This window comes from Aedes albopictus, chromosome 2 (assembly GCF_035046485.1).
Source record: "Aedes albopictus strain Foshan chromosome 2, AalbF5, whole genome shotgun sequence".
Lineage (NCBI taxonomy): Eukaryota > Metazoa > Arthropoda > Insecta > Diptera > Culicidae > Aedes > Aedes albopictus.
Window position 1 is genome coordinate 298,605,402 of NC_085137.1, and position 53,671 is coordinate 298,659,072.

The window sequence follows — 53,671 nt, forward strand, 5'->3', positions numbered from 1 at the left end:
CGAAAATGGCCGTTATATTAATGATAAATCCAATGATATTATAAAACGTAAATTTTGGACAAAATTCATCACAATAGGGATACAAGCATGTTTTAGAAGTGAGAATGGTGTGAATTAAGAAGGTAGATGCAGCCACAACAAATCGAATTAAAACAGGTAAACTGGCAATACCGAATCTGATATTTTTTCTCTTCTAGTCATAGGGTATGTGTGCCATCAGTAATCCCCGCTCCCATATTCATCCTATTCGAAAACAAGCGATTACGGCACCGATTGATTCCGTTCTTTTTGTTTTCATGGGTGCTCACTTCTAACAAAAAATACAAAAATAAGAAACAAAACAAACAGCGCTGCAATCCTTTGTTTTTCGTAGGATGAAAATGGGAGCCACATGCTTAATAAGGGAACCAATACCTTAGTTACTACTAGTAATGGTGAGGACAGGACAAATCATGCGACTCAAAAGACCACTATCGCTGTTTAATGCATTTTTGAGTTATTCCACGGAAGAAAGAATTGCAAATTTATTTTTTTAATAGCTTCGTGCATAATCAAGTTTGGGAGCCTCTGGTGCCGTGCACCATTTACATCTCTAATCATCCCCTATTTTTGACGTTTTGCAAAATCGAAGGAAAAAGGTAGCAGTCTCAAAGCTACAGTCGGTGCTTAAACTAGTCTTTTCCAAACAAATTACGTTGATTTTTACTGCAAACGCGTTGTTATTGCTTAGAATTCAGTGCATTTCACAAGCAAATCGAACTGCTTTTCGTGACAATCGTAGTGTTCGCGGTGAAAAACGGCATTATTGTTCGATCGACTTCGAGGAAAAACCCACCCCCACCCACTTTTGCCACCCGCTTTGTGAGTGGTCGGAGAGGGTGGTGGTTGGCAGGCGCGCGTAAGAGAGAGAACAACAACAACAACAGCAGCAGCAGCAGCATGGTCATCACAACATAAACAAACGGCGCCCACCTTCCCCGCGTCAACAAAGGAGAAAAAGGTGGCAAACGGGGTGCTCCTTAGCGACGGTGAAAAGCAGAAAAAATATCACTTTTGTTTATGCATGTAGGTTGGGCAGTGAATCCTATTTTGGGCATTTTTCGTTTATAATCAAGTAAATTTTATACCATTTGACTTAAAATTTTGTACACGACTAGCTTTACATACATACATCTCGCCATCTCATCAAAAATTCATATAAAATTGACTGCGTTATAAGCGGAGAGTGTCCAAATGGTCCCACACCCTACGGTTAGAGAATCCGATCGTAGTTTGTGCTTGTTTTTTGGCATCCGAAGCGGTGCTGATGGTTGCGCTTGACCACCAACAAGAGCTAGAATAATTGTCCGTCGCGAATCTATATTCTCGTGTCGTCGTGCGATTTTAAAAAGCGCGAGCCGCTTAAAATAGTGCTCACCAAGTAACGGGGCGAAACACAATGCATCAGCATCATCCAAGGAGGCAGCGGCAAAGTGGTGGATTCCTAGAGCAACGTGATCAGCAGCTACTACGATTTGGCTCATCAAACGGAAGAAGCAACACCTTGAAAAGCAGCGCCTACTGCTGCGACGGCGGTGAATCGCCGTCATTCATTGTCGTCTCTGTGCTGGTGGCAAACTCTGGGATTCGCGTCATAGTTGAGAGGTGCATCAACGACTTGTAATAGTTTCGGCGAGCAGTTGATGTTGTTTTGTTATACAACAGTAATAGTCAATTATCTTGCTGTGAAAGTGACTACACCATGGATAACAGCCGTTAAATTGTTTCGAGTAAACGATTCCAAAAGTAAGTAAAATATAATTATAAACAAAACACTTGAAACTATTTGCGATGGACTTGAAATGTTAGGCGACCTCTCTTGAGCTTTGAAATGATCAAGGCGATAGTATGTGCATTGGAGACTGTTCTGGTGGAATTTTCAAGGAAATTCTTACATGCATCAATGTCTAAATAAAATTTAAAAAAAAATCTGATAAATTTTCGAAGAAGTTCTTGGTAAAACAAACACCAGCAATCGATAAAGCACTACAAAATTGTTTTTGGCGAGGAAGGTGTTCGTGTCGATGGCAAATGGCCTCAATTTCAAATGGAGCTGAATGAACTTTTCGGACTTTGGGATGTACCTTTCATCGTAGTGTGCAACCAAGTAATGAAGCGTCATCATAAAGTTGGAAGGGCCTGAGAGGTCGCTTGAAAGTAAATAACTGCAAGGTTTTCGACGGGAGCCTTTATAACAATGTAACATGTAACAAGAGTGCTTAGCTACCTCCCAAAGTTCTATCTATATTATAACCGTCGAAATCCAATAAGCACCAGTTTTCCGTCAAAAGCGCCAAAGCTAGAAACTATCTTCAAGAGTTAAAACCGCACCAGGTGAATTTCAGCAGATTGCGGACAACGTTGATCTTGACTAAGAATACTGAAAGTTTTGGTTACGCTGATGTGCTGATGTCTCGTTTGATTGAACAGCATTCTAAGCCCGACGAAGATTATGTGATTGTCAGTTTGCTGGTGGGTGCAGATATTTGCAGTATACAAACCGAAGCCGTATCAGTTCTTCCAATCACCTGTCAATTGATCTTGCAACAATCTGAAAAGAATATGATAATTCTAACAGTCCTTAAACAAGTTCAAGATAATAAGCCTCCCTCGAAACATCACAATAAAGTTGCATCGTTCTACAAAAGACGCATAGGCTGTATTAAGCGCATGGAAATCTGATGTTTAATGATCAACTCTTTATTCCGAAGTCATTGTAATCACCTGTTCTGAAGAGTTTACATGCTGGTTATATTGGAATGCAAAGATTGACATCTCTGGCAAGAAGTATTGAGTGTTAGCTATATATGGTTGCTGATGGTGAAGACTATGTCCGGATACGTTCTAACGGTGCAGCAGTATTCAAAACAATCTTTCATCATGGCCAATTCCGTTTATGCCCTGATCTCGTTTTCATGTGGATTATGCTGGGCCAGCTAGTGCGAAGATGTTCCTCGTCGTCGTGGACACGTATTCATTATGGCCAGATATTTTTGTAACTAGTAGCTCAATCACAACAATGACGATAAAGCAGCGGAAGAAATGTGTTTCCCGATTTGAATATCCCGGTTAGGACAACGGTACCCCCAGGCTTGTATGAAGTATTCAGCAAATTTTACCAAGAACACAGAATTGACCAAGTGAAAACTCCGAACGTCTTCTGGATATACTGAAGAGAGCACTTTTGAAGATAGATTGAAAAGACGTTGAAGATGTATTTCAGATTTTCTTTCAAATCTATTGCTGTACGCCAAATTCATCCTTACCGAATAGCAGATAACAAGATGAGATGATACTTGTCCTGAACCGATCATGCACAAACACATAAAATACACTACTGATGGATCAGCGGAGATCACATCACTGGTCGCAATTATGTTCTCACTGACTGCACATGGCCTCGTTATAGGATTACGAATTGTTCGGAGGAAATTCCCGAGCAGAATCCATAGCTTCCAGGAAGATTAGCCAAGTTGTCGCTTAAATGGGTTGGTGTCAGTCCCTGTGCCTGGCCATAGAAAAACAAGCAGGGAAAAGACAACAAAAAACGCCCTCAACGACGAAAAGTAACCTGCGATTCTCGGTATGTGGAAGTGTAGATCTGCTTACTTCATCGGAAGCATCCGCATAATCACCGTTATACTGAAGGCTGCGAAAGCGCTGCAGAAAGTATCAATGGTCTTATCCAGCTGGAACAGATGACACAATATTCCATAGTCACCTTCAGACACTATCACTAGTCCATTTTCGTCAAAAACAACTGTGTGGCTTAGTTTACACATGGTATATACTCACTGACAACAGATTTGTTATCGGGAACGTCAATCACTAGCGTGCACAGGGGGGGGGGGGCAAGGGGGGGCACTTGCCCCCCCTTCTATAAAAAATTATATGCACCATTTTTGCAATTCTTGCACCTTGGATCTTACCTCGCAATGTTGAGAATCACTGAGCCATGGTGCACCATTGACACATACAATTTCTTAGTATCTCATGCACAACCATGATGTTCTCAGAATCATCTATGTTAAACTCACGCACCATCTTCTAACTAATCAGTGATGTATGCACCATATTCGAATAACATGCACCATTTTGGCATTTCGTATTCCAAAACTGTATTCCATGTACGTGAACCATGGTGACTTCGGCACCACATTGAATTCTAAGCACCATTTTTGCAATTCGTGCATCTAGCCATACAAAATAACGAGTATCACTGAATAACAGTGACGACTAATACACACTAATACACACTAACATCATGCACCTTCTCCAAAGCTTTCAATACACCATCATGATGTCCACAGAATGATCTAGGTATCCACGTATTATGATGATCGCATGAAATGTCTTTTTATCAATTAAGTATCTAAAACTTCATACTGATATGCACCATCAAGAAACTTCATGCACCATCACAGCTCTTCAAGCACCATTTCAGCGTTTATCATATCATCTAGGCATCTAAAGCACCGTAATGCCGTGAGCATCACATAAAATACATTTTTTTGTATGCTATGCACCATTTTTGCAATTCGTGCACCTAACCATGTTGATAAGCTTTGAAAAACGGTGACAACTAATGCATCATCTAGCATCATGCACCTTCTTCAAAGCTTTCCAACCACCATTTTGGCATTCACTATATCATCTAGGCATCTTATGCACCATTATGATGTGGTTCACAAGTGAATTTGATGCACCATTTTGACATTTCGCATACAAAATAGCATTCCTTGTTCCTGGTCTATGTTGATTTCTGTGCCGTATTGAGTTTCCTGCACCATTTTTGCAATTCATGCACCTACATATGGAATTTGTTGAGTATAACTGAATCATGGTAAAACTAATGCACCATACAGACATCATGTAGCTCCTTTGCATTCCATGCACCACCATGATGATCACATAAATATCTAAGCACCATCTCACGCGTCATCTAAGCATTTAATTCACATTTGAATTTCATAAGCTCCATTTTGCCATATCGTACACCAAATTGTATTCCATGTACCTGATCCATGTTGACTTCCGCACCACATTGAATTCTATGCATCATTTTTGCAATTCTTGCATTTTGGACCTAATCACCCAATGTTGAGAATCACTGAATCATGGTGGCAACAAATGCACCCCTGATAAATGCCCACCCATGATGTTCTCAGAATCATTTTTAGGCTAAACTCACGCACCATCTTTTAACTAATCAGTGATGTCAGCACCATATTCGAATAACATGCACCATTTTTGCATTTCGTATTCCAAAACTGTAATCTATGTACGTGAACCATGGTGACTTCGGCACCACATTGAATTCCAAGCACCATTTTTGCAATTCGTACACCTAGCCATACACAATGTCGAGTGTCGCTGAATAACGGTGACAACTAATACAGAACCCTAACATCATGTACCTTCTTCAAAGCGTCCACAGAATGATCTAGGTATCCACGCATTATGCTGTTCTCATGCACTATCTTTTAATCAACTAGAAATCAAATGCATCATACTGATATGCACCATCGTTAAATTTCATGCACCATCAAAGCTTTCCGAGCACCATTTCAGCGTTTATTATATCATCTAGGCATCTGGTGCACCATTATGTTGTGAGCATCACATAAAATACTTTTATGTTGTATTCAATGCACCATTTTTGCAACTCGTGCACCTAACCATGCAACATGTTGATAATCTTTGAATAACGGCGACAACTAATGCAGCACACTAGCATCATACGCCTTCTTCAAAGCTTTTCATGCACCATTTTGGCATTTCGCATACAAAATAGTATTCCACGTACCTGGAACATGTTGATTTCTGTGGCACATTGAATTTCCTGCACCTTTGCACGAATTGCATGTGCACATTAATATGAAACATGACGAGTATAACAGAATCATAGCTAATGCACCATTCATACACCATTCATGATGTTCACAGAAACATCCAGACACCATCTCACGCACCATCTTTGAATCAAATATGTGTCTAATTGCGAAATAATGCACCATCGTTAAATTTTATGCATTACTAAAGCTTTCAATGCGTAATCGTGGCGTGTATCTGTAGTAATCCGTGAAGGCATTCCAGGAGAAATCCCTGGAGAAATTTCAGGAGGAATCTTTGAAGGACTTTCTGGAGGAATCCCTGAAGGCATTACTAAAGAAGTGCTTGAAAGAATTCTTGAACGTAGCTCTCAAAAACTGAAAGAGGAGTCTAGAGAAATTCCTGTAGAATTTGCAGGATAAACTACTAAAGGAATTGCTGGAAAAATTATTGAAGGAATTCCCTGGAGGCATTTCTAAAGGATTCCTCAGAGGAATTCGTGAAAGAATTCATGGAGGAATTTGTGGAGAAATATTTTGAAAAACTCCTGGACAAATTTCTGGAAGTGTTCCAGCAGGGGCTCATTAACGAACCCCTGGAGTAAACTCTGGAGGCATTCCTGGAAGAAACCCTGGAGAAATTCCTGGAAGAATTTCTGGAGGATTCTCTGAAGGCATTCCTGAAGGAATCCTTGGGAGAATGCCTAGAGGTTTCCTTGTAAGAATTCCTGGAGGAACTTCTGGAAGAATGTCCGGAGGAATTTCTGCATGAATTCCTGAGGAAATTTCTGGAGGGACATTTGAAGGAGTTTCTAGAATAATTCCTGGAGGAAGCTATGAGAAATTCCTGGAGAAATCCCTGGAGGAATTCCTGAAGAAATCCGTGATGGAATAACAGGATGAAACACTGGAGGGGTAACCGAAGGAATCCATGAAGGAATCCATGAAATAATTCATGGAGGAATTCCAGGATGAATTGCTGGAGGAACTCCTGAAGGATTTTTTTGAAAAAATTCCTGAATGAATTTGTGGAAGAATTACTCGAAATTCAATGACGAATCCTTGCAGAAATAATTGGAAAAATCTCTGGAGGAATTTGTGGAGCAATTTCTGGAGGAATCAGTGGGATCATTCCTGAAGGAATTTTTGGAAGAATCCGCGAAAAAAATCTTGGAGGAATTTCTGAAGGCATGCTTTCAAGAATCATTGGAAGAATTTCTGGAGGATTTTCAGCAGGAATACTTGGAGGAATCCCTGGAGACATTCATAGAGAAAATCCTAGAGAAAGCTTTGGAAAAATTCCTAGAGAAATCCCTACTGTAATCCTAGGAGAAATTCCTAAAGGAATCCGTAAAACAATCCCTAGAGGTTTTTCTGGAGAAATTCCTAAAAAAATGTAGAAATTCCTGGAAGAATTTCTGGAGGATTTCCTGAAGTAATTCTTTGAAAAATTTCTGGAAAAATATTTGCGGCTTCCTGAAGGAATGATTAAAGGAACTCCTCGAGCAAAAGAATTCCTAGAGGGATTTTTGAGGAATATCTAAAAAAAATCATTGATGAATCCCTGGAGGAATTCCTGGAGAAATTCCTGGCGAAATCTATGGGGGAATACCTGATGAAATTTTTCGAAGAATTCCTGGAACAATTCCAGGAGAAGTTTTTAAGTTTTTTTTCTGGAGAAAACCATGGATAAATTCTTGTAGGAATACCTAGAGGAATTCTTGGAGGAATCCATGAAGAATTTTTAAGATGATTTTCTGGAGCAATTGATAGAGAAATTTTTATAGTTGTCCCAGGAGAAACTTCTGGAGAAATCCCTTGAAAAATTACGGAAAAAAATCCTGAAAAAATGTCTGTAGAAATCCCTGGAGAAATTTCTCGAGGAATTCCTGGAAGAGTTCCGGGAGAAATTTCTTCAGGATTTTCTGGAGAAATCCGAGCAGGAATTCATTTAGGAGTCCTTGCAGAAATTCCTGGAGGAATCTCTGTAGAAATTCCCGAAGGTATTCAAGATGGAGTTAACGAAGGAATTTTTGCAGGAATAATGGAGGAATTCCTGGAGGAATTTCCGAAAGAATTTTTTGAGGATTTTTTTGCGAAACATTCCTGGAGAAATTCCTGGATGATTTTCTTAAGGAATCTCTGGGGAAATTCCTGGAGGAATCTAGGTTTGAATTCCGGGAGGTATTTCTGGATAAATTTCTGATGATTTTTTTGGTGGAATGACTAGAGAAATTCCTGGATAAATTCTTTAAAAAATTTCTGGACAAATATTTAAGGCTTCCCGGAGGAATGTCTAGAGGAACTCCTCGAGGATTTTGTGAAGGTTTTTATTTGAGTAATTTCTGAAGAAACTCATGGATGGACTCCTGGATGAATTCCCGACGAAATTCCTGGAGGAATCCATGGAGAAATCCCTAAAGGAATTCCTACAGAAATTCCCAGAAAAGATCCGGGAAAAACCCCTGCTGTAATCCTATAAGGGATTCCTGAAGGAATCTGTGAAGGAATTCAAAGATGAATCCCTGGAGAATTCCTAGACAAAATTCTGGAAGAATTCTTAAAGATTTTTCTGGAGAAATTCCTGAAAAAATGAAGTAAGTCCTGGAAAAAAAATCTGGAGGATTTCCTGAAGGAACTCGTTGAAAAATTTCTGGAACAGTTTTGGGAGAAGTTTTTTTCTGGAGAAATCCGTGGATGGACTCTTGGAGGAATACCTAGAGGAATTCTTGGGAGTATCCATGAAGATTTTTTTAGAGATTTTTCTGGAGCAAAAACTAGAGAAATTTTTATAGTTGTTCCAGGAGATTCCTGGAAAAATTCCAGAAAAAAAATCCTGAAAAAAATTCTGTAGAAATCCCTGGAAAAATTTCACGAGGAATTCCAGGAAGAGTTCCGGGACAAATTTCTTCAGGATTTTCTGGAGAAATCCGAGCAGGAATTCCTTAAGGTATCCTTGCAGAAATTCCTGGAGGAAGCCCTGTAGAAATTCAAGATGGAATTACTGAAGAAATTTTTGAAGGAATGAATGGATGAATTTCTGGAGGAATTCCCGAAAAAATTCTTTGAGGTATTTTTAGCGAAACATATCTGGAGGAATTCCTGGAGAAATTTTTGGATGATTTTCTTCAGGAATCTATGGAGAAATTTCTGGGAGAATCCATGTTTGCATTCCGGGAGGTATTTCTGGATAAATTCCTCCAGATTTTTTCGGAGGAATTCATTTATAAATTCTTAGAGGAGATAACTAGAGAAATTCCTGGATGACGTCTTTAAGGAATTTCTGGACAAATATTTAAAGCTTCCTGGAGAAATGTCCTCGAGTAATTAATAAAGGATTTTTATGAGAAATTTCTGAAGAAACTCATGGATGAATTCCCGAAGAAATTTCGGAGGGATCCATGAAGAAATCTCTGGAGGAATTCCTAGAGAAATTCCCGGAAAAGATCCGGAAAAAAATATTTTAGGATTTTCTGGAGGAATTAATCGAGGAATTTCCGGAAGAATCCCTGGAGACAATATTGGAGGAATTCTGGCGGAAATTCTTAGAGAACTTTCTGTAGGAATTCCGGCAGCAATCCCTGGAGGTATTTCATGAGGATTCCATGGAAGTATCCCTGGAGGAATTCCTCGAAGAGTTCTCGGAGAAATTGATTTAGGATTATGTGGAGGATTCCGTGAAGGATTTCCTGGAAAAATCCCTGGATGAATGCCTTGAGAAATTTTTGGTGGAATCCATGGAGGGAGGAATTTCTGAAGGAATTCCTGAAAAAAATCCTGGAGAAATTCCTGGAGGAATCCATGGAGGTATCCCTGAAGGAATTCTTGGAAGGGTTCCGGGAAACATTCCTTTAACCCTAAAAGGGATACCTTCATGGCCTCAGTTTCGTCACCTCGCTGAGTGTGTTCCATCAAATACGAGCTCTGAAAGGCGCCTGGGGTCCAATGGACCCCATGTATCCCTTTTAGGGTTAAGATTCTCTGGAGGAATTCTGACAGAAATTCCTAGAGGATTTTCTGGAGTAATTCCTGGAGATATTTCTGGCTGAATTTTTGAAAAAATTCATGAATAAATCGTTGAAGGAATGAATCCCTGAAGAAGTCCTTGAGAATTTCCTGTAGAATGTCCTGCAGGAATCCATGAAAGAATTGCTGGAGAAATTTCAGGAGGAATTTCTGGAAGAGTTCCGGGAGAAATTCCTTTAGGATTTTCTGGAGGAATTTGTAGAGCAATTCCTTGAAGAATCCCGGGAGGAAATATTGAAGAAATTCTGGCAGACATTCCTAAAGGATTTTTTCTAGTAGAAATTTCATGACGAATCTCTGGAGGAATTCCTGGGGGTAAGTCTGGAGAAATTCCTGGAGGTAATTCTGAAGAAATTTCTGGAGTATTTATTGGAGGAATAATTTGGGGAAATTCTGGAGAAATATATGAGGCTCCATGGAGAAATTTCTGAAGGAACTCCTCGAGAAATTTCTGAAGGAATTTCTGGAGGAATTTGTGCAGGATATATTTAAGAATTTCTGAAGAATTTTTTTAACGAATCCCTGCAGGAACTCCTTGAGAAACTCCTAGAAAAAGTTCTTGAGGAATTCTTAGAGAAATGCAAGGAGAAATCCCTGTAGTTCTGGTGAAAATTCCCAGAGGATTTTTTAGAGGAATCCCTGGAGGAGTTCCTGGTAGAATTTCTGGCGCTCTTCCTTAAGAAATTTTTGAAAGAATTTTTGCGGAGGATTTTTTGCGGAATTTCTGAAGAAATTCATGAATGAATCCTCGGAGGAATTCCTGAAGAAATGCCTTGAGAATTTCCTGGAGGAATCCATGGGGGAATTTTTCGAGGAATTCTAGGAGGAATTCCTGGAAGAGTTCCGTTTCATTTAGGATTGTCTGGAGGAATGCGAGGATCAATTCTTGGAGGAATCGCTAGATGAAATATTGTAGGAATTCTGACAGTAATTCTCAAAAGAAAATTTCAGGAGGAATCTCTGGAGGAATTATTGGAGTATTTACCAGAGGAATTATTTGAGGAATTTCTGGTGAAATATATAAGGCTTCCTGGAAAATAAATGGAGGAATGCCTGAAGGAACTTCTCGAGGAATTTCTGAAGAAATATCTGGAGGAATTTCTGAAGAAATATCTGGAGGAATTTCTGAAGATATTAATTATTGCATCCCTGTAGGAATTCCTGCAGAAATTTCAGGAAAAAAATCCTGGAGAAATTCCTAGGGGATTCCGTGGAGGATTCCCTGGTGGAATTTCTCGCGGAATCATTCGAGGAACTCCCGGAATTCCTGGAAGAGTTTCGGGTGAAATTACTTTAGGATTTTCTGGTGGAGTCCATGGATGAATTTCAGGGAGAAATCTCTGGAGGCATCTCGGTGGAATTTCTGGAGGAATGTCTGAAGGAACTCGGGCAAATTCTGAGCGAATACCTGGTGGAATTTTTTGAGGAATTTCTGAAGAAATTTATGAATGAATTCCTGCAGGAATTCTTGGATAAATTGCTGGAAAAAATCCTGAAGAAATTCCTGAAGGAATCCGTGGAGGGTTTCCTGGACATCTTCCTTGCGGAATTCCTCGAGGACTTCTTGGAAGGGTTCCGGGAGACATTCTTGGGGAACTCAGGCAGAAATTCCTAGAGGATTTTCTGGAGGAATGCCTGGAGGAACTGCTGGAGGAACTGCTGGAGGAATTTCAGGAGTTCTTCCTCGACAAATTTTTGAAAGAATTCCTGGTGGAATTTCTGGAGGTTTTTTGTGGAATTTCTGAAGAAATCCATGAAGGAATTTCTGATGAAATTGTTTGAGAATTCCCTGAAGGAATCCATGGAAAAATCCTTGAAGAAATTTCTTGAGGAATACCTGGAAGAATTCCGTGAGAAATTCCTTTAGCATGTTATGGAGGCATCCGTGGAGGAAATATTGGGGAAATATTGGGGAAAATCACGCCGAGATCCTGGGATCAAATCCCACTCCCGACAAACTCGCAAAATGTGAGTTCTTCCTTCGGAAGGGAAGTAAAGCGTGGGTCCCGAGATGAACTAGCCCAGGGCTAAAAATCTCGTAAATACAGATAAAAAAAAAATATTGGGGGAATTCTGACAGACAGACATTCAGGAGTTTTCCTAGAAAAATGTCAGGAGGGATCTCTGGAGGAATTTTAGGAGTATTTACTGGAGGAATTCCTGGGGGTTTTATTTGAAGAATTTCTGGAGAAATATACATATGAGGCTTCCTGGAGAAATGTCTGAAAGAACTCCTCGAGGAATTTCTGAAGGAATTCCTGGAGGAATTTCTGGAAGAAGTTTCTGATGAATTTCTGAAGAAATTCAATAATGAATCCCTGGAGAAATTCCTTAAGAATTTTTTGGAAAAAATCCTAAAGAAATTCCTATAGGATTGCTTTGAGGTGTTCCTGGAAGAGTTTTGGAAGAAATTCCTTTAGGATTTTCTGCAAGAATCTGTGGAGGGATCCCTGAAAGAAATTACTGGTTGCATATTGGAGGAATTTCTAAAGAAATGTCTGAAGGAACCCCTCGAGGAATTTCTAAAGGAATATCTGGAGGAATTTCTGAAGAAATTTATTATTGAATCCCTGAAAGAATTCCTGAAAAAAAAATCCTGGAAAAAATCCTGGAGAAACTACTGGAGGAATCTGTGGAGGATTTCCTGTAGAGATTCCTCGCGAAATTTTTGGAAGAGTTCCGGGAGACATTCTTTCAGGATTCTCTGAAAAAATTCTGGCTGAAATTCCTAGAGGATTTTCTGGAGAAATCCCTGGAGGAATTTCATGAGGATTTCTTGGAGGATTTTTTTTTAAGAATTCCTGTAGGAATTTCTGGCGTTATTTTTCGAGAAATTTCTGGAGGAATTTGTTGAGCAATTTAAAAAGGATTTTTTGAAATGATTCATGAATGAATCCCTGAAGAAATTCGTTGAGAATTTCCTGGATAATTTTCTGAAGGAACTCCTGGAGGAATTTCTCAAGGAATTCCAGGAAGATTTTCTTCGGAAATTCCTTTAGGATTTTCTGGGGGACTCCGTGGGGCAACTCCTAGAGGAATCCCTGGAGGAAATATTGGGGGCAGACATTTCTAGTGGATTTTTCCTAGAAGAAATTTCAGGCGGAATTCCTGGAGGTAATTTTGGAAGAATTCCTGGAGTATTTACTGGAGGAATTCCTGGAGGAATTATTTGAGGAATTTCTGGAGAAATATATGAGACCTCCTGGAGGAATTTCTGAAGGAATTATTGGAATATTTTTTGAGGGAATTCCTGGAGGAACTCATGCACGAATCTTTGGAGAAATCCTGGAGGAATCTCTGTAGATTGCAATAAGGATTCCGATCAAAATGTTCTATCTAGGAGTTCTGACATTCTCCTAGCATCATTAATTGTCTAGGATCAAAATTCTTTCACAACGACAATATTTTTTTATCTATTATTGATAATTTTCTAGATATTCTCCATTGTATTTGATACGTTTATAAAATTTTATAAGAGTCGAGATAATGACTTCATGTTTAAGCTTCGTATTGCCTTGAAATCATTACCATCCGAAGCCTTCTCTAGAATCCCAATATGAAGTACTTGGTGATGTTGGCACCACAACATGTTGAAACCCCTACTTGGGAATTCATATTGCGTGTAACACCATCATTCTATTTTGCACCATGATCATACATATATATATTGCACCATTATTATAGTGCCCCCCCTAAGCAAGAACCCTGCGCACGCTAGTGACGTCAATACGCCATTCACATTGGCCAACGGTGCCTTTCGCTACATCTGTGATGCTGCCGTTGTGTTATGTTCTTTACAGTGTGCTGCAAAGTCGTATCATCGGCGAATCCTTGATTTGTTCAGGCCATGTAGCGCAGTGTTACATGTTAGTCACGTGTTGAAGTACCACGTGTTTATTTCTTCCATCGTGCAGGTGCTGTACAGCCATTTCAGTTTCGACTTGATGCGTTCCGGGCACTAAGAAGTGAAATACACATGCTTCACGCAGTCTTCTTCGCATTTCGGTTCTTGTCTTGCTTCTTAGACCCTGATACGCACTTTGTTTCGTTTCTTGCGAGTGAACCGAGTCCCGACATCGCTTCATGTCTTTGGTCTTCTTTCCATTTCAACATCTTTTCTTCGTCTTGATCGCCATTGGTCCTGCATCGGAAATCCATGATCATCTCGTAAAATCAGTCCGGTTATTTCATCAGAAATAGCACCATTAGATAGGAGTCATATACAGTATGGACCGAATTTGTCAGCCCTATTTTAGATCAACTTTTTACCCTCGTTATCATACGATCAAACTTTTACTAATAATGCATTCAAATTTATAATGAAACTACAGCTGAAATTCTGAACGTAGCGGTGACAAAATCGGATCATTAATGTACCTTGAATCCCAATCGTCGAGAGCTTCTGGTTGATGCACATCTGCTCGTTCACATGATCGTCAACACTTGAACTCACCAACATCACCTTTAGATTCTGCTACAATTTCACCTTCCGCAGTCTCGACTGCACTCCACATACCTTCACCGATTAGTATCATCTGCATCGCGAAGGCCCAGGGCGTTCACGCTGAAGAGGGAAGTGTATCTGTTACGACGGAATCCATTGCCATATCAACCACTGAAAGGTTAAAAGTAACCTTTCAGTGGTCGACATGGCAATAGATTCCGTCATAACAGAAACACTTCCTTCTTCAGCTCGACTTCCATATTTTCGCGCCGTGTTGAACTTCCTCCATTCGATTGAATCTAGTCTTTATTTTGTGAAGGATGAAAATGGGTGCGCATATGTCTATTGAGGGAACCGATAAACGCTTAAGCGTAAACTATTCACAAATATGTGACGCAAACTTTTGGATGGCGTGCTGAACTTTAAGAATATAGGTACTTACCTAATATTTAAAGAATGTTCATTAAAGTGCACAAGCTTTGCTAGGTTGCCGAGGTCCAAGCAATATTTCAAGCTAATTACTGACATTTGCCACTTAAAATTTAATAGTAGTTCAGTTAATAATTTCTTTTTTTTTTGTAGGACTAAATACAGCTTAGCATTAATTCGGCAAACTCTCTCTCAAGATATGGATAAGCAGGATCCCTCAAAGCAGGGAAAAGGAAAAAGGCCATTTCTGGGGTTGCTATCGAAGCGATCCTCGCGAGTGGAACCACAGCGATGCACCGAAAGTGAAGACGAGCTTGGCACATCGGACTCGGCGAATAACTCCACCCTCAATCTGGCAACGGGTAGTCAAAAGTCAAGCAGTTCGAATCTTCAGCAGCAGCAGCCGAGCTCCAAAACCGATGTCGCTGCGATTAGTAGCAATCCCACTGCTGCCGGCAGCACCATCGCCACCCAGCATCAACAGCCGCGTCAAGACTCTTCCAATCAAAGTGATACCAATTCGTATCATCTGCTCTCAACGACGTCCTCCACGACTACGACGAATTCATCCGGTGATCCGTCGTCGAAAGCAACCACCACGTCATCGTCGTCGCGAAAGACACCACACAACAATTTCATCGCGAGGTGAGTCGCGTTAATTTGATTGCTTTGCAATGAATGACGATTTTCAATCGAACATTTTCGGATTTGGTTTGTAAACAATTGGCTAAAATTAGATAGACTATGTTAGAGTATAGATAGGCATAGAGTTCCTTTGTATCTGCCACACGATATACGAATGCAAAAGGTATCACTATGGCAGAAACAATAACGGTGGGGGTGCTCATAGAACATAGAAGCTGATTAGCTGGCTTGATTTCATGTACTGGATTTCTTGAATCTTTTACTTTTGCATTCATATAGGGGAACTTACGTATTTTCGGCAGTTTTGTTCTCTTCATCATGGTTTTTTTTATAACTGTTGGTCTCAGAGTTGGCCTCAAATCCTTTCCAACCAAGCTGAGTTATATGCCCAAATTTCAGGCAATTCGATCCACACAAGAAGAGAATAAACCTGCCGATAATATCCTTCGTCACACTATAACCATTTTTTTTCACAAAAGGACGTATGAAAAAAACATACCTAATCCTCTTTTTTTTAAATTTTAACTCTAAACAGGCTTGTCAGATTGATATGATTTCGAAGATGTGTCTAGATGTTTGAAGGATTTTTATTATAATAAAATAGACTGGGAATTATATTTATCGCGGATTATTGTTAGATAAATGTCGTATACATTTTTTTAAGCCTTACTCTTCAATTGTTTATTATTTTTCTGTAGAAAGCTGACTTCCAGCCTCAAAATATCTCAAGTAACTTAGGTCAGTCAAATGCATCTAACTGTTTCTACTGAAATTTTTATTTTTCATCGATTTTATAAACAAGTAAAAAAACAATTTATAAAGTTTGTGAGCATGAGCATGATTGCTCTATTATTGCCAGGAAATCTGCATTTACACAAAGAACCAACAGATGATTCTTGAGACCAACCTTCTCCTCATTGTGTAAATGCTGGTAAATATTACTATTCAATAAGCAATACCAGTACCGGTAAATATTCGGGGCTTTGTCTTGGTAAACAAATTGCTACATTTTACACTCGCGAAAATTTTAATTCGTACCAACATACGCGTCATTTTCAAGGAATAATGTCTTCTCCTTCTTTATGGCTCTACGTCCCCATTTGGACTTGGCCAGCCTCGCTTCAACTTAGTGTTCTTTGAGCACTTCCACAGTATTAATTGAAGGGCTTTCTTTGCCTGCTATTGCATGAATTTGTATACCGTAAAATGGGGTGTTAAGGGATTCGACTTCACATACTACTTTGAGAAATTGCCAAACCGTATAAAATTGATTTGCAATTTTCAAATTCGCTTAAAATGTGTGTTGGAAATAAAGGTTTACGATAAGGATTACCACTCATGAAAATAGGATTTTAAGTGGACACTAGACATCAAAAATTGAACAGCATTGCTTTGTCTCAATTTCGCTACCATTGAAACATTCTTTTGTAAGGTCAGAAATATTAATAGGAAAAATAATAATGATTTCAAACGAAACTAGGGCAAAATATTTGACCTTACTACCAACAACCAATTCGAAACTGAAAATTCGCCCATGACTTCAGTTTCATCAAATTTCAACGACCCCAATCCCCCAGTGCGTAATTTTTGAATGGCCTTAAGAGGCAACGCTTTTCTAGATTTTCGCTGTCAGTCATGTTTACATTGTTCAACATTTCACATACATCAAGTGAGTTCTATAAAATTACAGTTCATCAGTTCTCTTATTTTTAGGATTATGATGAAATCTTACAGTTCCTGTTAGATTCTAAATCCGCAAACCCTAAAACCCAAGAGATATGACGATACCCAGAATTCAGCCACCAGCAGGACAGCCGCTGGGTTATTCGTGAAATCGTTTGATCCAGTCGAGCAGAATTTGGCGTTAGGACTTGTTTGGAGGTCCACTTGCAAAATGTTTCAAATGTATGCATGAGTAGAATTTGATGGGAAGAACAAGAATGGGTAGCTGCTAAACTGGAAGATGTAATAGAGTTGGAGATGGAATAAGCTGATCTGTGAACTAAAGCAAAAAGTGTTTTTCATTTCGCTTTTACCTTTGTTAGATCCCTCAGCAGTGATGCCTCTTTAAATACACTCACACTTTTCCGCATAAGTTCCTTAAGGATGGTTTGCTAAGACTACATGAAACACAAATAGTTAATAGGGGCAATTCCGATGAACATCTGAAAGCACCTAGATGGGATATCTTTTTTACAACTCCGTTGGAATACTTTTACAACTCCGTTGGAATACTATCACAAGTAATCTTCTACGAATATTCAATACAATATTGAAACGCTGGAAGAACTAACTTGAATCTTGGATTGGATATAAACGGCTACTCCCATAACACCGGAGACGGAGATTTTTTTTCAAACGAATGTGTTCAAACCCGAGCAGAAGAGTATAACAACAGCATAACAAAATGCGTTATTTTGGCAAAATAACTGCATAATTGAATTAATAATTTTCATGTTATTAACATAACATATTGAGTTATAAACTTGTCTGTCATAAGCGGCAAAATAACAAGTCACATAACAAAAATTTGTTCCTGAAAAATCAATTTAATAACATGTTGTGTTAGTGTCAATAACAACTTAATAACAGTGAATTTGGGAAATATTTTTATAACAAATTTTGATATTAAAGAGTTATTGATAACATTCCGAAAGCAAAATTAGGGTAAAAACTAACTTTTTTTACTCATTTTTGGGTAATGATTTTAAGTGTGTTATTCTATTTTTAGAAAATAATAGGTCACATAAAAAAAAATTCGATTTCATTATAAAACTTACAAACATGGACGGGATTTGAACCTCCAAATCCTACTATCGTAAATTTTCAGTCGCCTTTACCAATGAGGCTATCACAGCACTTGCAGTGAGGGACGATAGAAGCTTTACTGGTTCTACGTATTGCCAGTTTCCCCATTCCCCCATTTCATGTTTGCCAGTCGCACGCAGGACAAAAATAGACAGAGATTTGAATGCAAGATCAAACAATGAATCTCTCTCTCTTACCAACAGCGCTATCGCGGTGCGCAGACATGCGCACTGAAACACTAATAACAGTGGTGGCATGGCCCGTCGTCGGCTATTTCCAAGGAGTAAAGAGAACGATGAAAAAGTTCTAGGTAGTCGACTATTTATGATTGAGCTTCGTCATGGGGTGTATTTTGGCGGCGACAAAGATTCTTTCCGGACGGAGATGATTTTTATTTTATTTTTTGTTTTGTTCGCGTTGTGAGAACGGCGATTATACACGTACCTACGTGAGCGAAGGTAAAAGGTAGTTATATCATATGCCGATATGATTACTTCTGCAGATGCTGTTTAGTTTTATTCTGTTTAGGATTATTTTTAGTAATGAAAAAAGATATTTATGACATAATGTCAAACAATATATGATCGAATAATAATAGATCGAAAGGAAAAAGTTATAATAGACAAATGCAATCACCAATTGAGCAAAATTGTCTGTATAGTTGACATTTTTATTGATTAGAATTATTTAGTAGGTACCATATATGCTATCTCCACTCTCACTAACATTCATTACTTCGTAATACATAGTCTGTTCGGTACTTTTTGACGTTATAATTAGAGGTTAGAATAGCAGTACTGTTAAAATGACATATAAATTCAACTAAGTTTACTCAATTTTGAGATAAAAAAAACTCATTTGCAGATGTATCACTTTTTGAAGCTAAAATTATACTCAACCTATAAGAATTGGGAATCGTAGAAAAGTGATAGGAATTTGGCACCGTAACGGGACTGGGATATTTAAAAAGAAGGAAATTAATACAAAGATAAACATATCAATAGCTATGATGCTATATTTACCCAAAACTCAAATTATAGCAATGAATAAAATAAAAAATACGGAAGAGTCTGATGAAATTTCTAGATATTGCAATGCCTTTATTTTTTACTTCATAATATGAAACAGCAGACAATAAAATAAAGCAGGTAAACTATGTAATGGTTATATCTGCGATAAATTTTCTCCGATTTTGACAATATTGATCTCATTTGATCCAGATTTATGTTTTGCATCAAAAACAAATCCGACTGAACCGATCTGGTCATCGTGAGTTAAGAAAAAAACCTGAATTCAGTAACAAATTTTGAAAACGACGTATAATCAATGGTGTAGCATTGATTATACGTCGTTTTCAAAATTTGTTACTGAATTGCCATACACGTGGAATTTTCCATAAACCAGCTGCAATTGGCTTCTTTAGTGGTGTTGAGATAATTCCATATTCACAATCTACATGCCAAACTGATCCGAAATCCAAATTTTCATGAACTTTGGTACCCGGGAACCTATTTAAAAATCGATTTAAAGTTTGTATGGGAGCGATTTGTCGAATCACCCCTCGTCGCATTTCGTACTGGGCGGAGCTGTCAAGCAGTTGCCCAGCTGTCAAAAGGTGATTTCAAAAAATCTTTTTGTAATTGAATTTAGGTATCAAAATAAAGTTTTAAAAATCTGAAAAAAATCATACTGGCTTATAAAAAGGTGCTCTTTCGAATAAAATCAAAAAATCAATATATTATTCTTAATTTAAAAACCCAATTGGTGATTGGTACAAATTAAGTACCTTACCAAGAAAAAAATGTTAAATTTAAATTTATACGTTCAATATGTAGTCCGTCCAAAGTCTTACACCGTACATGAAACCGTTTTTAATTAGATTTTGTTTTAGATTTTATAGAGGCATTTTAAAATCTTCTCCTGTGTGATAGGGATAGGATTTTTCAAAACACCATCGTTCTTCTTCTGCTATGTTCTCGTTTAGATGTATGCAGGGTACTGCGCCACTTGGGCAGTGGCTGGTATTTTGGGTACTTTTCAGCTACAACTCAGTCAATTTCAGAAATTTAGCAAAACCTCGCGCCGCCCAGCAGGGACTTTGTTTTGTACACATTACAGCACCTCCATGTCACGTAATATACCACACCTCTTATCAAATGTGATACCGTAACCGTACCATACTTTGCGCACCTAGGGCCTAACTTTGCGCACTTTTCAAAAAATCGTTAAACAGTTTTTCTGGTGCATTATGCAAACTTTTTCCCACGAAATACTAGTTAGTGATATGGGGTATGCACTTTGTCTCAGTTTGGATGTAATGATAAATGGAAGAGGAAGACAAATTGATGAGTGAATATGCAGTTGCTTTCCCTCAAATGCTGTAAATAACGTTGTAGAATGACGTAGGTTTTGTTTCAAAATTTGTTTTAGTTTAGATAGCAATACCATAAAGTATTTGTGCACTCTCAATAATACAATAATAACCAAACTTGTTCCACAACAGAATGTAATATTGAAATGTTATTTAAGGGCTGCATACCAATTGCTTGGTCATAACAAAATAAGATTGTCCAACAAAACATGTTATGGAAACGTAATGCCTTGATAATTCAATAATAACAAAACAAGATATAAAAACAGGTTTTGTGATTTCGTAGTTATTAATTTGATATTACCCTCTGCTCGGGAATGTGCCCCGTTGAAGAAAACCACATTATTAAACTGTAAAGCGCAGTTTCGAGTTCGAAAGGAATCGCTCAAGAAACTTCTTGAGTGATTCCTGGCAGAAACTTTCTTGGGTGACTGCCATTTGAACTGTCATTTCTTCTCAACTGCGTACTGTGATCGAAGAAAAACCGGTTTCTTGAGCGATTCAGGCAAGGAATTTCCCATGCATCAAGATAGGCTGAGAAATTCCTTCTGAACTGCAACAGTCCTTAAAGGTATATTACATCCCCGATTCCGTCATGAGAGGGAGTAGTGCGATAGACCAGGCACTTCACAGAAACTACTGCGCGGACTTCTCGGAGTTCCCACTTTTAGGCGAAACTGGAAGCATTTCCTCACTTTTTGGTTTTTGATTTTTTATTAAATAACTAAGCAATATTTTCAAAAACGGTTTTCGTGCACATGTAGAGTATGGATCGAGGTATCTTCTGATTTTTTTTTTTGTAGTGGAAAATGTTTTTCCATTTTTGAACAAAATTTCACAAAAAATGGTTTCTGCAAAAATGGAAAACATTTTCCACCTCAAAAAAATTCAGAAGATACCTTGATCCATACTCTACATGTGTACGAAAACCGATTTTGGAAATATTGCTTCGATGTTTCCGATGCTTCCAGTTTCGGCTTAAAGCTGAACTCCGGATGGGGTAAATATTTGACGTTCAATTGAAATAAATAAACAAGATCAAAACTTGGTTACGGTATTGGTTGCTTAGATGGACAGGCGAAAAAGCAGAGGAAGTTAACGCGTCGCTTCAAGCGAAATTAAGGCAGGCGAATATACTGGGGGGAACTGGGGGAGCGAATGGCGTCATAAATTCTAACGAATTTGTTCCTGACATTTATATCTTTACCTTAAGTCTATGTTACTACTCCGCCCGTTTTCATCAGAGCAAGACTGAGTTCGCCAATTTAGTGACCATGACAACAAGAAAGATTGCCCAATGACGCAGTGTCAACTGACAGATTGATTTTTATACATATTTAGCAACACCATATCTTCAAGCGTTGATAACCGTGTGGGTTAAACAAGAGCTCAGTGATCTCGATGTTTATGGTTCGATTCCAGTCTGCATAGTTGTACAATCTTTTTGCACGGATCATTTTGATAAGTTGTCTTCTCCTTATGGAATTCATAGTCATAGGTAGACAATTTATGATATTTTTTTTTAAATTTTGGATGTACTCCGATAATTCTTTCGGATTTTTTTGGTAAGAAAATGAAATGTCATTCCCCCTGGAACAGGTGGTAGAAACTGTTTTGCTTTGATTCGCATTCTTCTATCAGATGTGAAGTGGTGTAGTGTATAAGATAGAAGATCGTGGCACTCAAGGTCCTGGTATCAAATCTGAACTTAGAGCAACTTTTTTTTTAAATCAAAACATTGCCAATAACGAAATGAAGTAGAATTCCAATAATATTTATTGAAGAGGCTTTGGAAGTTGTTTTCTTAATGATATTCAATTAATATCGAATTGTGTTGGGGAGTCAAGCAAGCCATGATTTTCCATTGTTATAATGTCATTCAGAAATACATTCATTCTTGTTCTACCATTCAACCAAAGCAGTCATAACTCTTAACTGTAGAACATAACAGTTTTTGGCGACGAGAATTTACGAAACCACACGAAGCAAAATGTCTCCAGAATTCGAAGCGAATCTTTTGAGGATCCTGGAAAATCAAGGCCGCATTCTTGCAGAGTTGTCAGCTTCCCGGGCGGCAGAAGCTCAAGCTAGTCAAGCAGGACAAGGGGACGGTAATCTGCAACGCAGTCAGCAGCATCCGGAAGAACCACGTCTGCGGAATCAAAGCGAGTTTCTGATCGAATCGTTGTCAAGCGCAATCAACGAGTTCAACTACGACCCGGAAGCAGGAATAACTTTCGAAGCCTGGTTTGCCAAATATGAAGATCTGTTCGAAGAAGACGCTCGAGCTCTGGACGGACCGGCCAAGGTTCGATTGCTGCTTCGAAACCTCAGCACCGTAGCGCATAAGAAGTATGTGAGCTACATCCTCCCGAAGAAGCCGAAGGAAGTGACTTTCGATGAAACCATCAAGACATTGAAGTCCATCTTCGGTCGTCAAACATCGCTCTTCAATCAACGTTACCAGTGTCTACAACTCAAGAAGGATCCGACCGACGACTACTTCACCTACGCTGGAGTTGTGAATGAAAAGTGCGAAGAATTCAAGCTCTCGGAGATCAACGCGGACCAGTTCAAGTGTTTGATGTTTGTTTCCGGCCTGAATTCAAGCAAGGACTCGGATGTTCGGACAACCCTTCTATCACGGATCGAGAGTTCCAATCCCGCTACGCCGATGACCCTACGTTCGCTAGCAGAGGAATGCCAGAGACTCCTGAATCTGAAACGAGACACCGCCATGATCGAGAAGACCGGAGGAAAACAAACCGTTTGTGTAGTGAAGAATTCATCAAAACCGCCGCACAACAGCAAACCGCAATCCGAAATTCCGAACACACCATGTTGGAGATGTGGCGACATGCATTATTCGAAGAATTGTCCCTACCTTCAGTATGAGTGTAAATCCTGCAAGAAAACTGGACACAAGGAAGGTTATTGCTCCTGTTTCAAGCAAAAGGATAGGAAGAAGAAGCGTCCATTCAAGAATAACGCTGTGGCTAAAGCACAAGGTCTGTACACCATCAATCAGGTCAGTATCGCAGCCAGACGTAAGTTCGTGAACCTGGAGATCAACGGACATCCAGTACGACTACAACTAGACAGCGCAGCAGACATAACCGTGATTTCATCGGACGTGTACAAACAAATAGGCAGCCCCGTTGGAAGTTCAGCATCCATCAACGTTGTTAACGCATCAGGTGACGACATGGGTCTCATAGCTGAATTTGAATGTACCGTTACTTTGAACGACGTCGTGAAGCAAGGAAGATGCTACGTCACAAACGTGGACAATCTCAACTTGTTCGGCACCGTGTGGATCGAGCTGTTTGGATTGTGGGACATTCCGTTCAACGCAGTCTGCAATCAAGTCTCCTCAAAATCACATCCAAAATCGGAAGAACTTGTCCAGCGTCTACGATCGAAGTTCAAGAACGTGTTCAGTGAAGACCTTGGATTGTGCACTAAGAAGAAGGTATCGCTATCAGTCAAGCCAGGTACCAAGCCCGTATTTCGTCCGAAGCGTCCAGTTCCGTATGCATCAACAGAGAAGATTGAAGCCGAGCTGGATCGTCTACAAAGTTTGGGAATCATTTCGCCAATTCCATACTCCGAGTGGGCGGCTCCCATCGTTGCTGTACGAAAACCGAACGGCAAAGTGAGAATTTGCGCGGACTATTCCACCGGACTAAATGAAGCTTTGGAACCGAATCAACATCCGTTACCGTTACCACAGGACCTGTTTGCGAAGCTGGCGGGCAAAAAGTACTTCACTCAAATCGATTTATCCGATGCTTATCTACAAGTAGAAGTCACGGAAGAGTCCAGGAAGATGCTGTCAATCAACACTCACAAAGGCTTATTCCAATTCAATCGACTTTCCCCTGGTGTCAAGACGGCCCCCGGCGAGTTCCAGCATATCGTGGACAATATGATTGCGGATTTGGAGGACGTTAGCGGATATCTCGATGACATCATGGTAGCAAGTGACACCTTGGAGAAGCACATAGAGCAACTAGACCGGTTGTTCGCACGAATTGAAGAGTACGGTTTCCATCTGAAAATTGAGAAGAGCAACTTTTTCATGAAGCAAATCAAGTACCTTGGACTGATCGCTGATGAAGAAGGACTTCGACCTGATCCAGAAAAAGTCAAGGCAATTGTCAAGATGCCGGCGCCTCATGATGTTCAAACGTTACGTTCATTCCTTGGAGCAATTAACTACTACGGCAAGTTTGTGAGGTCCATGCATGAGCTTCGCCAACCACTTGATGCTCTACTCAAGAAAGATGTCAAATGGAACTGGAGTCAAGCGTGCCAGGAATCATTCAACAAGTTCAAGGAGATCCTTCAATCAGACCTGTTGCTGACCCACTATAATCCGAAACTGGAGATGATAGTAGCAGCGGACGCGTCACAGAATGGCCTGGGTGCTGTTCTTCTTCATCGCTTTCCTGACGGCACCGTTAAAGCAGTTTGCCACGCTTCCCGGACGTTGACCAGTGCTGAGAAGAACTACGCACAAGGTGAAAAAGAAGGACTCGCTCTTGTGTTTGCCTGCACCAAGTTCCATCGCATGATTTATGGACGGCGATTCACACTACACACGGATCACAAGCCACTACTAGGAATTTTTGGATCGAAAAAAGGAATACCAGTTCATACAGCAAGCAGACTGCAAAGGTGGGCGTTAACTTGTAGCACGCAAATTGCGGCTAAGAGTTTTCCCGTCTTCTGCTTCGTTCCCTGGCTCCAAAAACAGACGGCTTAAGCGCCACCTCCGAAGAGGACCGTCTGTCGAGTTATGTTTGCCCGGCAAGAAACCCAACCTCAGGGCGGGTTTGTTTTATAAGAGACCAAATAGCGATTTAGGGACGATACAGAAAACTCAAAAGAGCGGCTAATCGAAATATCTCACTTATAGAGGTCGCCTTAAGCGATTCTCAAAATATGGTTGATGCTAACCGTCGTTCTACCAACTCACAAAGACACCACTCACGAGTATCATCATTGGAGGAACTCACCAATTCAAATTTCCCTGTTAGCTTCGGACACGTGAGTGGAGAGACTGATTTCCCAGGCAGTCTACCCTGGCGTACAAAAATAACTAAAAAACAGGTAGAACGACGCGAACGTGAGAAATCTCGAAGACCAAAAAACTGTTACAGGGAAAGCACTAACATTTCACAAAAATACAGCATGTTTGAAGGTAACGAAAACTAACGAAACATTTATTCGAAATTTGATAACCTAGGTTTTATTCATGTTCCTTTCCATGCTATTTCATCTTCTTCTACTTCCTAGCTTTCCCTACGTGTGTGCGGTTTTAAATTTGTTATCCTAATCTGGTTCAATCGACGTTTATCGAAACGATTCTTCTCCGAGCTCGGTTAGTGTGTGGAGTATTCTAACGCATGCGCATGGTTAATTGGCTTTTGTTCTACTCACGGTACCTTACAGCTACTCATCAATGCCGTCGACAAAGAAGAAGCGACGGCGTGGCGGTCGGCGGACGGCTTGGCAAAGCAGAATGCTATTCTTAGCGCATCCTCGCTGGTAGTACTGCGACGATTGCACCAAATGCGTGCGGTGCGCGGCGGTTTGGAAAGTGCGCCTTTCTCGCTGCCGGTCGCTAAACGGACCGGATCACCGGCGCAGTTGCTTGCTGGTGTTGATGACGATGGGGGTCGTCGATGGCTTCGTCGGTAAGGTGACTACCACATGGCCGACGTAGAAAAACGTGGGATTCTCGCCGAAAAGGTTCGTCGATGGCGGAGCTGACGATGGGGGTCGTCGGTGGCTTGGTGGGTACGGTGTCTACCTCATGAACACCAAAGAAAAACGTGGTTTGGCCGCTCTGTCGGAACGGTTGTTCCCTTCCGGCTTTCCCCTCAAACCGGGACTTTTGACGCTGCGACGTGGGGTCGAGAGCGCGTTTGGCGAAAAAGGTGCGGTGTGCCGAGCTTTCGGCCGTGGATCAAATCCTAAATAAAAAGCCGTCGAACGGCTGTTCGACTGGTTTAACAAAAATTCTCCACACAACAAATTTCACAATTACCTTTTTCTATTTACACACACGCACACACGAACTATCTTGACCGCACGTAACCTTTTGCTTAGGTCAATGAACTAACTTGCTATCTAACGGAAAGGAACGAAAAGTAACATTAATTCAATCTAAAAGACTTCTCACATTTAAACTATTACCAAATTAAACACACCGCGACACTAAACTTAGAACACGCACTCTCGCCTCTTCCACGGTCCAGGTCAAAATGGACGAGTAGAAGTTCTGTAGGTCCTCAGATAAGGTCGGATCCCAAGACTTCGTGGCCGGAAATACGTAAAATTACCGAAGTAATTTTACGATCTTTTCAAACGACAATTCTCATCAACCACGAATGAGAACCGAATAAATTGCTATTTCTTTCACTTTCATACCCATCTGAATGATCTGTATCGTTCCATCTATTTTTAAATACCCGATCTATTTTTGACGAGAGAGTTCGGGCTTGAACATGGAACCTCGAGATTGTTCGGGTTTCGTGGTGTAGTGGATAGAGCCGCAGGGATATTATTTGTATGTATTGAACTTGTGGAGGCGACTTGCATGCAAGTTGTATGCGGGTTTAACGGTGCATGTCATTTCGAATGGTGACATTGAATATGGCCAACATTTATAGTGAACTTTGGAATATAGTACATTTGACAATGAAAACAATGAATTGAATTGAAAAATAAATTAACACGGATAATTAATTAACATTGAAGAACATGAAAAATATTTAATTTAATATACAATTTATGTACATTTTATATACATTTTATATAATTTATTGAATAAATCTTTAAATAATATTTACACAAAAGTGACCATGCTACATCATCCTCTACTAAAGGTACGAAAATTTGATTGGAATTGAGAGGATTTCAATCAAATTTTCGTAGGGTTAAATATTGTGAAAATTTCCAGCTGTTTACTGACTATTGCGAAGAATGGTTGGGCTATTGAGTACAAAAAATTCACGAAACATTGTTGGCAGGCTACGCACACAAGCAAACATTAAAAAAAAAAACGAAACAGTAAAAGTACTTGCATCTGGAGTAGGCCTTAACTCCAGAGAAGTAAACATTAACTAGGACCCCTGTCTTCTACTCCAGCCATCATGGGCCGAACACTAAGACAGTGCCCGTAAATCTCCTCAACACCATACCTGTGGATCGCGAACGTCGGTCTACTCCAGAACATGTTCCGAACACCTGACCGCGTCCACTTTCCACAATAAACATAAACCGTACTAGTGAATCCCGGCTGCGATCCCTCCAGATATTCTACCCGAAACATATGACCACAGCCGCTCTCCACTTTAAACCGTGTGCCGCGAAAACACTCCAGACATAAGTCCGAAAACGTTTCACAACACACAAACAACATAAATTTTAAAAGCCGCATCATAAACATTTCTTTCGAAACATTTATGAGCTGTACAATACCACAAACAATGAATCACCCCTCGATCGGGCACTCCGGGAACGAGTCGTCACTCACTCCCTTAGAACTCACGCACTCACTGCGCTGCCAACGTAACGGAACGAAAATGGACAAACGTCAAAACGACCAAAACAAAAAGTGGAAAAAAATGAAAATCAGTGCAAGTTGTATTGAAGCTGTTGCAGAAACTACGAAATTGGAAGAAAAAACTAATAGAATGGTGAAAAAATTACGGAAAGTGATTTGCTAACTGTATCGGTTGGTTGATTTTGCTAATTTGAGCTGTTTTTGGGGATCATGGGAGGGTTTATTTTGTACTTTCAGGTCGACACAAAAGGCTTTAATAAAATATGGCTCGGACAGGAGATTCTAATTGGAATGATTCTAGCGATGGATGGACATTGGAGTTGCTTTGAACTTTACAAGGAGGGCGAAAAATGCAAAAAAGATGAACTGGACTGGACGATTATTGACGGCTGGCAATGATAAAGAAGAGCTGAATTGGACGAGAACGCATCAAGTTACTATTACCTACACAAAAAACAACGGTATGGACTGCTGGAAGGCATACCATTCCACATGAACGGCAGCCGGTAAAGGAGAATAACGAAATTCTAACAAGAACTAGCACGAAATCAAATTTAATTTACTTTTAGGACCGGTTATATAAGCGACGATACCTCAACATAAATAACGACAAAGGAGAACTGGAAAACGAAACGACGAACTGTATTTTACGCTATGGAAAGAGACGAAATCTAATGGCTAGTGGAAAACGACGAACGTATACGAAAATGGCAACTAAGACTAAGGAAAACATTGAGAATGTGACGAAAACAACGGCAAATCTAATAGGAAATCGTAAGTGAATTTAAGCTACTTATTAACCCTAATCTTAAGGTACTAAAAGTAGAATTACCGTAGGGCGTTAGGCGCGAACTAACCAACTAATATTTACAAAATTTATAATATTTACATGGGAGCATTACGTTTCGTGATCTCAACTCCCTTTCTATGTGGATTGCTTTGCCCTTGAAGGTGTTTTCGTGGAGATTTTCATGGAAATGCCTTAGTTGCTTCTTGGGGAAGTTCACATAGCTCGTCTATTTAACAGTCCATCGGATTTTCCAAGTGAGATGACGTCATAGCTGGCGATCGATCACTGTGATGGATGAGTTCGAGTCACCTAATGGTCAATTGAGGCCAGAGGTCTCACATGGGCTCCTTCCTAGGCTTCGTAAGGACCAGTACTAACTCAGTACTGAGTACCGAGGATTGGAAGTCATCACTTAGGCTCCCTGTAGTCTTCGTGTTTCCACTTACTATTGGTCAGGTCATCACCCAGCTCCTTCTATGCTTGATGATCCTTACTACTTCAGTGAGAAATCATCGCCCAGGGACTCTCTTCAAGACCTGAGGTGTTTCTAGCTCATTTTCACCTGGATTGGTCCAACCTGACTTTTCCCCGTAGGTGTTTTATGAAGTTGGTCTCTCACAATACATAGCTTAAAAAAATTGTCGGTCACCTTAGTGACTGGTGATTTATGAACCCTTGGGCATGTTTTGATCAATTTGGTCACTCCGAAGAGGTTCATAGCTTGAAAAAAATTTGTTATTCTATGTCGGTGGGTGCATCTTCTTCAGATGACACCCGTAAAAAACCCCAAGACGTTTCCCCTGAAGGTCCTCAAGCTCGTAGCAGTGTTTTCCTAGTATTTTCCTGACTACGGCGAGTTCGTACTTTGGGGTTAGTTTCGCGCAGAAGTTTTTGGCCTTGCTCGATTGTTCGAAGGTCCGCTTCAGAACTGTCTCTCCACTGACGTAGATAGGGCACTCCGCATTCGACCGCAAGTTGTAGGTTCGCTTGTGACGCTCATATGCTTTTGCGAGATGCTGTTTGATCTCCGTGTACAGTTTCTTCCGCTTCTCTTGGGTATCGCTACTTGGCACACTGTCCGAAGAACCTTGCCGCAATCGCTGGTACTCTTTTCCGTCCGAAACCATCTCACGACCAAACACAACGAAAAACGGAGTGTATTTGGTGGATTCGTGTACGGCGTTTCGAATCGCACACGCTATTGTTTGCAGGTTTTCTGCCCAGTCCTTGTGCTGTTTAATCGTGGCTCGTATCGCTGTGGTAACCACCCGGTTAACTCTCTCCGTGTTATTCACTTGCGGGTGATACGACGGGGTGAGCCAGTGATTAACACCATATTCAGCCAGAAGATCTCGGAAGACTTTCGACGTGAATTGCGTCCCATTGTCTGTCAGGATCACTTCCGGGACTCCGAAGAGTAGGAAGATCATGTTCCGCACGAATTCCACCAATGAGCTGGCTTTTGCCTCCCGGAACGGCTGAACCAACACGAATTTACTGAAAACGTCAGTAGCAACGAGTAGGCATGTGTGTCGACCTTTTCCTGAAGCTGGCAGAGGACCGACGTAATCCAGCGTTACGAATTGCCAGGGGTATTCGACAAACTCTTTTTGACCACCCATCGGCGGTGTGACATTTATGTTTCCCGCTTTCGAAGCTTGGCACTTCAGACATTCCTGGCAGAACTTCCTGACATCTTTGGCCATTCCTGGCCAGCTATATCGAAGTTTTAGTCCCTGCAGCGTTTTCTCAAACCCGAAATGTGCTACATCGTGTTCTTTCCTCAGAATTTCGGTTCGGTCTACTTTTTGAGGTAGAAGTTTCCATCGGAACCGGTTATCCTCGGCTCGCTTCTCGCTCTTCACGTACCGGAAAACTTGTCCATCTACAACCCGGTAATCAGCATATTTCTCGGGGTCGGACTGAATTCTCTCGACTAGTTCCTCGTACTCGTCGTCTTGAGAAGTTAATTGGAGCAGGTTGATCGATCGGGAAAGGCAATCCGCCGTAATATTGCTGGCTCCTTTCCTGTATTCAAGCTGAATGTCGTAGGACTGAATTTTCAGCGCCCATCGGAGAAGTTTCGAATTGCCGGACTCAACTCCGATGGTAAACAGCCACAACAGACTCCGTGCGTCCGTAACCACTTTGAACCGCGACCCCTCGACATAGTGGCGGAAGTTCTCAATGGCTAGCAGAACCCCCAGACACTCCTTCTCCACACTCGAGTACGCTCTTTGAGTTCTGCTCAGCTTTTTACTAAAATAGGCTACCACTCGATTTTCTCCATCCTGTTCCTGGACAAGGGCCGCGCCTACGGCCGTATCGGACGCGTCGCTTTCAATCGTGAACGATTGAGCGAAGTCCGGATTCGCTAGGATCGGTGCCGATGTCAATACGGACTTCAACTCTGTGAACGCTCCTTCGGCCGCTTCCGTCCACTCGAACTTTTTCTTATCTTTCTTCAGCAGGTCTGTGATTGGTGCCGTTATTCTGCTGTAGCTTTTGATAAACCGCTGGTAAAAACCTGCCAATCCCAGCAGTCTCCGTACGTCCTTGACCGTTCTTGGTCTGGCGTAATCTAGTATTGGTGAAATCCTCGATGCATCAATCGCGACACCTCGCTCGGTCAGCAGATAGCCGAGGTATTTGACTTGCTTTCTGCAGAACCGCGATTTCTCAAGGGAAATTGTCAGGTTCGCATTCCTCAACCTCTCCGCTACAATTCTGAGCAACCGCAGATGCTCTTTGAGAGTCCTTGACGCTATCACAATGTCATCAAGGTAGACGAACACGGAGGGCATCAGGTCAAACCCGATGACCTTGTCCATCAACCTGCACATTGTGAAAGGTGCATTAGTTACCCCAAACGGTAAAACTTTAAACCTAAACAATCCCTTGGACGTCCGAAAGGCCGTGTAGTTCCTGCATTCTTCCTTGAGGGGGATTTGGAAGTACGCGTCCTTCAAATCGATGATGGAAAAGAATTTCGCGTTCTCCAACCGCTGAAAGATCTCCAGCATATTCCTTATGGGATAGCTGTCCTTCACCGTCATGCTGTTGAGTCTCCGCGAATCCAAGCAAACCCTTATTTTGCCATTCGACTTCCTTACCGGCACTAAAGGATTCGTCCACTCGCTGTAGCACTCCTCTATAACGTCCATATCTTTGAAGCGTTGAATTTCTGCGTCGATCTCTTTCTGTATCGCCGGCGCCGATCGGTACATCACTTGATTTTTCGGCTTGGCTCCTTCCTTGAGTACGATCTCGTGCTCGATCAGGTGCGTCCGTCCCAAATTGTTGCTGCAAGTGAACTCGAATTCCTTGATAACCTTTACCAACTCATGACGTTCCTTGGTTGTCAGCTCATGTTCTACTTCCAACGTCTCTTCTTTTGGCTCTTGTGGTTCCTCTGGAATGTCGAATGTTGGAACGTCCAGGGTCGTGTCGTTTCCTGTTGGATGGATTCTTGGGAGTTCTCCCACCGGCTCTAACGTGAACGCAATTGCCTCCTCCGTTCCTCCGAAACTTCCCACTGGTTCCGGCCCGTTACCGAGATCTGCCATTGGAGAGATTCCGAAACTTCGCCAGAAGTTGCAACCAAGTATCGGCTTTGATATTTGAGGCACAACTACAGTCGGTACTACCCTTGTCACGTTCTTGTACGTGTACGGAACGTTCAGATATCCGAGACACTGGTATTCTGTGTTATCGGCGGTACACACCCTGAGTCTTGTCGGCTGTAGTTTCAAGCCGTATTTTTCCGAAAGTTCCAGTGAGTTAACTACACTGATTCCCGCCCCGGAGTCAAGTAACCCTACGATTTCGGTTTCGAATACTCGCACGCGCAAATATGGACATTTCCTGGTATGAATTTTTATGGTATGGATTCGGTCTATTGGGTCAAAGTGACCATTTTCAACAGGAACCTTAATTTCCACTGGAATGTGCGGGCCCCCTGACGTACATCCCTTTATTGGTTTCCCTGGTTCGATGGGGTCCATCTGCGGCTTGACTCTGCACATCGTAGGCACGAACGGATTGTACGGCCCAATTCCCCGCATCCATAGCAAAATATTGCACGTGGTTCCTTGCAGTCTCGCCAGTTGTGGCCTACTTTCCTGCAATTCCAACATGTGTTTGCGGCCGGTTGGACCGACTGCTGTTGGTTCGTTCTACTAGAGTTCCCCGCCATTACCGCTGGATTGCCCTCACTCGATCTTTGCTCACGACGGTTGAACCTAGTCTCTACCGCATCTACGTCCTCTCGATCGTCGCTTTCTTCCTGTGACGAAGTGCATTCGACGTGGTGGACATTCCGTTGGTTCCTCGGTTCGGAGTGCCTTGCTTCAGACTGAGTATGGAAAATACTGTCTGCAGCGTCGATCCTGTGATTGAGTTGTATCAGGTGCTCCAAGTCCCGAACCCTAATAATGGAGATTTTCGAACGATAGTGTGGGCGCATGTTGTCCCACACAACTTCGAACTTCCGCCGTTTCGACAATGGTTTTGAGAGCATCTTGTTCAGACGTTCGATCTCCGAAACGAACGCGCTGAAAGACTCGCCTCTAACCTGCTTCCGTTCATGAATCCTTTGTCGAATCCCTTGGTCTTGGTTCGGGTTCCCAAACCGGAACCTAATCTTCTCCTCAAAATCTTCCCAATCCATAAAATCGTCCACGTACGTGAAGAACCAGTCCGATGCTTGGCCTTCTAGGACTAGGTGAATATCTCGAAGCAAATCCTGTTGAGATACTCCCTCTCGTACGGCAATCTTCTTCAATTTGTATAGGAAGTTCTCCACTGACACCGTCCTGTTGTCTCCAGAAAAGGAGAGCTTCCAGTGCTCGATCCGTCGAATCTGTCGGCCGTTCCTATTCTGGTACCTGTCCGATGTATATGAACTGCTTGTGCTAAACCGGTCGTTACTGGGCGTCCTAGTGCGCCTGCGTTCATCTGCTCTTCGCATACTGTGGTTATTGTGCTGCCTCGCTCGCTGTTGGAGGTCCTGCGGTCTATTCCGGTTTCTGTCTGGATGTTGCCGATTCACTTGTCGTACCTCGTCCATCTCGCTGTCGGATTTGTCGATTCTGTCCTCTCGTGCCTCCATAGATTTGCGCTGTTGCCTCTCGTTTGCTTTACGACTGCTCGTGTAGTATTTCCTGTCGTGTTGTTCTACCTTTTCCGATTCACTGATGTCGCTATCAGTCTCCTCGCAATCTTCGACTCTGCTGATTTGGCTAACTGGCTTGGTATGCAGATTCTGCGATTCCTGCTGGCGTTCTTGACCACCCCGTGTTCGCAACTGGAGAATGGCGTTTTGAAGCTCACGAACCTTCTGTTGCAACTCATCGTATGTTGGCTGAGATTCTTTTGAGCTCTTCGGATACGTTTCGGAATCTGACCGCAACGACAAGTTCTTCGAATATGCACCCAATTTCTTCCCATTTTGGTAGTCGGCGTCTTGCGGAACCACGGCACCTGTCATACACTCCTCGTCTTCTGGCAATCTGTCTGTACTGGTCCGGAGCGTTTCAGAAATTGACCTAAGAAGATCCTTTCTGACATTTTCAACTTCTTTGTCCGTGGTTTCTCCCCTTCGAACTCGCAAGTAGTAATGCCTCAATCGCGAAACTAGCCTAGGATCTCCCTCTTTGCCTTGCCATGCCTGCTGAATTAAGAGAACCCTGTTCGAGATTATGTCCACCTCTTGTTCAAATTTATAAGGGGACCTATAATCCCTTCCCTCCTTTTGATCCGTTTGGAATAAGTTACGCAATAACCGTAGTTTGGATTGGATATCCTTCTCCGTTTCTTCCTTGTAGTTTCGCAAAATCAGCTCATAATTTATTTCCTCATTAGTTAAGTAATCAGCGTGTGGAAACAACATTTTGAAAAATAATAGAAATGTGTGCAGGTCGATAAATTTACAAAAATACTAACAAGTTCACTTATGTATATTATAATAAATTAAGGTTTATAACAGCACAAATACACAAATAATTACAAATATCCTCACACAACAGAAAAAAAACGTAATAAAGATAATATAAATGAAAAAATAACAACTTTGTGTGTGAAGCGAGTAGTAATAAGGAGTGTATGTATAAGTATAAGAAAAATTCCGCATACGATTTTAATAAAAAAAAAAATTATGTGTTTTATTATATTTACTGAGTATTTTTGCAAAAAAAAATGAAAGAAATTCTGAAAATGTGCAATATTTCAATAAGCGCCAAAAAATCGAAAAAATGTGTCTGCCTTCTAAACGTTTGGGCGCCAAAATGTAGCACGCAAATTGCGGCTAAGAGTTTTCCCGTCTTCTGCTTCGTTCCCTGGCTCCAAAAACAGACGGCTTAAGCGCCACCTCCGAAGAGGACCGTCTGTCGAGTTATGTTTGCCCGGCAAGAAACCCAACCTCAGGGCGGGTTTGTTTTATAAGAGACCAAATAGCGATTTAGGGACGATACAGAAAACTCAAAAGAGCGGCTAATCGAGATATCTCACTTATAGAGGTCGCCTTAAGCGATTCTCAAAATATGGTTGATGCTAACCGTCGTTCTACCAACTCACAAAGACACCACTCACGAGTATCATCATTGGAGGAACTCACCAATTCAAATTTCCCTGTTAGCTTCGGACACGTGAGTGGAGAGACTGATTTCCCAGGCAGTCTACCCTGGCGTACAAAAATAACTAAAAAACAGGTAGAACGACGCGAACGTGAGAAATCTCGAAGACCAAAAAACTGTTACAGGGAAAGCACTAACATTTCACAAAAATACAGCATGTTTGAAGGTAACGAAAACTAACGAAACATTTATTCGAAATTTGATAACCTAGGTTTTATTCATGTTCCTTTCCATGCTATTTCATCTTCTTCTACTTCCTAGCTTTCCCTACGTGTGTGCGGTTTTAAATTTGTTATCCTAATCTGGTTCAATCGACGTTTATCGAAACGATTCTTCTCCGAGCTCGGTTAGTGTGTGGAGTATTCTAACGCATGCGCATGGTTAATTGGCTTTTGTTCTACTCACGGTACCTTACAGCTACTCATCAATGCCGTCGACAAAGAAGAAGCGACGGCGTGGCGGTCGGCGGACGGCTTGGCAAAGCAGAATGCTATTCTTAGCGCATCCTCGCTGGTAGTACTGCGACGATTGCACCAAATGCGTGCGGTGCGCGGCGGTTTGGAAAGTGCGCCTTTCTCGCTGCCGGTCGCTAAACGGACCGGATCACCGGCGCAGTTGCTTGCTGGTGTTGATGACGATGGGGGTCGTCGATGGCTTCGTCGGTAAGGTGACTACCACATGGCCGACGTAGAAAAACGTGGGATTCTCGCCGCCTCCGGTGGTGAATGTTTCGATCACCGAAAAGGTTCGTCGATGGCGGAGCTGACGATGGGGGTCGTCGGTGGCTTGGTGGGTACGGTGTCTACCTCATGAACACCAAAGAAAAACGTGGTTTGGCCGCTCTGTCGGAACGGTTGTTCCCTTCCGGCTTTCCCCTCAAACCGGGACTTTTGACGCTGCGACGTGGGGTCGAGAGCGCGTTTGGCGAAAAAGGTGCGGTGTGCCGAGCTTTCGGCCGTGGATCAAATCCTAAATAAAAAGCCGTCGAACGGCTGTTCGACTGGTTTAACAAAAATTCTCCACACAACAAATTTCACAATTACCTTTTTCTATTTACACACACGCACACACGAACTATCTTGACCGCACGTAACCTTTTGCTTAGGTCAATGAACTAACTTGCTATCTAACGGAAAGGAACGAAAAGTAACATTAATTCAATCTAAAAGACTTCTCACATTTAAACTATTACCAAATTAAACACACCGCGACACTAAACTTAGAACACGCACTCTCGCCTCTTCCACGGTCCAGGTCAAAATGGACGAGTAGAAGTTCTGTAGGTCCTCAGATAAGGTCGGATCCCAAGACTTCGTGGCCGGAAATACGTAAAATTACCGAAGTAATTTTACGATCTTTTCAAACGACAATTCTCATCAACCACGAATGAGAACCGAATAAATTGCTATTTCTTTCACTTTCATACCCATCTGAATGATCTGTATCGTTCCATCTATTTTTAAATACCCGATCTATTTTTGACGAGAGAGTTCGGGCTTGAACATGGAACCTCGAGATTGTTCGGGTTTCGTGGTGTAGTGGATAGAGCCGCAGGGATATTATTTGTATGTATTGAACTTGTGGAGGCGACTTGCATGCAAGTTGTATGCGGGTTTAACGGTGCATGTCATTTCGAATGGTGACATTGAATATGGCCAACATTTATAGTGAACTTTGGAATATAGTACATTTGACAATGAAAACAATGAATTGAATTGAAAAATAAATTAACACGGATAATAAATTAACATTGAAGAACATGAAAAATATTTAATTTAATATACAATTTATGTACATTTTATATACATTTTATATAATTTATTGAATAAATCTTTAAATAATATTTACACAAAAGTGACCATGCTACAAACTCTCTTGCAGTACGATTTCAAGCTGGAATTCAAGTCTACTGACAGTTTTGGGTATGCTGATGTCCTGTCACGATTGATCGGTGAACATTCCAAACCGGATGAGGACTACATCATCGCTAGTGTTCAGCTAGAAGCAGACATCAAAAGTATGCAAGCCGAATCTGCAGCAGTACTTCCAGTAACCTACCAGATGATTCAACAAGAAACGAAGCAGGATGAAACTCTCCAATCCGTCATGCGACATCTTCGGAACAACTGGACAACACCACCAGAAGCCAATGAGCTTCAGTGTTTCTTCAAACGGCGCGAATCGTTGTGTGAAGCAGACGGATGCCTCATGTTCCTGGATCGTATGGTAGTACCACTGTCTGCAGAATGCAGTTCTCAAGCAATTGCACGCAGGGCACCCCGGAATGCAGAGAATGAAATCCATAGCAAGAAGCTTCATCTACTGGCCTAATATTGACGCTCACATTGAGGACTACGTACGCAAGTGTAGTGACTGCGCAGCAGCTTCAAAAGCTCCAGTGAAGACTACTCTATCATCGTGGCCTATACCTTCTCAACCGTGGACCAGGCTACATTTGGACTACGCTGGACCAATTCAAGGACGGTATTTTCTGGTAATAGTGGATGCTCATTCAAAATGGCCTGAAATATTCGCTACTACCAGTTCAACGGCAACAACGACCACAAGAAAACTTCACGAATGCATCGCACGTTTTGGCTGTCCTCAAATAGTAGTTACCGGTAACGGCACTCAATTCGATTCGGAAGTTTTCAAGCAATTTTGCAAAAGTTTTGGCATCGAGCACGTGCGAACTTCACCGTTTCACCCACAATCCAACGGCCAGGCTGAGAGATTTGTGGATACCTTGAAGCGCGCTCTATCGAAGATGGGGGAGAAAAATGTGGAAGATGCACTGCAAACATTCCTTCAAGCATATCGTTACACACCCAACCCTTCTCTACCGGACAGTAAATCACCGGCTGAAGCATTACTCGGAAGAAAAGTTCGGACAGTCTTCGATCTAATGAAACGACCGGAACAGCAGGTGATACACAGCAATGAGAAACAAAATGCTCAATTCAACAAGAAACATGGAGCCAAGCATCGCAGTTTCGTGATCGGTGAGAAAGTATATGCTGAAATTCACATACGAAATGAGAAATACTGGGCCGAAGGAGTGATCATCGAACAAAAAGGAAATGTGGTGTACAACGTTCTTTTGGAAGACAAACGACGTCGAGGTTTGATCCGATCCCACGCAAATCAACTACGACGACGAACACTATCGGAACCTGCAGCGATTGAAGAAAATACGATTCCGTTGCAAATACTGCTGGACGAGTTTTCAGTCACAGAACCTATTCCAGTTCAAGAAGACGATGGAGGTCAACGAGAGATTTTACCAGAAGCAAACGACAACCCGCTATCCCAGTCAGTTGAAGTTCAGTTGCAACCGTTTTTGGATGTTCCTGGGCCTTCGAGATTGTACGATCGTGACCAACCATCAACGCAGCGACTGGCGAAGAAATGGAGCATTCCGTTCCGTGATCCATCCAGCAGGAAACGAAGACTCCCATCTCACTTCGAATATTATGAGATTTATTAAGGGGGAGATGTTGGGGAGTCAAGCAAGCCATGATTTTCCATTGTTATAATGTCATTCAGAAATACATTCATTCTTGTTCTACCATTCAACCAAAGCAGTCATAACTCTTAACTGTAGAACATAACAAATTGATTGAACAGTAGTGCCAATCAGTTCATACATATTATTATATGTAACATCGGAGTGAATCCCTGCAGAACGATCCCGATCCACCGCCAACCAATTTCTCCACGGCAGAGCCTTCCTATATAATGGTTCGACCGAGGGTTCGATCAACGTGGTCCGTGATCCAGTACTTTGAGGGCAAGAGGAATTTCCTGTGGCGGTAGATTGGGATCGACCTTCATAGGTCTGCCCACTAAAAAATCTAAGACTGCGACAGCCAATTATTCAAAACCGAAAGAGAATAAACGATGGTTTTTTTGTCGTGATATGTAAATAAACAACCGTTTTTCTCTCGTTGTCATGGTCACTTTATTGGCGGACTCAGTCTTGCTTCGGTGAGAAAGGGCGAAGCAAATTGACATTAAAAGCGTGGCGTCAGAAACACCAGGATTGGGCGATTTCACTGGGGGAATGACTGGCGTCACAAAAAATTCGCCAGCATCGTATTGATTGTTGGTATAACGCTAACAATTCTGAATGTTTATACTCAATGCCACAGTAGTCCCCTCTTCACAGAAGTTTGTGTTTTTCAGGTGTTTGGTTATGTTTTGACGAAGGCGTATTCTTCAAAATAAATTTCTCATCTCTTTTTTTAATTAAATATTATCAATGATAATCGTTAAAATGTGACATCCAAAGTTTTTTGAAAATGTAGAACATGCTCACTTATTCCATATATTATGTAAACCATACTGTCACTAACTGGTGCAAAAGCAACTATATATGAAGAAGACGCGTGGTGTTTACTAAATCTTTCAAAAACTTATCTTATTTTTCAACGATAAACACAAACATAAAGTTAATATAAATGGCATGCCACAAAGACAAAATAGTTACTTATGCAATGAGTTGCAAGTCGTACATACGACGAGTGCTGTAAAAATCGAGTTTTGCAACGAGTTGCATACAACTTTTTTTTTTTTGCAATGACGAAAAATATTCACTGGAATATTATCATTTCCATCAGTACCATCGTGCTTTGCGGTGGTTCAATGGGAACGACCACGTGGTCCATCATGCCTAGACACAAAATTTTGATCAAGCAAGCCGTGTTATAACCGTCACAGTTTGCAAGCTTTTACCGTGACAATTCAGGTTGTGAATCAAACAATTGCATTATGAACCATAATGCAACTGTTGGATAGAGTGTAGAAAAGTAGGCCGTTTCGGTACTGAAACGGCCAGTATAAAGGAGAAATTATAGTGTCGAATTGCAAAATAGTTATTTATGTGACGAGTTGCAAAAAGTTGATTTTTTCAGCACGAGTCGTGCATTTATCCAACGAGGCTTGCATTTATCAAATGAGTTGCATTATGAACATTATGCAACTATTTTTCATTATGCAACTCATTTCAGTTGCATTATGAATCAGTTCTGAAAAGTTGACCATTATGAAGCCAATTGCCCACCAAAGAATATTATTTTATTTTCATCAATTTTCAACATTGAAATTTTTCAATTTATCTCTTGCTTCCAAGACGCTACCTACATCTTTGAGCATCGCTTTGGATCAAATGATTACAGTTGTTAATTTTGTTAAATTCAGCATTTTGAATGAAGACTTTGTACCAACATGGATTCCAATCGATGCTGTTGTAACACACCAAGGTACGTTCGTTGTCAAGGGGAAATGTGGCGGATCTTTTTTTGTTCGCAAATTTTAAGTGAAGATTTTTCTTGAACTCCAAGCCAAATGCGAACATTTGGACACGATGCATTTTCAAGAAAAGTGCAACATTGAGATTCAACATTCTCGAGAAATAGAGACGAACCAGCCAAGGGCTGAAAGTCTCTTAAATAAAGACAAATCAATCAATCAATCAATTCTCGAGAACCATAAGAAATGAAACTCTTCAACCACAGACAAACAGACGTAACTCTTAGAGGAAATTCATCAAAAACTTTTGTCCGGTGTCATTTTCATGACCGCACTGCCACCTGTTGGTAGAACCGCGAGCGACACTGTCGGCCATGCTGGATTTCGATTTGACATTTTGCTGACACGCACACTACTACACAACTTGCCTGTAATTTTCGATTGCATCATTCAGCAACGTGTACACTGGCAAACGTCAAAGTGATCGAACACTAGCGCATCTGGTGGAACGATTGCGCAAATCAAATGAAATTTGAATTGATCGTTAAATACATATGCCAAGCCGTTTTGAAGAGTGTTACGTCTGTTTGTCTGTGCTTCAACACTTGATGTCCAGGAAAGAGATCTTGACTTGGTGCGTAACCTTTACAACACAGCTGAAAATCCCAGATCAATTCCAGGATGAGCTCATCGAACTACAGAACTGTTCAAAGAAGAACTTGTTCGAAGAAAAGCTCCATTATGAGTTTTGGGTTTTCATAATCGGCCCCCAAGATTTGGTAAATGGCCTTGCGTGTGTCATTGTCATTCGTGACCATGTACCTGTGCGAATCGGGATTTTCAACGATGCTGCGGATAAAGATGAAGTATCGGAATAGACCGGACATCGAAGATAACCTGAAGTGTAATTTGTCAACGATAACTTCAAGGATGAAATTTCTAGCTGAAAATGTACAAGTGCAAGTTTCGCATTGAATTTGACACCAGAAAACTCTTTTTTGCTTGTTAGTGAGTAAAAATGAAATCATTTTTGAATAAAGCTTTATTATCAACTGTAGTATATTTTATTGTTTTTAACCTGTTCGATGAAGGGGGGAATGAGGTTTTGGAAAAAATCCATAAGGGGTGCACGGACTGCAAAAGGTTGAAAACCACTGGTCTAAACTGTTTAATTTGGTTACTCTACTAAATAGTAACTGTGAATAATGTGTTTGTTGAACATTGAAGCCACTCAGGTACAATTGATAATGTTTTTTATGCAATTCAGTGTAATAATTTCTATTTTATACAACTCATTTCAGTATCATAATGACCAACTTTTCCGTACCGGCTCATAATGCAACTGAAATGAGTTGCATAATAGAAAATAGTTGCATTATGAAAAAATCATTGCATAAAATTTTGTATGGGACTCATTGCAAAACTCGATTTTTTCAGCACTCATCGTATTTATCCAACTCGGCAAGCCTCGTTGGATAAATGTACGACTCGTGTTGAAAAAATCAACTTTTTGCAACTCGTGACATAAATAACTCTTGTTTTTAGATTTCGAGGCTTTAACAAAAAAAAAATACTTATATACAAAGGTAATAGGTGTCCCTATTCTTTCAGAACTATGATAATCTTTTCCGTTTATCCTGGCTTTGCTCACCTGCAAAAAGAAGCAGTTTTTCCAAATCGAGCGCATTTGTTTACGAGTTTTCAGTATTGGTACTCTTGAAAACGTGAGTAGGGGACCATATCGGCCATTGTGGCAGCCATGTTTGTATTCTCTGTAGCTTCTCCTTAACCACTAGGCTAACTGGAGGAATGATGCCCACCGGATAATCAACTAGCATCTACTGCTCTGCCGTGTGCAGCATAGTTGTCCCATTTTCCACAACAGCAAACTGAGAAAAACGCGTTTTAAGTCTTGTTTCCATCTCTATGGACAAGTGTAATAAAACACAAAGTGAATCTATCAGCATAGCGTTAGAAAGAGTATTTATCATAGTATGAACAAAAAGTTTTATAAACATTCAGTTTACTATGATTTTTTTTAAAGAAAATATCTTCTGGTGGGACTGTTATGCCGATAAATCTAGTTATTTTCGTGATTTTCTCCGGCATAAGCTGTCCCACGTCATGAGAGATGTTCAGCATAAGCTATCCCATGTTGAATTTTACATATGATATTTCCGGAGATTCTCTCAGCGATGCTCTGATAGCTTTTTATACGTATAAATTAAACATGGGAGCCACGGCCCGTGGCGCAACTGGTCACACGTTTGCTTCATAAGCAGATGGTCATGGGTTCGATCCCAGCCCCGGCACTTTCGTCAGTTGCTCGTTTGCGCTGACAGCAGCTGACACTGACCCTCTTCTGAGCCCATGGCTCAAATGGACGATCATTTTGTCTATCCCCTGTAGGTATTGAGTCACCGACGTAAAATTCCTGAACGAGTTATTGTTTTGGTGTTTAGGACTGCTTGAGGTATTATTCAATTATGAAAAACTAGGTAGGGGGATTAGGGGCATAATGGACACCCTAAGCAAATGAGTATATTAGGCCTGTATAACAGACAAAACTTAACATATTATCAGTTGGCTTACAACTTTAACTTGTTACCTACGTATTTCGATCATTTACAGCAGGAAGAATGTCATTATTGTGAAGAAATAATGAATTGTAAACCGTGTGTTTTTTGGGGCTGGCAGGAAAGGTACGGGGCGAATTGGACACCCATCGGGGCATAATGGACACCCCTACATGTTTTATGCTGTATCTTTGATAATATCGACCAGTTAAGTAATTTGCCTACGGGGATCAATACCACAGATATAATACTCCATCTTAGACGAGTTTACATAACATTAAAGTTAATTAAATACATTTTTGGCTAAAATAATTAGATTGATTTTTTTCCAAACTCTCTAAAACGCCTAACAGTATGCAACGCGCGTACATCCATTTATGATTGCCAGTGTTCATTTCGCCCCGAATTGACTACAACATTGAAATTGCTATTTTGAGTAAGTATTATATTGTACTTCATCCATTGCTAAATCTGCGTATACAAGTAGATAAGCCAACAATTCACTTGTTTTTATGGTGGACACATTCAAACACTCGTAATACCTTATTTGCTACTGTTCGAAATTATAAGAAATCCACCATATGGAAAACATACTTCAATTTCAATGATATTTTGGTTATTTTGAAGAAATATAAATGGTACTTTTGAAAAATGCATATATATATACTTATGCATTAAAAGTTTTACATTAAAGTCAACGGTTTCGGCAAAAACAGGGGTGTCCATTTCGCCCCGGGTGTCCATTATGCCCCTAATCCCCCTATTTGTATGAAGAATTCGCCTGATTTGATTAGATATTGTAATACGTTTTATCATTATTTAGGTGGTTTTAATAGAATATAGGCTCAGTGTACCAGTTATGGCTATAGTACCTCAAATTCGCCATAGTTGATTTTCAACCTTTGAAGATACAAATCAACAAGGAAAAATTCGTGAACAACAGATCACGATCACAAAAGATGATTGCAATCATTCAAACTTGACAATTTGCTCAAATTATGGTAGAAATAAATCATTTTCCTTAACTTTTCGACCTCCTTGCACCCTATTTCGCCATAGTGTACCAGTTATGGCAAATCCCATAAGGAATGCATGTAAATAGTGCGAAGTGGAACCCAAATTAACAAATGTGTCCATAACTGGTACAGGGTTCCTATCATTGGCACACGTTGTAATCAATACTAAAAGCAGTTTTGGCTCCGTTTCTATATTTTTCCTGTAAATTATGAAAACTAATCAATCATTTGACTCATTGTTTACATTTGTCGGTCTTCTTCTTATTTTTGTAGAAATAGTTTTTCTTAGGTGGTGCGATAACTGGTACAGGCACCCTACACCAGTTATTATTTTAGGTATTTTATCTCTTATGCAGGGCTTCTTAATACCTCATTCAGGTTGTAGGTATTAGGGTTTACATACCTGAGTTTGGCATTCTACAGTGATCGGCGATCGCGCTGTTGTAATCTATACAACACGTTGAAAAAAACTCGTTTTTTTGTACTTAGCATTAGCGTGGTGGTGGCAAACTGCGCGAGTTACGGGAGGTTAAAAAGATAAATCAATGTTCGCTAAGGATGTTTTTCAAAATAGTATTTCCACCTTGATTTAAAAATAGACTAATTCGAGTGTCATGATTGTTTACTAAAATGAAAGTTAATTTTAAATCATTTTATTACCTGTGAACAACTGGCGGCGTCAGTTGGATTCAACGATGACGCGTTTCTGTTAATTGCTTGCAACGAAACGTAATTCACAGAAAGCGTCATCATTGAATCCAACTGACGCCGCTTATTGTTCACAAGGAAAACAATGATTTAAAATAAACTTGGACATTACAGAAAAAGGTGTGAATGCCTTATTCGAATGGGTATCCGCGGTATCCGTGGCGATCGTCCATGACGTTACATCGAATTTTACCTCATCGATTGTGGCAGTTCTGTATAAATTCATTCGACCAGATCTAATGTGATCTAGTATGACCATCGTTGCTTTCTGTTGCACCACTGCTCAGTTTCGTCACTACCCAGCAGAAATGTACTTATTTTCACAAATTGATATGTACTCCACACTGTGGTTAGTATTAACTTATTATATGCGCAGTCTATTCAAGGGTTGCGGGTTATAAAAAGTTTTATGACTCAAACGATGATTCAAAAACCGCTTTTAATACTTGATTTTGTTCCTTTCAGGGATCCTGCGCAAACTGCAGTCATGCGGAACCCGTCGAATCGACTGAGCGGTCAGTTCAACCTGTGCTGTTCGGTGGATGAAAACTTGCTCAAATCACCCAAGAAAAACCGCTACCCAGACCCACATGGTGGTGTTGGAGGAAGCAGCTCATTAGATTATGGTATTCAGCAGAAGCATCAGCAACAACAGCAACAAGATCAGCAGAAGCGACGCCAGCAGTTGAAGTTGGAACTTAACGCCAAGAACTCGACGACAAATGGTGACCGAAGCGAGAAGAGAAGTCCTGTTATCAATGGGACTAGAAGTAGGCCGCTGGAATTTGGGCAGGAAGTGGCCGGAGCGGTGGCTTCGAGCGAAGAAGTTGATAGCAGTGGATATCATAGTAATAGTCAAACGGCGTTAGTTGATAATAGGGTTGTGACAAAACCTGTGGTGTTCCGGGAGTATCAGAATCATACGCAACGGGCGATTATGAGTAGCAAATCTAGGTTTAAGGAACGGTTCCTTCCTCCATTGCCAAAACTTGAGGGTTACGAGAAAATGGAGCAGCACTACAGTTCACCAAATATAGCAGAGACGGATGATCCACCGGGTGTAGATCGACGCGATAGCCGGAAGTCGATGTCCTTCGATACTGTTACAACGGCAAATGATGGTGATTCGGTAATCAGCAATCCGGTGAGTACCGACTCGCTGGCCAGGCAAGCGTTGATGGCAGCGCACGTGCTCCATCTCATACCAGCGGATAAGGCTCGCCAAAGGAATTTCCTTCACGGCAGACTAGGGACCACTTCACTTTTGGGTCCTTCTGAACTCGACAAAGTTCTTCCAACTAGAGAAATCACGATATTCGTCGGTACATGGAATATGAACGGACAAAGTCCGCCGAAACAGATGAATGATTTTGTCCTTCCAACTTCACTGGAGCACGTTCCGGACATAATTGTGTTCGGTACCCAGGAATCCTACTCGGAGCGATTCGAGTGGGAGGTAACATTGCAGGAAACTCTCGGCCCTAGTCATATTCTTCTCCATTCAACCAGCCTTGGTACGCTTCATCTAGCAGCGTTTATCCGACGGGATTTGATTTGGTATTGCTCCGAGCCAGAAGATGCAAACCTTTCGGTGAGACCTGGAACCGCTTTCAGGACGAAAGGAGCCATCGCTATATCGTTCAGTCTATTTGGAACATCATTTCTGTTCGTAACATCACACCTGACGGCTCATCAACAAAAGGTTAAAGAACGTGTTTCTGACGTCAAGAAAATTATCCACTCCCTGGATCTTCCCCGGAATTTAACCGTCAAACATCGTAACAAGGATGTGACACAAAATTTCGACAGTGTTTTCTGGTGTGGTGACCTAAACTTTCGGCTTAGCGAACCGCGGGACAAGCTGATGCACTGGATCGAAACGACGCAGTTTCCTTTACCGGCGCATCTGCCTCATGGGTTTATGCATACGGATCAGTTGACGAGCGTCCTGGCGGATGGGGCAGCATTCAAAGGGTTTCGCGAAGCGAAAATCACATTTCCACCCACTTATAAGGTACGTTGAAAAACAAGGCATTTGAAGCACAGCTTCTCAAAGATCCTAATCTTTATTCTAGTACGATCCCGGCACACAGCGGTTCGATACGTCCAGCAAACAACGTGCGCCGGCTTACACGGATCGCATTCTTTACAAGTTCAAACCGTTACCGGTTACAACTGTCCATCGGCGGATAAGCAACGCTGCCGGAGGTAAAATAACGCATCCTCCATCGCCGGTGAAATGTCTGGCTTACGATTCGGTGCAGAGTATCATCACTTCGGACCATAAACCGGTATGGGCGTTGTTTCGCAGCATAATACGGCCAGGCGTAGATACGTGAGTATTTGAATTAACCCTACAGTGATCGCGCTGTTGTTCGAAATCTCGCTTTTCGTACTTTCGAATTCCACTCTCGAAAAACTCACAACATGTGAATCCTTGCTACGGAAGGGAAGTGAAGCGTTGGCCCCGAGATGAACTTGCCTAGGGCTGAAAAACTCGTTTATTACAATTCTATTTACTTGGCAGGCTCATACGTCCGAAAGCTTAACGGGGCCGAATATTCATAATTTCACAAAGAAATTAACAGACAAATTGTAATCGCAGGTGCTCTGCAACCCCTGTATAGCACACACTTTCTGCAAGCGTACGATTAGTTTTTACTTCGGCCGATGTTATCGGTGGGAAGTCAACATCGTCGAATCGTTGATCGACGGTCAACATCGTCGAATCGTTGAGAGGCGGATAGCTCTAAACATATCTGTTGGGGTCGCTCAACGAGCTTGAAATTAGTGTTCGAAAAGTATGCAAAAAAAAAAGTTGTATGCAGAAAGTACAAGTTGTTGATATAAGCGTGGGCCATCCCAACGATGACCTTGCGATACGGGCTTTAAATTTTGACATGATCGTACTTTAGTTAAACAACAATTTTCCGACAACAAACTTTTAAGGACTTTGAATACTAGTTCAACAATGCACCAGAACCTAATCTCAAGATGTAAATAACTAACGACTGTAATTTTTATTTTGTTCTTGCTCGCTTCTTTGAATTAAGAAAATCCGATGCGCTGGCTGGTTTTGGATTTCATTAGATTTGTGCGCCTAAAATCGTGAGTAGGGCGATTGTGGCGGCCATCTTGGGATTCCAACAAGCTTGTCCTTAACATTAGGTACCATTTTTTTTTCGCAAAATAAGAGAGGCCTATTATACATCTTTAACATTGTAATGTTTGGCAATTCATTATGTTGGTGTCCGGTATTGATTATTACGGTATCATGAGAATTTTATACCAATCAGGCATTCCTTGTTTCTATTTGTAGAATACCACTGGCCGCAGGTCTGTTCAATCGGGAAGTTTATCTTGAAGGTATGAAACGGCGACTTGATAGTTCCGGCTCGAGCTCATCTGCTGTTTGCAGCATTCAATGATGATAGCAAAAACCCGTAATGTGATAAGGTAATCAGCACACAGGTAATGTTATTTTTCTAATCCACTATGCGTCAAGTAGAGTTACTACATATTTACCGTCAATGGAATCTGGACAGTGGAGGTATGTGTGATGCCCCGTGTCCTGCACTGTTAGTTTCACTTAGATAGATCCTGTAGACCATAGTAGCAGTAAAACTTAACCGCAAATAAGAGAACAAAGACAACATACATGAATGATTCCTTTTAAAAAATAACATTTCTAGCATGTTTAGAAAGTTTAGATCAAAACATCTTTTAGAATAGTGTATTAGTGAACCAAATAGCGAACCAATACATTTCCGGTACCGCGAAAAATGGCAGCCTTAAAGGTTAGTTTATAGAAAACCTGTTTCTAGTCAGAACATAAAAGTCAAATTATTAATAAGTCTCATATTTACGTTAGTATCTAAGTCGAACAGTGAACTGATCTACAACCATTTAGTAACATCATCACATATCGAGATGCGATCTTCGTTGTTTCATAGATACATGCCAGTTACAAGTATTGTATCTATCTAGGCCCTATTGGAAATAAAATAAATGTGCTCATCCAAAACAATAAATTTTGCTGTAAGTTTGGAAGATGATAGATTGTAAAAAAAAAACAAACTGGAAGATTTTTGTTAAGTTAATGAACATTTTGCTCAGTCTCTAAACACCTAAATTTTCAAGCTTTAAAAAGACATCCAATAGATACATGCTGCATTCTCGACGGATTAGGATCTCTAATAATTTAGTCAACAGCAATAGCCATATCCAAAGGAACACCACATAAATAATTTCTACCGAATATGAACCATGTGTCTCTCTCTACCTCTCGTGGTGAGTAGCAAAACCAATACAAACAGTAAATAGCATACATAGTCAGAATGTAGAATCTCTGAAAGACATTAGTACATGCTCGCCAAATGGGAGCCGCATTAAATGGTAGAAAATAAATTGTACAGAAGCAATGATGAAACAATCCCTTCACCAACTAATATTCCATGGATTGGTAACTATCCGGAATTGGCCTTAACGAAGTATAACAAAATCAGCAAACTTTTTTAAACTGCTAAGTGTTGTATCGAACAGTTTATTTTCATTCCATCATTTACCTGTATTCTTCCAAAGTATATTTATTTCCACTTACGAATAGTCGGTTTTACGATTTATGTTATTGGCCGTATAATGGCCGTTGTTTTGTTTGTGTTGCTTGACAAGTTTGACAAAAGCATGTGAGGATCTGAATTTTTACACACTGTTTCAACTTTGAAAATAAATTCCATTTCCTTCTATATCTGCATTTCGACACTCGAGATATCACAGCCATGCACTTCGGGCAAGACACTGGATAGTACATTTTCAGGGTTGTTACAACAGCGCGGATTTCGCGAATTTCGCGGATTTCGCGATTTTCGCGGATTTGGCGCGGATTTACCCATGGAATTTGGCCCTCGCGCGGATTTGGCGCGGAATTGATTTTTGTAGTGTGTATAGGTATATAATTGAAAGATTATCGACACTTGATAATAAAATTATGAAATGTGTTTGTTTAAATTGCCAGGATTGGATATAGTAGTAGGTAGTCGATATATTTCAAAAATATGTTAAACTAGCTGTTTCCGACAAACTTTGCGTATTTAACGTTTCAAGTCCAAGTCACAAAGCCGAAGAATCGGACGTTTCGTTCACGAGTTATGCGTGGTCCTACGTATACCATTGCATTTATATATACAGTGTCTTACAACACCTTTAATTTTTTATACAAAATGGCCAAGTTTGACGATACGGTATTCGGTTTTTAGTGAGCCAATTTGGCTGAAATTTTGGCAATCGACATGAATTTACGTGAAATTTGAATTGTATTGAATTGATTGAGTTCTGTTCACTACTTCCAAAGTTACAGATATACGAAACGACAAAACAATAGGACCACTTTCAGGTTGCCAAAGGATATATCAGAGTATCTGATGTTCGGTGATGGACATACTAGTACTATAATTAAGGATGCCATTTAACCCCTCCGGGACGACTTTTTTCACCAACCTCGCCGCTGTAGAACGCACCAGCGGGTTGAAAATGACCCAACCATCCTGAAAGGGTTAAACTTGGGTACATTTTTATTGAATTGACCACAAATAACCATCATAAAAGTCTGGTGTTATTGTTTTGTCGCACCGTATATCTGTAACTTTGGAAGTAGTGAACATAATTCAATCAATTCAATATAATTCAAATTTCCCGTAAATTCATGTCGGTTGCCAAATTTTCAGCCAAATCGGCTCACCATAACAGTGGTTCCCAAACTACATATCGTCAAACTTGGGCATTTTGTATGAAATAGAACCGGTGGTCTTATTGTTGGTCTTATTGTTTAGTCCGCACAAAAAACACAAAGCAAGCGAAACTTTGGGACTGGTTTCTGTTTTCTCGAATTTCTTTGGGCGAATTTTGAAGCGGACGAATGTGCTTGAGAAGGCGCTGTGTGCTAGTGAAGAATTTAGGGCAAGTTTTCATTTTGGTTTGCAACATTTTTTTTTACAATTTTCATCAATTCTTCAAAATATTTCTCTGAAGAAGTTGTGCAACAATTCCTCCAATATTTCTATTACGGGTATGTTATGTATCTAAATTCAACTGTCAAATAACACAAGTTTCTCAAAAAAAAAAATCAAATTTGCTCCCAGGAAATCAATTTATCAGAAGCCGAAATACTAGTTCCGAAAAAATCTGCCAGAATTACCGGTACAACTTTAAAAGTCACTTGCTATATATTTTTAAAAAAGATTTCTAGATAAATACCTAGTTTATTTCGGGAAAACCCAGTTGAGGGGAATCCTAGAGAAAAAATTTGAAAAAGGCATATAAATCATTGCAAGAATTGTTACTGAAAACTTTAGCGAAAATTTCTGGGGAATCTCTGCAGGCATTTCTGGATATATTACTGCAGAAATTGTTAGAGAAACTCCTAATAAAACCAGGTAAACCCTGTAAGAAGTTCAGTGGACTCTAGCAAGTAAACTTTTCAAATTTTCAACATTGTCCTTCTAGGATTTTGCCAGTGATTAATCATTGTAAGGGATGTTTTCCAGGTATTCTCCTGAGAAAATTCCTCGCTGAAGATTCATTCAAGAATTGCTAAGGCATTACTCAAAAAAATCAAAGTGATTTTATAAGATTTTTTTAGGATACTTTCAAATTCAAATTCTCTAATTGGTTTTAAAAATTCTTCTAAAAAATTTGTAATCGGGAACTTCTCCAACAATATTCAGAAATACTTAAAGAAAGTCTCCACGTCCTGTTTATTTCAAAGTTTTTTATTTGCAGAAATATATTTATTTATTTCAGTTCCCTTTTAAATTTCTCCAGTTTTTTTTTTAATATTTTTCCCACGAATCCAGTACCTAGTTCTGGGCATGTTTCTCCTGAGATTTTGTCTAACGAACTCTTATCAAAAACTGATTAAAATATCCATTCCAATTTAATGGATTTCTTCAATAACGCGCGTAAAGTAAAAAAAAACGCAAATTTATCTTCACACTCTCGCGGATTTGGCGCGAATTTGATTCCAGAATCGCGCGGATTTGGCGCGGATTCAAAATTAACTCGCGCGGATTTGGCGCGGATTTTTTTCCACCCTTCTCGTAACAACCCTGCATTTTCCGTCACAGAGTTGCTCAGAATTCCTCCGGATTGCTTCCGTTTCTACATGGATGTTGCCTGATTTATCGCAAAATCAAAACAATATTGCCCGATATCTCGCTTTTCTCGCAGTTCTAGGGGTGTTTTTCGACAAATTTCATCGATCATTGATGAAAAGAGTTACTCAGAATTTCTCAGAGTTACTCTCGTTTGCACAGTGTCTTGCCCCTAGGCCATGCAAGCGCAGAGAACAGAACCAGCGCTCCAACTGGTCAGCCGGGTCAGTTAAGGACAAACTTCTTGAAATCCCGCTTCAAGAGCACATGAGAACTTCAAACGCACAAATCTCAAGAAGCAAGCTTCAAACAACAGTGCATTTTATTATTCTGTTCTTGCTCACTTGTAATAAGCTTAAAATAAGAAGATCAAATGCGCTGGTTTTGTTTACGAAGAGATTTGTGCTCTCGAAATCGTGAGTAGGTGCCAAAGTCGGCCATTGTGGCGGCCATCTTGGGATTCTAACAAGTCTGTCCTTAACAACTACAAGTACTGTCACACTTTTATAGACTCCCCCTCCTCTTCCCAAATGTTGGACGTAATTAGTGAATGTTACCCCAGGCGACGTGATATCGTAGAGGAACGCTCTTTCATCCTTCCAGTGAGCTGAATAGGGTAAATCGGGGTAGTTTGGCCACCCTAAGCAAAAGTCGTTATAACATGCAGAAAACAACGATAAATCTCTCGTTCATCGTATGATCATAATGATTCTGATAATACAACGCAAACTACATGAAAACATCAAAATCAATTCGTATTTATATGCCAAAAAAAGATTTTTGAAAAAAGCATGCTTTTGCGTCGATTTTAAACCGTCGGAGTAATTTGAGCACCCTATTTTCAATGAAGATTGCTTTCGCTTAATGTAACACAAACTTAATATGCACCGAAAGACATTGAATTGTAGTGTGTCAACTTGATGTATACAGAAAATAAACTAATTTTAAAGCTATCTAATGTATTTAAACAACAGGAGTCTGATGTGGTGTTTTTATTCAGCCCTCTTCGGGGTAATTTGGCCAACGTTTTTCAACATGATTTTGTTTCAAATAAGCCAAGAAGAATTAAAATTGAATAAAAGATGACAAATATATCAACAAATCACTTTTCCATGTTTTACGATAGTGACCCCAAACTTTTGGCCGATACAGCATTTGAGGGGTAACCCCAAACTTTTGGTCGATGACATCAGGGATTAATTTACTTAATAACTTTTTTTCTAGATTTTTTAGCTAAAAAGCAGTTGAAAGCTAATAGAAAATGGGTCATATTACCGCTCTCATCTTAAAATTTGGTCGACCTAACTTCTAGCGACACTGCCGTAAGTTTATATTCATTTTTTAGAAAATTTGGCAACTTTGGGTTAAAATTACATACAAAA

General features: G+C 40.6%; 1 protein-coding gene across 8 annotated transcripts; it reads left to right on the plus strand.

Annotated features, from left to right (window-relative positions):
• Nucleotides 1–606: 606 nt before the first annotated feature.
• Nucleotides 607–49,886, plus strand: LOC109430632 (inositol polyphosphate 5-phosphatase E). Of its 8 annotated transcripts, none has more exons than XM_062852131.1 (6): nt 607–1,065; nt 1,158–1,785; nt 14,923–15,414; nt 45,607–47,155; nt 47,217–47,476; nt 48,461–49,886. In XM_062852131.1, the coding sequence occupies exons 3-6, from the start codon at nt 14,969–14,971 to the stop codon at nt 48,567–48,569; spliced, it is 2,364 nt and encodes a 787-aa protein (XP_062708115.1). In that variant the 5' UTR covers nt 607–1,065; nt 1,158–1,785; nt 14,923–14,968; the 3' UTR covers nt 48,570–49,886. The 8 variants fall into 8 exon arrangements, with proteins under 8 accessions (XP_062708115.1, XP_062708116.1, XP_062708118.1 ...); XM_062852132.1 differs by having other exon boundaries at nt 1,272–1,785; XM_062852134.1 differs by having other exon boundaries at nt 1,299–1,785.
• The last annotated feature ends 3,785 nt before the right edge of the window (nt 49,887–53,671 follow it).

Excerpts from the sequence above, each read along its gene's own strand:
- LOC109430632 (XM_062852131.1), top strand. The coding sequence starts at position 14,969 with ATGGATAAGCAGGATCCCTCAAAGCAGGGAAAAGGAAAAAGGCCATTT. Across the intron at positions 15,415-45,606 it reads CACAACAATTTCATCGCGAG|GGATCCTGCGCAAACTGCAG; the intron begins GTGAGTCGCGTT and ends TGTTCCTTTCAG. Across the intron at positions 47,477-48,460 it reads ATACGGCCAGGCGTAGATAC|AATACCACTGGCCGCAGGTC; the intron begins GTGAGTATTTGA and ends TTCTATTTGTAG.